The sequence below is a fragment of the Nelumbo lutea genome, chromosome 8, assembly GCF_056320005.1.
Source record: "Nelumbo lutea isolate HS-2025 chromosome 8, American lotus-T2T, whole genome shotgun sequence".
NCBI lineage: Eukaryota > Viridiplantae > Streptophyta > Magnoliopsida > Proteales > Nelumbonaceae > Nelumbo > Nelumbo lutea.
Genome location: NC_142691.1, coordinates 51,972,987 through 52,034,350, shown reverse-complemented (window position 1 = coordinate 52,034,350; position 61,364 = coordinate 51,972,987). Strand labels below are relative to the sequence as shown.

Below are 61,364 nucleotides of genomic sequence, written 5' to 3'. Positions count from 1 at the left end.
CACGGGAGCCTTGGAAGGCTCGACCAGCAAGGGCACCCATGCAGTCTATTGGCTGCCAACTTCCGCAGAAGCCACGAAGATCTCATCTTAGTAGAGGGGACCTCACGAAGAGGACTGATGAGGTTTTATCTGAATTGAAAGTAAAGTTGGATGAGCTACTTAGCCTGTTAGCTCCCTGCATAGTCTTTGAGTTCATATAAAATGGAAACTATAAAGCAAGAGCTTCAGTTTCTAAAAAGTGAGGACTTAGCTTTTTTGGAGGAGATGACTTAGTTTTTTGTAGGATGAGAACTTAACTTTTGTAGGATGAGAACTTAGCCTTTTGTCGCATGTTCCCACAGACGACGCCAATTGATGTAACCGTTTCTGGTAATGTACCAATTTTTTTTTCGTGATGTATCAATTTTTTGGCTAAGTACCTCGTCATTTAACCTACTCCAAGGTGGCCTGTGACTCAGAGGATGATGGAGCTCCCTGGTGATGAACTGCCTAGTGGTGAGCTACTTGGTGGCGAACTCCCTGGTGGTGAGCTACTTGATGACGAGCTCCTTGGTGGTGAGTTATTTGGTGGCGAACTCCCTGGTGGTGAGCTACTTGGTGACGAGCTGCCTAGTGGTGAGTTACTTGGTGGCGAGCTCCCTGGTGGTGAGCTATTTGGTGACGAGCTCCCTGGTGGTGAGCTACCTTGGTGAGCTCGTCATTTGACCTGTTCCCAGGTGGCCTGTGACTCAGAGGATGGTGAAGCTCCCTGGTGTAGCGCAACCCGACTGCCCTCTGCATGAGATGATCTTCTCCTCTTTGTAGACAGTGGGAGCTGAGGAACCGGCGGGGACTCTCCGATGCTTAAGTTAGCACTCTGATTGTAGAGAGTTTGAAGATGATATTAGAGAAATGAGAGAGCTAGAGAGCAGGGGTTACTTCCATTTTCCATCCCCCTTTCCTTGGGGGGGTGAAGTCTTTATATACTAGTGACCTGACAACCGCCTTTGATTCTCTATCGTAGTTGTTATTTGCCAGGGCTGAGCTGGTGGGCGTAGGTAACTGTTGCAGGGTACGATCTTGTCAGGCAGTAAGCAACCACCAGAGCTGGCAGGTACGGTGCCGTCAGCTGAGAGGAGTGGGTGCAGTCTTCTGGTACGACTATCAGACAGAATACTTCTCGTGAGGCCCTTGACGCAATGAGCTCCGAGCTGCCTGGTGGCGAGCTCCTTGGAGAGCTGCCTAGCTCCTTGGTGAGCTTCCGAGCTCCTTTGTGAGTTTCCGAGCTCCTTGGCGAGCTCCTTGGAGAGTTGCCTAGCTCCTTGGAGAGCTGCTGAGCTCTTTGGCGAGTTCCTTGGTGAGTTGTCGAGCTCCTTGGTGAGTTCCTTGGTGAGTTGTCGAGCTCCTTGGTGAGTTGCCGAGCTCTTTGGCAAGCTCCTTGGCAAGCTCTTTGGAGAGCTGCCTAGCTCCTTGGCGAGTTCCTTGGCTGCAATGAGGTGTCAGGTGTCATAATTCCATTGGAGGGCCAAATCTGCCCTCATCAGTTGCCAACACCATTGAGCTGTTGCTGCTTCGCTTGTCGTCGCTACTCACTATTTTTTTCTCCATTGAAACGGTAAGAATCACTTTTCCTCTTCCTGTTGATCCGCCATTCCAATTTCCGACCAGATTTTTTTTCTCCATTAATTTTACGGTTTACGATTTAAAATTTCCGACCAAATGTTGTGCAGGTAGAAACTCTGAGAATGAGAATCAATATGCGGGAGATATTCCTATTGTGCTATCCAATGCTATATAAATAGAGCTTTTACCTTGAGATAACTTGGATGCTTTCTCCAACCATAATCGATCAAGAACCAAATAAAGTTCACAAAATATTGACATGACCATTCGCTTTGAAAAATTTTGGCCTCTTCATCAAACGATTTAGAACCTACTGGCCAAAAAATATTGATATTCAGATTTATCCAACCGCACATCGGGAATATCGGTAATCCTTTACATTACTAAGAAGTCTAATGTGCAGTTGTGTGAACATAACCAGCAATGTATTGTAGCCAATAGCTCCGACTTCAAACTACATGATACATTTTACTGAGCCTTGTAAACTGTCGTTTAACCTGATTATGTGACCTTCTCAAATGGTGCAATACCTGTTTTTTAAATAAATTTAAGACATTACATCAACTAATTTTTATTTAAACAATGATGTACTCTTATTTCATTGGGGTTGCATGCAGCCAATGCTACATTAGAATGTTTATTAGTTTTAAAATCTAAACACTAGAGAATCTGTTTTTTTTTTTTGTTTGATCATTGAAGTATCCATATTTTATAAGGTTTCTGGATCCATCGACTACAAAAAAAGTTCTATGAATATATTCCTTTTTTTTCTAGATTTTGAAAGAAGGGAAAGTTGGTCAATAAGATTTTAGTTTCCATTGAATTTCTCTCTTTTTTTTAAAGCAATATTTTTATTTTTAATAAATTTCTCTGTTTTTTTCCAAGGCTCTATTTTGTGTCTAAAACATATTTTGTGGTTTTTTTTTATCAATTCCTGTATTTTCTGCAATTTCTGCTTTTTTTTTTGTCTGAATTATAATTTTTGGCTCAAACATACATTCTTTTTATTTCTATCAATTTCTGTACCTTTTGCAATTTCCGCTATTTTTGGCTGAAATGTACATATATTATTTTTTATTAATTTCTATATGTTTTTGTTATTGTATACCAGGCTATAATCTTCGAGTGAATGCCTTCTTGTTCCACTCCTTTTCACATAAATTTTTATTAATTAAAATATTGCTACTTATAAGGAAAATGTAAAGATATCAGAAATCTGAAATTGGTATATATCAGATTATCAATGCATTATTTTAATCTTTTTTAAAGACTTTTTATTTTAATTTCTAAATGTTAAATAACATCATTTCCACCCTTCTAAAATTAAAAAAAAAAAGCAGCAGATAGAAATTATATACAACCTTCCGACGTATCAAGCTGTAATCTATGGAATTTTTTTAATACGTTGGGAGAAAGATAGACTATCCTCTATTGAATTTTGAACCTTGCTTTGTATGATTGTATTGCATTCATTTCACAATTTCCATTTTTGGCTTGTCATTCATTCTCTCTCTTCCAGCTCTCGGCCCGAACTTGAACTCGACTTGATACTATATATTAAATAATAAAACACATTTTATTTAATAATATATATATATATATTTATGATATTTTTTCTTCGTCATTATCTTTTCTTCAAATAATAATGAAATGTTTATTATTTTTGAGTTTTGAATGTTTTTAATATAAATAAAACATTTTTTATTGAATAAAAAAGAAAAAATTTCTATTTTCAATTGACTGGGCCCAGGCATCGGGCTTTATACGAGGGCTGGGCTCAGGCTCATGACTTAAATCCGATGGCCAAACTAAATTTGAGCTTGAAGTTGAATATATTCTAACAAAACCCGGCTTGATCCGGCCCATGAGGTCAACTGAGATATTGAGCACATTTTGATGATAAGCAATTGAGCATATTGGGCGTAGAATGCAAAAGTTGCATAAATGATTGTTTCGTTGCACTTACGATTTCTACTTCAAGGACGCTAGACAATGACACGAAGTTTCGGAATGGAGTTCACACTTCCCGTATTTGTCATTGTGAGGGAGATGTTCGTGTTCCCAATCGATGTGCTGTGTGCGTTTGTGGGCGCAAATGTAAATTTCTGGGAATGTTGGCAAATTTGCCAAGTGGCAACTGGCAATAAAAGAGGCGTGTTGGGTTTTTAGGTGACCGACTGACCCTCTGACCGACCGTTCCACAAAACCTTACGATTTTAGTTTACGAATCACGTATCACGTTAAATGGCACTTCCGTAAATCTCAGGTGACTTGAATCTGTGAGTCTGTACTGTGAGCCTCCAAAGTCCAAATCATCGATTCTGAAAGTCTGCTGAATCCTCAACTCTCAGCACACGTGGCACAACTGTAATATGCCACCGCAGTCTGATACTGGCCCCACGTGTACGAAAATGACGTGGCGTATCAACAGTATTACGAGTGGAACTGTAGACAATTAGAACTAGAAATCGTCTATCCGTTTCCTTTCTTGACTTTCCACTTTCCATCTCAATTTGCTATATAGAAGACTAGAAATATCAATAAAGCGATAACGAGAGGCTATAACTTTACGCCTCGTCTTTGAAAAACCAACGGCCTTGATTACGTCACTCGTCCAATCCAACGCTCAGATTCCTTCCCGCGAAGTCACGCAGGTGCTTCCGAGCTTTGGAACTTTTGACGTTGGTTCTACTCTTTTTTTATTCGTTTCATCTATATTCAAAAATCAATCGAAATTCATTAATTTGATTCTAAGCTCCAATTTATTTATTTTTTGTTTTAATTCGTCTTTTTGTTATCTCACGTCTGCGTCGCGGAGAACATTCGCAACCTATTTCGTTAAAATTCTAAAATCTGTGCCTCGAGTCTTGTTGTGGAGTTCGCCGAGTTAGGTGAGATTGTATACTCTGTTTCTGTGAATAGTTTCGGATTTTGAGGCATATTAGTTGAATTTATGAGGATATCGAGTTCGAATTGATTTAATATAGGTTTGAAATTTTCTGGGAGTTCAGTTTGAATTGACAGTATGTTTGCTATTAATTGCTGAATTTTGTAGTGATTCTGCAATTAGTTTCGGATTTTGGGGCATATTAGTTGAATTTATGAGGATATCGAGTTCCAATTTATTGTTATAGGTTGGAATTTTCTGGGAATTCAGTTTGAATTTACAGTATATTGGCTATTAATTGCTGAAATTTATAGTGATATAACAATACCCTTGATATTATGTATTCAGCTCCCTGGGTTTTGGTGAAAAGTTTCACAGATTTTGCAATATTTCAAACATTTTTCCAATTTCTACAATACCTGGATGTAATTGTGCAACTTGTAGGGAATCAAAGATTTCTGTGCATAGTAAACCCGCAACTGTGCTCTTCCTCAAGTTGCGGACTTTTCTATTATAGTTGCATTAATAGTTTTTTCTTTTTGTTATTCTTTTGATATGTTTACTTGAAACATCTGAAGGTATGACAAACCTCTTTGAAATATATCTTCAGATGGATGTGACCTTGATTAACACTTCGGTTCTTCTTGGTTTAGTGAATATAATTAACTGAAGATGTTAAATATATTTTTGCTGATCCCAGAGAGAGCAAAATTTGAAGAACTACCGGGAATACTTTTCATCAAATATCAGCGAACTCTGACTTTCCTGCGTCTGTTCTGTAACCATACAAACTCTAATGGGATGGGGAAACATCTACAGGAGACGTGTGAAAGTATTCACACTTGCGTTGATAATCTACCTAGACTATAAGGTCTGTCTTATTTCTTAATCACTTCGGCAGTCTTCATTTTATTTTCGGACTTCCTTACTTTAGGAAACTGCATGACCAATATTTTATTTTTTTGTTATTATTGAAGGCTTTGCAGCAGAGAGAGAAATGGTTTAACAAATCTAAAAGAGATGCCCTATGGGAAAGAGCTCATGAACGCAATGCCAAGCGTGTTCTCAGTTTGATAATAGAGTTGGAAGGATTGTGGGTAAAACTTGGTCAGTATTTGTCTACACGTGCAGATGTGCTTCCTGAGGCTTATATACGTCTCCTTAAGCAGCTACAAGACTCTCTTCCTCCTCGCCCTTTACAAGAGGTAATCCCTAAGAACCTTTGAATTAAAAGGACAAATGAGTTGTAACCATGATAATTTCTTTAGTTTTATTCAATAATATAACAATGACTGCAGGTAGTCTATGTCTTCTCTTGTATGGGAAAAATCTATGATAACAGAAAGACATGGTACCAGAAGAGCTTTGACCAATCAAAACCCACCTATGAATTTTGATAAATGCCACCTGATTGGTTAATATGTTTATGATACCGGTTGATTGGTCACAAGTGTTTTGGATATCATGTCTTTTGCGTATCGTAGTTGAACCCATTTTGTATGTTATTTTGGTAAACCTCAGTAAATTATTTCTACAGTTCATTATTGCCATTTGTTAAAGATCACAAAGAAGAAACAAGCATGAGTGAAAGAAGAGAAGAGCAGAAGAGTCGAGGAGAATCTTTCTTGGGTATGTGGCAGTGCCCACATAACCCTATTATATTAGTGTTTAATAAAAATAAGTGAATGGACAATAATACCCTTGCACCTAGTTACATAAGATATAGTACACCTCATGACAATTATGTTCCAAAATCATGGTGTTTACCTTTGTCTAAACTAACAGAAGCCTTCCACTAGTTTTTAGCTTGCTTGAGAAAATGAGAGGTTTTAGAACTACTAGACCTTGGCATTGAGCTGAAATTAGAGAAAACTTGGGAAACTATTTTGATTAGTAAGAAGTATATTATTCTGAACAAAGGTACAAAAGGATTAGAGAAGGGATATCCTGGTGCAAGAGGTCTCTTTACTCAGTTTTAGTACCACCTGATTCGAATAAAGCGACCAATGCACCTGTGTAGCTGCACTTGAGTTAACGATTCTAGTTAACACCAAAGAGAGAGACCTTGAACCTTTCTCTCGTAGTAAGAATTTTCCTTTACCATCATCTGTACCTTGGAAACTTGTAGCATTTGCCTCTACCTTAACTATAAGAAAGAAACTCTGTATGGCCACATTTCCCTATTCACCCTATTTCCAGAAACTTATTGAGGTCTTGGGAGCCATTGTACTCCTAACTAGATGATGCAAACCCCTGCTCTTTTCACCTTTCATTAGGACCATGCCACCATATGTGGTTTTCATAAGTCATTACTCCACTTGCAGTAAAGACCTTGCAATCTTTGGGGTCCAACTAGCTAAGTGATATTAGATTCTTATTCATTTTTTTGGACATACACCACACATCCTAAAGTGCAAATCATTCCTTCAATTATTTTGTTCCTCACCATTCTAACACCCGTGATGTCATAAGTAGACCCATCACCCAAAGAGACAATATCTATCTTCTTCTCTTGGAACATGTTAACTTTTTTTTTCTTAGAGTACACATGTAAAAATACCCAGATTCTAAAACCTGTCAACCTAGTACGAGCAAGCAGAAAACAGTTCTATGGGTGTCAAGTAAAATCGGTCGACCCCACCCCAAAAGGCCTCTTGTGTATTAAACATAACATATTATGTATATTTACAAAAGTGCCTTTATGGGGCTGAAAGAAAATAAAGGAGAAAAGTAAAACTACAAAGCTGATATAAAGTGTACAACAAAGGCTATCCTAATATATCAAGTCTCTTCACACTCCCCCTTAAACAGATGCATGGGTATAAGTATCAGTTTGCCAACAAGAAAGAGATGTCGGGGACGAGAATTGCCTTTGTGAAGATGTCAGCAATTTGCATGTTGGAGGCTACATGAGAAAGAGCAATAGATCCAGCAAGGAACATGTCTCTGATAAAGTGACAATTCACCTTTATATGCTTAGCCCTCCCATGAAACATAGGATTCGATGCAATTTTGATAGCACTAATATTATCTGTATAGATAGGAATGGGTGTAGGAATGGGACCACCAAGATCCAAAAATAAAAACTATAGCCAGACTAGCTCACTGCATATAGAAGACATCACCCTATACTCTGCTTCAGTAGAAGACTTGGAAACAATTTGTTGCTTCTTACATTTCCAAGAGAGGAGAAAATCACCTAGAAACACACACAACCCAGTAGTAGAGCAACGAGTGTTTGGGCAACCAGGCCAGTTAGCATTTGCACATGCTCTCAACTGCATGGGTGAATAGGAGGAGAAGAAGAGGCAATGAGTAATTGTGCCACAAACATAACAAATGATCTGATGACTTTAGTTAAGTGAGGCTGACGAGGAGTAGAGACAAGCTAACTTATAACTCGAACAACATGAGAAATATCAAATCGGTTCATAGTGAGATAAATAATAGACCCCACTGATCTTGACAAGACCAGTGGCATATTTTTTATAACACACAAAATATCCTTGAGCATTATGACAAACTTCCAAACCCAAGAAACAAGTAAGAGGACCTAAATCCTTCATGTGAAAGGAGTTATGAAGAAGAGACATAAGCTCATGAATTCCCTCATCATCATTCCCGGTCAACAGCATACCATCAACATATAATAAGAGGATAGTAATACCATGGGATCTCTTACAGACAAAGAGAAGGCATTTGGAGGGGCATGCACAAGGTCTCATGTGTCATTCTCATGTAAAGCATGAATCTCTACATCCATGGCCTCTTTCTAGTGTGGACTACTAATGGTTTGCTGGCATGAAGTATGAAAAAGGAATATCTATGGAGGACGAGACAATAGAGAAAGAGCTATGATTTGAAGGAAAACTATAGCGGTCAGGTGGTCGAGAAATACAAGTAGAACAACGAAGAGAAATGGAAGAACTAGTATCTGAGGAAGGAATATAGTAGAAATCTGCAGAAATAAAAAATATGAAAGAAAAGTAGTTTCTTGAAGAGAGAAGGAAGAGAGAAGGAGAAGAAGAGAAGAAGAGAAGTTGAAAAGAAAAGAGAGCAATAATCTGGCCGCCCCTTTCACTTATTATTTATATTAAAAATAATAGAGCAGTACAAAGACAACTATGCCCTTATAGGGCGGAAAAACACAAAACAACATATATAAGACTCAAAAACATAATAAAATTTGGACTCACATAACTACTGTGGTCCCCACCTCCTATCTAACAATTAACATAAAACGTCTACTTAGAAAAACATCATAAAACTAATTAATCTTCAACACTCCCCCTCAAGTTGGGAGTAAATGTCACACATTCCCAACTTGCGTAGATCATGTTCAAGTTTGTTCTTTGCCACCCCTTTAGTGAGAACATTAGCCAGCTGCAGCTCTGAAGAGACATAAAGCAAATAAACTTCTCCGGTTGTTACCGTTTCTCTTATAAAGTGTCTATCAAGTTCAATGTGTTTTGTCCTATCATGCTGAATTGGATTGTGGGCAATATTGATTGCAACCTGATTGTCACAGTATAACATCATAGGTTCCTCTGCTTTCACCCTAATATCACTCAAAAGAGATCTAACCCAAAGAAGTTCTGAGACACCATGAGTCATGGATCTATACTCAACCTCTGCACTTGACCTTGCCACAACCGTTTGCTTCTTACTCTTCTAGGAGATCAAGTTTCCACCTACAAAGGTACACATTCCTGATGTAGACCTCCTGTCATCTAAGCATCTTGCCTAGTCTGCATCTGTATAGGATTCTAACTTCAGATTCTCATGATTTGAGAAAAGAATGCCTCTACCAGGGTGCTTTTTTAGATATGCAAGTATTCTCTCAATAGTTTCCCAGTGCTAAACCCGAGGTGCATGCATGTGCTGACTCACAACACTGACAACATAAGAAATATCTGGTCGTGTCATACACAAATACAACAGTCGGCCCACCATTCTTTGGTATCTCCCCACATCCTTTACCAACACACCATCCACACCATTAATTCTATGATTTGGATCAATAGGAGTGTTTGCTGATTTGGTCCCCAACTTCCCAGTCTCCCATAGTAGGTCAAGTACATACTTTCTCTGTGAAATGAAAATCCCATGCATGGATCTTGCAACTTCAATCCCTAAGAAGTATTCAAGCTCACCAAGATCTTTGATATAAAATTCTTGCTGCAATGATTTTTTGAGATCATCAATCTCCTCCAAATCATTTTCTGTCACCACTGTATCATCCACATACACAATCGGAATTGACACCAGAGCATCTCTCCTCTTCACAAAGAGGGTGTGATCAAACTGTGTCTGTGTGTATCCAAAACGGATGAGTGCCCCTCTGAACCTGTCAAACCAAGCCCTAGGTGACTGTTTCAGTCCATACAGAGATTTTCTGAGTCTGCACACCTTTCTAGGCCTGGACAATCCTGCTCTGATACCATGTTGAGCAAGACGAGAAGGAGAAGAAGAAGGGAAGAAGGAGGAAGAAGAAGAAGAAGAAGAAGAAGAAGAAGAGGCTACAGAGCCTTCATGCGAGTGAAGCATTTGTATTTATACTATACTGGCCGTACAACACAAAAGGACTACAAAATTACAAAAATACCCCTGCGAGCACTAAACCTGCATACAATACATATAATACACCTGTCAACAATTACTATGTTTTTAAAACTCTTAAAAAAGTATTTAACATGTAAATTCTAAAAGTCCATGAAAAGTCAAGTTTAGCAACAACTTAATAAATTATCTACATTTATTGACCAAGTATTGACTGTATCACATGATATTGGATTTTGTTATACCAATGCACTAGAAATCATATCATAAGTTATGGAGCTATGAAATTTATAAGATCACTTGGTGTCTATATCAATGCGAGAGCAGCAAAACATATGTATTTGTGGATTTGAATGGAAACTATTGTCACTTTAATCCTTGCCAGTAATTACCCACCATCTTAACTATCATCATTTAAATCCTTGCTTAATTCAATGGGGCTACTCTAATAGTTAACTGCATTTTTTACAGGTTTGCCGGACAATAGAGAAAGAATTGGGGAAACCAATGGTTGATCTCTTCTCTTATTTTGTAGAGACACCTCTTGCAACTGCATCAGTAAGTTCTTCATATAAGCAATTGATAGATAGATAGATTTAGTTTAGGGCATTTGTTTGTCCACGTCTTTGTGCACATATTTGTTGAAAACACATGGGAACACATACAAAAAGATCTGGTGATGTAGGACCAAGTTCTCTGATATCAAACTGATTGATGTAGGATGAGGAGAAAAATTGTACAATCTTCACGTGGTGGAAAGAAGAGGAAATTAAGGATCTGAATTATGAGAGAAAGAGATTCAGAGAGAAAAAGGAAGAAACAATGCACCATTAGAAGAAAAAGAGAGATTCATGGTGAAAAAAACAAAGAAGAAAAAGAAAGAGAAAGGGGATAATGAATCTCACAAGGCACAACAAAATACAGCTTCAAATCATTTTACATTCATAAAGCTCTTTTTTTTTATCAGCATACATTCATAAAGCTCTTGTTGAAGGCTTGCAATATATTTATAAAGTTCTATGTAGGTTATGCTTAGGCTATGTAAACAAATTCTGATACCTAATGATGAAGAAATTGTAGCCTCAATAAAAAACTCTTTGAAGAAACTGACAACCACTAACTTAGTCTGAAGAAAAAATAGAAATTTGTGGCTTTACCATAAATAATAATTTTGAGGGTTATTATTTGTTGGAGTATACAGATTGTAATGTGAATGACAAATGGGAGAAGAAAATTTTGGGAGAACCTGTGGTGTGTTCACCAGTATCTGTCCAGATACCAATCTGTATTACATGTGCAAATCTCTGAAAGATCCTCATAAAGGGAAGTTTACAGAGCTGTCCCCCTTGATGGGCTAAATTGAAATATAAACAAGAAATAAAGAAGAGAGATATGCTACACATTATATACTGTATTATGGTACAAACACTTAAAACAAATTTATAGATAGCTATCTCTTGAACTTTGCTGAATATTTCCATCAAGCACGTGGTGAACATCCTCAACAAGTTCTTGGTAAATCTTTTGAACATCCAAATTTGGCTTTGGGAATTCCATGTTTTATCCACCTTTTCTTGTATTTCATCTTCAAGAATAGGATTCTAATTCTTTATAGACTAGCTATTATTTGGCACTCCAATCATATCTCTGGTGTCATTCATCTTGAATTTTATAACATTTTTCATGAAGTTCTACTTGTGCTTTAGAGATATTATTGCAAACTTAGACTGAAATTGGAATCTGTTTTCTATCTTTTGCTTTACTCCTGCTGTTAGGAGAGGACGCAGCTTGTGCCTCTCCATGGGAAGGTTGTAACTGCATTATTACTCTATTAATGAAATCTTATTTTATTTATCAAAAAAAAAAGACTGAAATTCTTCTAGAAAATGTTAGACATTGGTCAAGATTTAGTTGTTTCCCATGACTAATGGAGACATGGGATATAAGCATTCACAATGTATCACACACGTGCACTATTTTAACTTTAAAAATTACACTCACTAACCTTACTTGGAGGCTACTCACCAAAAGACTCTTTTGCATCACACCCTTACTATTTAACTTGGGATTACATGTTTGAAGGGGGTGACCCCCTATTTATACATGAGCTAACCGCCCATTAGAGGCGGTTTTTATTTTTTACGGTTTTTACATGGACCACGTGGGTCCTTTTTAACCAAAAGTTAAGTCAGTTTTTGAACCGACTTAAGGAAGCCGGTTGCTGACTTCTCATTTCTCCCCTTTAGCAATGACTTCTCTCTTGCTAATCATCCAAAGTCTTCATTTTGCTTTAGGCCTTGAATCTCTTTTCTTGCCTTTTGTCATCTTTCGCTTTGACAGGCATCTTCATAACTAGTTGGTTCTAAGTTGCTAACTTCTTCAGCGAGTGTGGCATCTTTATACTTGGGGTTAGGGCGCCTAACCCTAATTGACTTTCGTAATTCTTGTCTTGGTTGTTCCTCTAGCTCCTCCATCTGACTTGGTCTAATATCTTTAGCTGTCTTTTTCTCAAGAACACCAATGCTCCATGATCTTGGAGATTTTTGAGTATCAGATGAGCTAGGTTGGGGCTCTAAATCTTCTATTTCTTTTATCTTCTCTTGTAAATTTTCTTCCATAATTTCAGAATTAGGTAGTATAATTCTCTCAAATGACCACCAAGACGTAGCTTCATCAAATACCACATTTCGATATGTATAGCAATGATTGGTATTTGGATCACAGCACCTCCATCCCCTTCTTTCACTATCATAGCCGAGGAATATACACCGAATAGCTTTCTTATCGAATTTGTTGTGTAGATGGTTTGGCACAAATACGTAACATACGCAACCAAATATGCGAAAGTAACTTACTATGGGATGACGATTCCATAACTTTTCATATGGTGAGAGAAAGCCAAGCGATGCTTGCGGTAGTCGATTGATAACATGTGCTGCAGTCTTCATGCCTTCTGCCTAAAATTGTCCTGACACATTTTTACTATGCAACATGCTTCTGCATACTTCAGCTAAATGCTGGTTCTTTCTCTCAGCTACTCCATTCTGTTGCGTAGTATTTGGACATGTCAACTGTCGTCGTATCCCATGTTTCTTGAGATAATCTGAGAATTCTTCTAATGTGTATTGACTCCATTGTCAGTGCAGAGGCACTTTATTTTATACCCAACTTCTTTTTCGACCTTCTCTTTCAATTCTATAAACTCTGAAAATGCTTTAGATTTTTCTTTTAAGAAGTACACCCATATGTACCTTGAGAAATCATCAATAAATGTTATCATATACCGCATCCCGGTGTTTGATTCTTGCTTCACTCGTCCAAATGCATTAGATTGAATGAGCTCCAAAGGTTGTTTAGCTCGAAACTTTGATTCAGTATCTGGTAATTGGTGTGCCTTACCATATTGACATCCAACACATACTGTGTCGGTCCGTACTTCCAATTGAGGGAGGCCTTTCAACATTGACTTTACCATCATTACTTTGAGCCTGTTATATCCAACATGGCCAAGTCTTGCATGCCAAAGATCAACAGTTTCATTACATCGAGTCTTTTCTACATAAGCTGATTCAACAAACATTACGTAGATAGACTCTAATTTCCGTCCTTCCATAAGTGGTGCCTCTAGTGTATGTATTCTCCGATATACTTTAACATCATTTGGACCAAACACTACATAATTACCAGATGCAGTTAATTGAGATACTGATAATAAATTATTTTTCATACCTGGCACATGGTAGACATTTTGGAGTTGTGCTTCTTCCTTGTTGAATCGCAGGATGCGCAATGCTTGACCAATATGGGTGATTAGAAGTCTTGCATTATTAACTGTAACAACAACTCGCTTGCCTTTATATTCTGACATAGATTGAAACTTCTATTTATCTCCTGTCATTTGATTTGAGCATCCAGAGTCAACGATCCAATCTCAGCTATAGTCAATTGCTCCATGATTTGGCAAGACAGACGGTGCTAATACGGTTGAATAAGCTTCAACAGAGCAGCCATGCTCATCTGGCTCTATAATACAATAGGAGGCTTTGGCTTCCCATTCTTCTTCACTTCCTTTATCTCCTTGCTGATTGGCTGACGTTGCTGTATTTCCTTCAGTTGGATTTCTTTTGTTGTACCAGCATTCACGTGCATAATGGCCCTTCTTGGAACAGTTGTAACATATTACATTGCATCGATTACTCTTTACTGCTGAGAAGCTCCCCTTTGTTGATAACTTTCCTTCTACTGATAAAACTTAGCAGGCTTCTCCTGCTTAGGCCTTTTACTTGGCCCCTTCCCCTGAGTGAGAAGTGCTTCTTCTGTTTCTTTGATTGACACACTAGCCATCTGCTTATTTAGTGTCTCTTGGTTGGTCAACATATTTTCTAATAGAAGAAAAACAACCTTTTGAGAAGAAATGACTGTTTAGAAAGATGCAAAAAATCAAAAGAAAATAGCAAAAATCAGAGTTCAAGAGGAGAGAAGATGAAGATGAAGGTGGCGATGACTTGGGTTCAGAGAGAGAGATTTTCGAACATAATCTCTTCTCTTACACCCTTAATTCTATTTTATTAAGTTAAACTTTGGTAATTTATAGAGAAGCCCTTAGTTGGGCAGAAAATTAAAAAGACATAACATAAGAAAGAATAGGCCTAGATTAAGGCCCATTATAGCAAAGAACATAAAAGATAAAAAGGATAAACAACCTATGGGCCATTCGGCCCATCTTCACTACACTCCCCCTCAAGCTGAGCATAGATGTCAATCATGCCAAGCTTTCCAGTATCATGCTGAAGTTTAGCCTTGGGAATGCCCTTGGTGAGGAAATCTGCTAACTATCCTTCAGAGGTGATGAAAGGTAGACACACTTCACCAGAAGCCACTCTTTCTTGAATGAAGTGTCTGTCAAATTCAACATGCTTAGTTCTGTCATGTTGCACTAGGTTGTAAGCAATGTTGATGGCGGCCTAATTATCACAGTATAACATCATTGGCTTATCATGCTCAATACCTAGTTCCTCCATCAATGATTTAAGCCACAATAGTTCAGAAACTCCATGTGCCATGGCTCTGTATTCTACTTCAGCCGAAGATCGAGCAACAACTGATTGTTTCTTGCTTCTCCAAGAGACAATGTTACTTGCCACCAAGCTACAGTACCCAAAGGTAGATCTTCTGTCATCAATGTTTCCAGCCCAGTCAGCACCTGTGTAGGCTTCAAATTTCATATGGCCATGCTTAGCAAATAGAATTTCCTTTCCAGGGGAGCCCTTCAAATAACACAGAATCCGCTCTGCTGCTGCCATATGAGTATCCCTAGGAGCATGCATGAACTGACTGATGCAACTGACAGCGTACGCAATGTCTGGCCAAGTCATGCATAGATAAAGAAGTTTTCCAAGTAGTCTCTGGAAGACTCCCTTGTCTTCTAACAATATTCCATCTGAGGCAGAGAGTTTATGGCTCATATCAATAGGAGTAGCAAGTGGTCTAGCACCCATCTTCCCTGTTTCAGAGAGCAAATCAAGAACATACTTCCTCTGAGAGATAAGAATCCCATCCTTGGATCTAGCAACTTCAATGCCAAGAAAGTATCTAAATTCCCCTAGATCTTTGATCTCAAACTCTGTATGAAGGAAATACTTGAGATCATTAATTCTCGAGACATCATTACCAGTCACAACAATATCATCAACATACACAATCGGGTAAACAACCAAGAATCCACTCCTCTTCATAAAGAGTGTATGATCAAACTGTCTGTACATAGCCAAAGCTGACAAGGGCAGCCCTAAACCTTTTGAACCATGCTCTAGGGGACTGTTTGAGTCCATAAAGAGATATCTTCAGCCTGCAGACCTTACCTTTCATGTCTGTTTCATACATCCCTAGAGGAAGAGACATATAAACCTCCTCATGTAATTCTCCATTCAGAAATGCATTCTTTACATCCACTTGATAAAGTGGCCAGTCTGAGTGTGCAGCCAAAGATAGAAGAACTCTCACAGAAGTCATCTTGGCAATAGGAGCAAAGGTCTCCAGATAATCAATCCCATATGTCTGTGTATAGCCTTTTGCAACTAACCTAGCCTTGTACCTTTCAATGGTGCCATCAACATGATATTTGATAGTAAAGACCCACTTACAGCCTACTAGATCCTTCCCTTCAAGCAAATCAACCACTTCCCAAGTGTCGTTCTTGTGCAGGGCATCAATTTCTGTTCTCATAGCATCCCTCCATTTTGGAATATTAAGAGCTTCTGACACAGACTTGGGAATTGGGTTAGAGGCAACAGAAGAAAGGTAGGCAAAATATGAAGGATAGAGCAAACTATAAGAAAGGTGTTTGGAAATGCAATGTGCAGTACACTTTATTTTTCCTTTCCTAATAGCAATGGGGATATCAAGGTCTCGGAAGGATGGCTCCAAAGGGGCTATAACAGTACCTGTTGTCTCATCTGTAATTGGAAGTGCATGAGGCTCATGTGTTGTAAGGGAAACAACCTGCTCATTTCTGGTTCTTTGCCTTTGATACATCCTGGGATTAAAAAGAGGGCGAGGAGGTAAAGGGGGAGGAATAAGAACACTGGAATGAGAGTGAAGTGACTGATCCTGCCTTGATTCATTTGAAAGTGGAAGAGACTCAGCAAAAGACTCAACTGGGACAGGAAGAGGAAGATAAAACACATGTGACAAATCCTCCCCTTTTGGACAATATCTCTCCAGGGAGAAACCATAAAAGGAAGAAAGCTCATCAAAGGTGACATCCATTGAGACATATCGAGTTCCAGTCTTCGGATCGAAACAACAGTAGCCCTTCTGTGTGGGGGAATAACCAAGGAAGATACACTTGTAGGCTTTTGGTTCAAATTTATGTCTTTGGACACTTGGGATATGTATTTAACAGGTGCAGCCAAAGACACGAAGAGGAATAGGAAAAAGATCCTTGTCCGGATGAAGGAGATTGAAGGGAGACTTAAACCCTAAAATCCTGGATGGCATACGGTTTATAAGGTAGGTAGCAATGAGAACAACATCACCCCAAAACTTTGTAGGGACATGTGAGGCAAATAGAATACTTCTTGCAACTTCAACAATATGTCTTTTTTCTTTCAGCAACTCCATTCTGTTCTGGGGTCCTAACACAGGAGCTTTGATGAATAACCCCTAAATCAGTGAGATAGCAGGTCAAGTTTTTCTCAAAATATTCTTTTGCATTGTCGGATATGAAAATTTTAATCTTGGTATCAAATTGGGTTAGGACAAATTCATGGAATTGCCTCACAAGTCTGGGAACTTCATCACGGGACTTCATCAAAAATATCCAAGTGAACCGAGAAAAGTCATCAATATACAAGATGAAATATTTGTAGCCACCCATAGAGGGTAAGTGGTAAGGCCCCCACACATCAGAGTGCACAATCTTAAAAGGAGGAGATCTTTTATTACTCAAAGGATAATTGTTTCTACAATGTTTTGACAGTTCACAAGACTCACAATGAAGACTGGACAAACTAATTCCCTTAAGCAGTTCTGGGAATAAATGACTTAATGCAGAAAAAGAAAGATGACCCAAACGAAAATGACATAACATGACTCGACTGATGGACTCTGTAGATGTAGACCCAAAAGCAGCTTTTCCAGGTTGTTCATGGCACTGTCCAGGAGTATCTAGCAAATATATTCCATTCGCCTCACGGCCACTCCCAATCACCTTCTGAGACTCCAGATCCTGAAAAACACAGTATGAAGGGAAGAAGGTTACACAACAGTTTAATGACTTAGTTAGGCTACTTAGATAACAAGTTAGTCTAGGTACATGAAGAGCAAAAGGAAGAACCAAGGAGTCTGTAGCCTTGATGGTTCCCTTGCCGGAGGTAGGGGCAAGAGAGCCATCAGCTAGGGTGATTTTGTCACGACCAGGAAGTAAATCATATTAAACAAACAAAGTAGAAAGGCTAATCATATGATCAGAAGCACCAGAATCAATAATCCAAGGGATCCTACGATTACCTGAAATGGTTGCATGATTGGCAGAAGCTCGTATACCTGAATGAGCAAATGCAAAAGATGTTGAATATTTTGAAGGGTTGGAAGAAGAGGTCACACCCTCTAGGTGACTGATTATCCTCCCAAACTTTTCATATTCTGCCTTCATAGCTGCTAACTGCACACTAGCCGTCATCTCTTCAGTTTGGTATCTGTCACTATCTGGACCAGCAGCAACATTAGCACTCCTTGCCCTTTTATTATCAGGTTTCTTCTGAAACCGAAGTGGTAGGAGCTCATGATGCAATTTCTAGCACTTGTCTTTAATGTGTTTTGGCTTTTTACAGTACTCACAGACAATCTCTTTCTTCCCTGAGCTACTTGGAGTCCCTGCAACCCTCTTGGGTTTCACTCCCATATTAGCAAGGTGATCATTTAGACCAGCCCCTTGAACCTGGACAAGCCTCCTGCTTTCTTCACAACTTACCAAGGCATATGCCTGAGACAGTGAGACACTATCCTTGGATAAAATATTTTGTTTTGTAATGTTATACTCTGGATTTAGTCCTGTTAAGAACTCAAACACCCTGTTTCTCTCAACCAGTTTTCTGTAGGTTTCAGCATCATTAGTGGTGTCCTAGGTTACAGCTTCTATCAAATCTATTTCTTGCCATAAAGACTTCAGCATTGAGAAGTATACAGCTAATGGTTTCTCCCCCTGTCTTAAATTCTTCACATCACTTCTCAACTTGTAAGCTCTGGCCACATTTAATTTTTGGGAATAGGTTTCAGCAACACTATCCCAAATTTCCTTTGCTGAATTCATCCACAAATAGTGCTGACTAATCTATGGTTGCATTGAGTTCACAAGCCACCCAATAATAGTATAATTTTCTCGCATCCACTTTTCATATGATGGATCATCTTCCAAAGGAGCCTTTTTGCTCCCGGAGATAAAACCCCACTTTCCTCTACTATAAATATGAATCTTTACTGATTGTGACCAAGCCAGATAATTAGTTCCATCCAGTTTGACTGTGGTCACAGCCAGTAGAGAGTCTACAGAGGCTCCCGGAACTTGTCCGGATTCAGCAACATGCTTGTTTTCAATGTCTGAGGAGTTCATCTTCTTAAACACCTCAAAAGTGATTTCAAACAACTTCGAAAAACACCAAATGAAGACAAAACAAAACTATGTTGTGAGCCAACCTCTATGCAGTCGTACCAGTAATCTGCGTCACACCCGGAAGCTAGGAGAAATAGAGAAAATTCAGCCGCTCCTTGTAGACTTCACAGAACACCAATCCACTTGATTCGATCTTCAAGAAGGGGAATGGGAAAGCCTTCAGTCACTGAGCGCCCAGGTCAAACTCTCTGTGGGGCCCGCATCAGATTTCTCCAGAAAATTAGGTTTCGGGCAACACATTTGAATCTATCAAGGGGGCAACAAATTCAGTCTTCTCTCCAGAAACCACTAACAACTGGGCTGAAAAAGGTGTCTTCAACTATTCATATGATTCAGTTCTCCATACACACTGTGTACGGGAAAAAAAAGAAAAAAAAGGGAAAAACGAGCCTGCTCTGATACCAAGAAGAAAAACAGCCTTTTGAGAAGAAATGACTGTTTAGAAAGATGCAAAAAATCAAAATAAAGTAGCAGAAATCAGAGTTCAAGAGGGGAGAAGATGAAGAAGAAAGTGGCGACAACTTGGGTTCAGAGAGAGATTTTCGAGCATAATCTCTCATTTTACACCCTTAATTCTATTTTATTAAGTTAAACTTTGGTAATTTACAGAGAAGTCCTTAGTTGGGCAGAAAATTAAAAAGACATAACATAAGAAAGAATAGGCCTAGATTAAGGCCCATTATAGCAAAGAACATAAAAGATAAAAAAGGATAAACAGCCTATGGGCCATTCGGCCCATCTTCTCTACACTAATTCAACAAGTGATGGTTGTGTTGACCAGCTTCTAATAGCTGCCACAAACCCATTATACTCGGGTCTCAACCCTCATATAATTATTCATCTCACTCAGGTTTCACTGATTGCAGACTCTTTATCTAATAGAGAGATTTCATCACAAAGGCGCTTTACCTTTGTAAAATACTGGCTAATTGTCATCGATCCTTGACTGATCGATGCAAGCTCATTTTCCAATATCTGAAGTCGAGCTTCGTTTGTTTTGGAAAATAATTTAGATAAAATATCCCAGGCCTCACTTGGAGTCTAGGCCTTTTTTATATGCTCTAAAAATTCATTCTCAATAGTAATTTTGATATCATAAAGAGCCTTACCTGCCTTGATTTTCCACTTCTTTTTAGCATTTTCATCAATGGGAGCAGTAGTTTCACCTCCAATTGTTACTTCCAATAAATCTTCGCATTGTAAATGACTCCATGCATGTGCGCCAACTATCATAGTTATAGTGGTTTAGATTTTCTATTCCCGGAAGTATGTTGGCTAAACCCGCCATTATGATTGGTGAAATCCTTCTCTATTGCCTTTCACCAAGAATCTTAGTCCCAAACTAATCGGCTTCATAGCGTCATGCTGCTCACAGTGGACGGCTCTAATCCGGCAGAGTAACAGCCAGATCTTCGTTAATCGAATGTCAATTCGGCAGAATGACGACTTCGGTCAACCTGCTCTGATACCAAATGTAGAAACCCAACAAAAAAGTGGGAGCACACAAGAAAAACAAAGAGAAGCAAACACACTATAACTGAAAATAGCTATACATATTACTAATGCAAAGCATACAAAGATACAAACATTCACAATGTATCACACGTGCACTATTTTAACTTTAAAAATTACACTCACTAACCTTACTTGGAGGCTACTCACCAAAAGACTCTTCTACACCGCACCCTTACTATCTAAGTTGGGATTACTACATGTTTGAAGGGGGTGAGCCCCTATTTATACATGAGCTAACCACCCATTAGAGGCGGTTCTTATTTTTTATGGTTTTTACATGGACCACGTGGGTCCTTTTTAACCAAAAGTTAAGTCAGTTTTTGAACCGACTTAAGGAATTCGGTTGCTGACTTCTCAACCTTCATTTCACTTTGATACCAAATCAGTCTAGAACGAGTAGAAGAAAAGTCCTGTTCATGTAGTGAGAAAAAGAGGGAAACTAAGGATCTAAATTATGAAAGATGGAGATTCAGATTATAGTATTGAAAAAGGGAAAAAATGCACCTTTACAAGCAAAAGATAGGGAAAGAGAGAAAAGATAGCATACCTACAAAGCACGATAAAAATAGCTTTAAACCAATTCATATTCATTTCATCTCTTAAGAAAAGGCTTACAATATATTTATCATAAATCTCTAGGTACACTGGGCCTAGGCTTTTGAAACAAACTCAAATGCCTACGGATCAATAAATTCTAACCTTAAGCAACTTTTCAAAACAACTAACAACCACTTTGTTTAAAGAAACTGTTGAAATATCTTAGTTTATTTTAAGTTAGTGCCGCAAGGGCACCTTTGTAATTTTATCCTTTCTTATTTCTGTATGGTTGCCCTAGTATAAATACCAATTAAACTGGCTCTGCTAGTTGACTTTTGTCTCTCAATTCTGTCTCTCTCCTCTCTTTTCTCTCTTCTCCCTTCTCCTTCTCTTCTCTCTGTTCTGGAATCATACCATCTCAGCACCAAGAAAACATGGTACCAGAGCGGCAGATCCAATCTTAGGACCAGGGCAGCAGATCCAATCTCTTCTTTCCTTTTTTGTCTATTACTGATCAAACCAAAGAACAAGATCTCTGGTGGATGTGTGAGGAAGCTCACTGCAAGACAGTTCTTACCTCTTGGTCTTGAGCCCAGAAATTATCAGGGGAGAGAAAAATCGAATGCTGTGAATCAGTTTCAAATACTGCGAGTTTTTTTTTTTTCTTCATCAGTTCTGTGGTTCGAACTGATCCTTTTGTACCCAGATCAGTGGGTTACTGCATGAAAGTTGATTTATTGCTAGAGGGAATGGTCAGATCTGTTTCTTTGATATACCTTACACATCTGAAATGGTGTGTGATCGGTCTAAAATGGTTCAGTAAGAAAAAAAAAAATTCTGAGAACAGTAATGGTGTGTGACCAGCTTTGATCTGTGTGAGAACAAGTTTCTTGTGTCCAGAAGTGTGACTGAACTGAAACGGCAACCTGGTTTTTGACTGTATTGTGAGTCTGAACTGAATTAAAAAACTTGTTCTCTAGCTGGATTGTGACTGATCAGATTCATATCTATGTCTTCTGAAGATTCTGGTATGTCTGGTGTTACTTCTAGTCAGAGTGGGATGAGCAGAGGTTGACATGAGTTTTCCCATGGCTGTGATTCCCTTTGATGGCCTCAATTACCTAGAATGGTCAAGGGGAATCAAGCTCTACATAACTGCAAGGGGAAAAGCGGGGTATATCAATCGCAGAATTAGAGAACCCCAGTCTAGTGGTGTAGAATATGATAGATGGGACCAGGAAAACAACATGGTGATGTCATGGCTGTTATTGTCTATGCTGCCACAAGTGAGAAAGACCTTCATGTGGGCACAAACAACTCATGAGATATGGGAGCAGGCACAGTCTACATACTCTGAACAACAACATTATGCTAAAATGTATCAGTTGCAAGCTACCTCCTCAACTTGTAAACAAGGGGAGAGGAGTCTGTCCGCCTACTATTCAAACCTAACTTCTGTTTGGAAGGAACTAGATCACTATCAGAATATAGACTGGAAATGTGATGCAGATTCCAAAGCATACAAGTCTCTGGTTTCCCAACAACGAGTGTTTGCCTTTCTCTTAGGGCTGAACCCCACATATGAATCTATCAGGATTCAGATATTGGGGGGTAAAGACCTCCCATCAATACAAGAAGTATATACTCTAGTACAGTCAGAAGATAGCAGATGGAATGTGATGAATAATCCTGAGGGGGAGAATGTTGCTTTAGCAGCTAAAGTGAGTGTTGCTACGGGTGGTAGAAATTCCTTCAAGAAGGGCGACTCCTAGGAGAAAGTTGATGACAACGATAAGCTATGGTGTACACACTATCAGAAGACTAGGCATACTCGGGAAACATGGTGTACACATTATCAGAAGACTAGGCATATTCGGGAAACATGTTGGGAGATTCACGGTAATCCAAAGTGGGCTCAGGAAATGAGTGAAAAGTCGGATCAGAATAAGAAGCCAGGACGGCAAGGTCAGAGAAAGTTTAATGCAGCAAATTTAGCCTCTCAAGAGCCTCAATCATCTACCACTACTATGAGTTCTTTCGGGACTGATTCGAGGGAAGATATCATTTTTTCTTTCCGTAACCATCTAGAATTGTATGGGAGGGCAATCCGCCAAATGGATTCTACCTCTCCACCCTCGACTTCCTTTGCATCTACATCAGGTAACGGTAACTCTGCCACAGCTTTCCATGTGTCCTCTCATCCCTCAGACTCCCCTTAGATAATAGATTCTGGAGCCCTAAACCACATAACGAGTAAGTCTAATTGTTTTTAATCTTATCATCTATTATCTGGACGGGACAAGGTGAGATTTGCTGATGGTTCTTTCTCCACCATAGCTGGTCAAGGAACCATCTCCCTTCCACTTGGACTCACTCTCTTTGATGTTCTACATGTTCCTAAACTACCCATAAATTTGTTCTCTGTTAGTAATATAACAAATTTGATGAACTGCTCAGTAACCTTTTTTCCTTCCTCTTGTGTGATACAGGATTTGGCCTCGGGGAAGACGATTGGTAGAGGTCGTATGGTAGATGGTCTTTACATGCTAGAGAATAAAGCCTGTCTTGCGGCTATTGAGTCTAAGAGTCCGTCTAATAAGAGTCAAGTTCTTTTATGGCACAGTCGTCTGGGTCATTTATCTTTTGAGTCATTGAAAGTTTTGTTACCACATTTATTTAACTCAGTGTCAGTGTCGGATTGCACATGTCAAACTTGTCAGTTGAGCAAACATTGTAGAAATCACTTTACTTCAAAAAATAATAAATCTGATTTTCCATTCCATATTGTGTATTATGATGTCCGGGGCCCTGTTATTTTAACATTCGAGTCTAGCTATAAATATTTCATTACATTTATTGATGACTACTCCTGATATACATGGGTGTATCTTATGCGGTCTAGAGATGAAGTACCAAAAATCATTAAAGATTTCCGACACTTGATATTCACTCAGTTTCAAACAGAAATCCAAATTTTCCAATCAGACAATGCCAAAGAATATTTCCATAGTGATCTCATGGAGTTTTTTGCTTCGTACGGACCCATACACCGTAGCTCTTGCACTAGAACCCCCTAGCAAAATGGTGTGGCTGAAAGAAAGAATCGTCATCTTCTTGCAGTTGCTCGCGGGTTACTTATACACATGAATGTCCCTAAATGTTTCTAGTTGGATATTGTGCTGTGTGCTACCTATCTCATTAACCGTATGCCATCCCGCTTGTTAGGGTACGTCCCACATCAGCTCCTTTTTCCCAAGGCTCCCCTCTTTTCTATTCCTATCCGTGTGTTTGGTTGTCGTTGTTTCGTCCGGGACCTTTCTCCTACTCGTGGAAAACTTGATCCTCGTACCATTCCTTGTGTCTTCTTGGGTTATCCTTCTTCCAAAAAGGGCTATCGATGTTTTGACCTTGTTTCCAAGAAGTACTATGTCTCTATGGATGTGTCTTTCTTTGAAAGTGACCATTTTTCCCGGTTTCTCCTCAGGGGGAGAGTAAGGTGGAGGAGAAACCAATTCAGGTTTAGGTTCTCCCTTCTTTACCTGACCCTCCTCCATTTCGTGTTTTTCATCGTCACAAGAGCCAGCTAAATTCAAGAGCTATGGAGCAACTTAAAACTATACCTGGTTGGATATGATTTGTCCCCGATGAATCTGATGGTGTTGGCGGTACCACCAAGTATCCTATTACCGATTTTGTTACCTATGAGAACATCTCACCCTCCTTTCTTACATTCATTTCTTCCATTGGCAGCACCCCTATCCCAAAAAATTTGGCAGAAGCTCTCTTGGTACCTGAATGGACAGATGCAATGAAAGAAGAGATAAATGCCCTACATAAAAATGGTACGTGGGAATTAGTGGATCTCCCTGAAGGTAAGGAACCGGTAGGATGCAAGTGGGTGTTCACAATAAAGCACAAGGTTGATGGCACAATAGAAAGGTACAAGGCTAGGTTGGTGGCAAAAGGGTTTACCCAGGTATATGGTGTAGATTATGTAGAGACTTTTGCCCCAGTAGCCAAGATAAACTCCATTAGAGTCCTTTTCTCCCTTGTGGCAAATCTTGATTGGGATCTTCATCAGCTAGACATTAAAAATGCCTTCCTGAATGGAGACTGTTGACAGTTGTCATGCGTACTGTTTAGTACCAAGGGTACTGTTGTAATTTCTCTCTTGTTTATATTGTATGACTGGGCCAGTATAAATAATAACTCTTGCACTCGCCTCCAGCATTCTGGAGGTTTTTCAGTCCACTCGACTCTCCTTTCTTCTCTCTTCTCCTCTCCTCTCTTTTCTTGCTCTTGATTGGGATCTTCATCAGCTAGACATTAAAAATGCCTTCTTGAATGGAGACCTTGAGGAAGAGGTGTACATGGTCCAACTTCCTAGCTTTAGTGCCCAAGGCAAAGAGCAAAAACTGTGCAGACTAAAGAAGTCTTTGTATGAAAGCCTGGTTCAGCAAGTTTCATCTAGCTATACAACAGATTGGCTACAAACAATGTCATACGTCGTGAAAAGAGGGGAAGGAAAGATTGCAGCCTTGATATTGTATGTTGATGACATAGTAATCACAGGTGACTGGAAGGTTGAAATTCAGAGACTAAAAGATTTCTTAGCCACTAAATTTGAGGTGAAGGATCTAGGATCTAGGTCCCCTTCAATATTTCCTTGAAATTGAAGTGGCCCACTCTCAAAAGGGGATCTTGATTTCTTAGAGGAAATACATCCTAGATCTGTTACAGGATACAGGAAAACTAGGGGCTAAGCCAGCCGACTCTCCCATTGGTCCAAATCACAGACTGGGTGACTGTTGTGGTGAAGTTGTCAAAGATGTAAAACAATTCCAGAGATTTGTGGGAAGGCTCCTATATTTATCCATGACCAGGCTAGACATTGCTTATGCAGTTGGTGTTCTTAGTTAGTTCATGCACGTTCCTAAGACCACACACTTAGAGGCAACAGAAAGAATACTCAGATACCTAAAGAGGTTTCTTGGAGCTGGTTTGTTATACCAAAAGAATGGTCATTTGAATATTGAAGTCTATATAGATGCTGATTGGGCTGGTTCTGTTGATGACAGAAAGTCTACTAGTGGGTATTGTTCCTTTGTGAGAGGAAACCTAGTCACATGGAGAAGTAAGAAACAAAATGTGGTGGCTAGGTCTAGTGCTGAAGCTGAATATAGAGCAATGTCCCATGGGGTGGCTGAAGGCATGTGGATAAAGAATTTATTGAACGAACTAGGTTTTCCTGTTGATGGCCCTATGTCCTTGTATTGTGATAATAAGGCTTCCATCAATATTGCAGCCAACCCAGATTTTCATGATAGAACTAAGCATATAGAGGTTGACAAACACTTCATTAGAGAGAAAATTATTAATGGAGAAGTGTGCACTCCATATGTGAGTTCCAAAGAGCAACTGGCAGATATATTTACAAAAGGCTTACATCACTCGTGGCACGATGATTTATGTGACGAGTTGGGCACGATTGACATCTACGTCCCAACATGAGGGGGAGTGTTGAAATATCTTATTTTATTTTTAGTGCCGCAAGGGTACCTTTGTAATTTTACCCTTTCTTATTTCTGTATGATTGCCCTAGTATAAATACCAATTAAACTGGCACCGCCAGTTGACTTTTGTCTCTCTAAATTATGTCTCTCTCCTCTCTTTTCTCTCCTCCCTTCTCCTTCTTCTCTTCTCTCTGTTCTGGAATCATACCATCTCAGCACCAAGAAAACAGAAACAAAAATTACTAAAAACAGTAAGTTGTGATTTTGCTGTAAACAGTAGTTATGGGAATTATTTTAAATAGTAAGTCTGAGCATGACTATCAATATTAGTTTTGATTTTTAATGAGAATAGTAAATTTGTAGAAGATTGAAGCTTCTATATTACTGTCTAACAATGTAGCACTTATTGCTTTGATACCATGATGTAGATCTTTTTTTTATCATCTAGAAAATCTTATTAATTGTATTAATATGTGGAAACAAGAAATTACAGAAAAGTGGTTATCCAGCCACCTATGGATACAGTAGGCAAATGATTCAGTACCCAAAATCAAAAGAGTTACAATAATGCCAAAACAACTGCGAATGCTTATAAATCTAAGGCACATGGTGCCTAGTAGAGGTCCAATAGACAATCAGTTTTGAGTCTCCTACTACCAAGTTCTTGAAGTTAGACTGCTTAGAAAATTTTAAGCCTTGCAATGAAGCCGTCAGTTCAGCCTTTAGTGAATCTCCAAACCCTATTGGTCTTGAATACATGGCCATCACCATGCCTTAAGAGTCTCTAAAAACACCTCCAATACCTGCCATTCCTGGGTTTCCCATGAAGCTCCCATAAAAATTCAGTTTTATATTAGTACTTGCTGGGGGCTTCCATTCCATTACCTCTCTTTCCTTTTCTTTGGTAGTCTGTGCCACTTCATTCCACACCCTTATTATTTCAGTCACTGAAAAGCTTTAGAAAAGTTAAAGTGTTTTTATCCAATGTGCAACTTTGATCTTTATAATCTCAACAATTTCCTTCTTTGACCTGCAATTTTTCATTGAAAATTCTTCTATTCTTTCCTCCTAAATAGTTCAAACCACTTCTATCCTGACTGCTTTCCACATAATTGTCCCTATCTTCTTGGGCTGCATTAGGAAATTTCGATTGAAAAGTCTCACTACCACTACCAATGATGTAGAATTAGAATGACTGAAGATGATCTTAGGAGAGTAATGATGGGTTAGAAAGGGCTTAGGGATGATTTTAGGAGTAAAGGGAAGAGTTTGGAGGGGTTAGAAAAGACAAATCTTTAAGAACTTTTATTTTTTGATCAATAACAGAATTTCATTAGAGTTATAACAATTACAAGATTGGGAGAGGTAAACTATCTTAACTCTCCATAGACAAATTTGCTATTACAATTGAGCCCAAAACAAATGATTCCTTCCCACCCCTTGTTTTGGTAAGACATCAGCAAAACCATTTGCCATCCTTTTAACCCAACTGAATTGCACATCCATATCTCGAGTCATCCACTTGAATCTCTTCTTTTCATTGTTGAAGATGCAAAAACCCTTTTCTTCCTTTTGCAACCACTCCACTACAAACTTTGAATCACCTTCTATAATAAGCTTTCTTACATTCAACATTTTTGCCTTTTGCAGACCTTCAATGACCACCATAACCTCAGCCCTTAAGGAGCCACCTACTCCACTTGGGCCTGAATATAGACGAATAAATTCTGCCTTCACTATCCATAAACACCCCTCCAATACCAGAGGGTTTATCTTGATGTTGTCAATCATTAGGGGAGACCAAGCAGGGCTTATATTGGATTTGTGACAACCAGAACTAGCCACCTTCGTCCAATTATCCATGATATCACCTGTTGAGAAATCAGCAAATGTCTCCATAAATTTTATCCAATGAACCACTCTCACCATAATGGTTTCGATGACAACTTATCTTCTTTCCTTGTCTGAAAACAGTCTTGCATTTCTTTCTTCCCAATGCAATCTCTGGCAAACAAGTTTCTACATAAATGCAGAAAATGCTGATTGGGAAATAAAGATGAGAAAAATCAATACTTCAAGTTCTTATCAAGGGAAACTTGACAATGATCCATATGTACTTCTGACAAGGATGATAGTCCAGAAATCCATAAGCTCATAGAACCTTCCACCTGGGGAATAGGAGTAATGAACCCTCTATCAGAAAAGACTCTTCCATCAAGTTCCTGGAAAACCATAGTAAGATCGCTTGTTCAGGCCTCTTAACAATGCCTGCATAAGTGCATGGTGAAGCTGTACAGTTCATGAATTTTTTCCTTTCCATAACTTCTGTTTCTAATCTTTTACCTCATGCAAGATCATTCCAGACATCAACCCAAGCTTTGGTTGGAAAGTGTAAGGTTCAGAATAAAAGCATTTGTAGAACTCATCCCCATTCTTCTTCTACAGAGACATTGTCAACCTTTAATCTGGAGGAATCTTAAAGAAAAATAAAAGCAGTCCATAGAAAACATATAGGTTATTAATTTTTTTGATAGATAAAAGTAACACATTTTATTAATATGAACAGGAGATGGTTTATACATATAGCAACTCATGGGGAGATAAGCTTATCTCAACCAGAAAAGAAAAAGTAATTACAACTGAGCCTAGAACATCTGTTCCTGTTTGCCTCTTTCTTGGTCAAAATGTCAGCCAAGCCATTTCCCAACCTGGGTGCCCGCCGATAGCTTATCACCATATTCCTTGTTAACCATTTAATTTTCTTTAACACATCTCTATAACTCCTAACTGCTGTCTTCTCATCTCTGAGCTACCTTATCACCAATTGAGAGTCACCTTCAACAACTATTCTTTATAAATTCATCTAGTTTTCTTTTTGTATCCCACAAATTCAGCCTTTGTAGAGTCTCCCATACTGGTATATTATTAATGTTTTTGAATTAATAATTAAGATATTAGTAAAAGAAATAATTAAACATTTTCCAGAAAGGAAATATTAATATATTTGGTGTGGTATTATTGATAAAAAAAAATATTTGGTGTGGCATTTCAATCAGCCCATGCTTGATTAAGTTCTCATTGTCAGGAACCTATTTTTGGCCTTTTTCACCCCTATATCATCTGGACCATTTCTGTAACACCGATAGCTCTGGGTTGACCTTGGATGTATTATCCTCAACCAACTGCTACCATTAAATATCAAAACATAGATTATGCCATTTAGAAAATTTTTAATTTTCTTTTCAGTGATACAGCCTTGTTGAGTTGTTTCTGGAAAAAATCATTATATTCTGCTGCACAGATAGCACAAGTTCATCGTGCAACCTTGGATAATGGGAGGGAGGTGGTTGTCAAAGTTCAACATGAGGGCATCAAAACAATCATTTTAGAGGTAATGCATTTAAAAACAAATGTGGATGACAAAGTAAGACTACTATTAATCATATGATCATTGGATATTCCATTCGTTTGCAGGACTTGAAGAATGCAAAGTCAATAGTTGATTGGATAGCATGGGCAGAACCACAATATGACTTCAATCCAATGATAGATGAGTGGTGCAAAGAAGCACCAAAAGAACTTGACTTCAATCATGAAGCTGGTATGATAGGCCCATTTTATGAGCAAATACTACATATTTAAACGTTTTATGAAGATATGTGGCATGCACATAGCACTTTGTACTTAATTTATGTTCTATTTATGATTACATGATATGGTTCTCATTATTCTTTTACCTGTAGAAAATACGAGAACAGTCTCCAAAAACCTAAACTGCAAAAATAAACATGACGATACCACTTCGGAGAATCATGTGGATGTATTGATTCCAGAAGTTATTCAGGTACTACACTGTTATCAGTAAGAAAAGCATTTCATTAATTATAGTTTCAAAGATATACAACTCTTATATTTTGTAGTAGCACCTTTTCTTATATGATTATTCTTTGTACATATGCCTTCTATACCAGTCAGTTGTGATTCAGAACAGCAAGTGTTCAATAATTAATCAATAAAATAGTGCACAGAAATCAAGAAAAAAGAGGGTTCAGAGCTGAGAAGAGAAGAAGAAAGATATGATTTAAGGCAAGGGAAGAATTAATTTTTAAAGTACTAACAAATGATTTGAAGGTTAATTTAGACATTTTAAAATTTTCAAGGGGTTAATAGTCATTTAAAATATATATTTAAAAGGAATCTTAAAGTTATAAAATATGGTCCCCACTTTAAAAGCAAAAAGCAAAAGCCATAAGCCAATAAAACATTGGTTCTACTTATCCAATAAATTAGCTTAAAATTATCCATAAGAAGCTAAACCCAACATGCCAAACAGTTTCATTTGGTTTGTTGGATTCTTAAATGCAAAAAGCTCAAGAAGCCCGTTGATAAGCTCTCCTAAACATGGTTTAAACTTCCCTTAATAAGTGGCAACAATATAAAAGAAATAAAGGATGGCCACGTGGGCCCATCATATAATTAATCCATTAACAATAATGAAAATAAGAAACAGCCTACTAAGATTAAGTATTCTTACAGCCCAATAACCTTAACACTCTCCCCAAGCTGAGCATAGATGTTAATCATGCCTAGACTACTTACCTATGTTGTAACTTAGGCTTAGAAACTCCTTTGGCGAGAAAATCAGCTAGTTGATCCTTTGGAGCAACAAATGGTTGACAAACATCACCATAAGCTACTTTTCTCCCTTATGAAATGTCTATCCACCTAAGTACGTTTCATTTATTCATGTATGGATTATATTTATGACTGCTTGGTCATCACAATACAGCATCATTGGCTTCTCATGAGAAATTACCAACTCATAAAGAAGAGATCTAAGCCCCAATAATTCCAAAACACCATGATCCATTGTCTGTATTCCACTTCAACTAATGACCTTGCCACCACAAATTGTTTCTTGCTTCTTGAAGAAACTACGTTTCCACCAACAAGAGTGCAATACCTGAGATAAGTCTCCTGTTGTTAACATAACCAGCCCAATCTGCATAAGTATAAGCCTTTATCCTTGTATGTACATGATTGGAAAATAACATGCCTTGGCCTAGAGTACCTTTTAGGTATCAGAGTGGAATCCGGATGTCTTACACTCAACATCCTGCACTCTTAATCATAGGATGCCATGAAACGCATCATGTGTAGGTCTCCCATGTATGAATAATATTAATAGACACTTCAAACACTCTTCTAAATCTTATTTCTAGCATATAAAAAATGCAATGGCTCCCAGAGGAATTGAAGAGAAGGACGAGGGAGGAAAATGCTTTTTAAGTCTTCCTCTGTTTGTTGAGAGCTGTCTATGCATGGAGTCAATGAGTAAGAAGCCTCAAATAATCTATCGCTTGATCTATAGCGGCTTTGAAAGAGTGCAAACTCAGTTTTTAGAATGATCCGGTTCCAAAGCTTCATCAATAACACACTCTAGAAGGTGGTCAAGGAGAAGCTTCTACCCCTGTTAGATAATGTGGCCTCTACTCACTTAAGCATCAGATCTCCTACACTTGATGGTGACCAGTCATAAGAAAAGGTAAGAGAGAGTAACCATCTCAAGCGGTGCTAAGTCAGTGAGGGTGGAATCCTTCGAGCCAAAGAAGGAAGAGAAAAAACCTCTCTCCTTTCGACTGGGTCAAAAGGACATGGGAAACTCACACATGATGAAGTGTTGACATGGCATCCTATGATTGGGAGTTTAGGAATTTGTGTAGGATGTCAAGTGCAAGAGATCTAGACTCATCAAAGTACCCTTTGTTGCAACCAAATGGGTATCATGAAGAGCATGCATGAACTGGCTAACTACATGAATAGCATAAGAAATGTTTATCCAAGTCATACATAGATATAATAATATACAAATCAACCTATAAAACACTCCCTTGTCTTGCAAAAGTTCTCCATTTGTAATACGCATCTTATGCTTGTAACCAATGGGAGTGGAGGAAAGCTTACCTCCCAGTTTCCCTATCTCCTTTAACAAATCAATTGCATACTTCCTTTGGGATATGAAAATACCCATCTATAGTCTTTGCTATTTCCATACCATGGAAGTATCTAAACTCGCCAAGGTCTTTAATTTCAAACACAGTACTGAGAAATTGTTTGAGTCTCCTAGTCTCCTACAAGTCACTGCCAATCACCAAAATGTCATCAACATACACAATAAGAGTTGTGTAAGTAGAGAGTCTCTTTGCTTAACAAACAATGTGTGATCGAATTGGGCTCAACAGTAACCAACCCGAATGAGAGCACCTCATAATCTCTCAAAACCAAGCCCTAGGAGACTATTCAAGGTCATACAGAAATTTCTTCAACCAACATACTTTCCCCTTCTCTTCTTTTCCATACATACCAGGGGGTAAGAGTCATATGCACTTCACATCAAGCTGGTACAACAGCCATGAATATGTAATAACCAAAGATATGATCACTCTCAATTAGTTCATTTTATCCATTGGAGCAAATGTCTCCAAGTAGTCTACCCCATACATCTGTATATATCCTTGGCAACCAATTTGGCCTTGTACATCTCAATAGTGCTATCAACATTATACCTCATAGTGAACACCTACTTACAACCAATTGGTTCCTTCCCTATAGGCAAATAACAATATCCCATGTCTGATTATTCTGTAATACATCCATTTCATCTCTCATGGCATCCCTCCATTTAGGTTTAGAGAGTGCTAATACATTCTTAGGAATGTATTAGGAAACAAAAGAAAGGAAAAATAAGGAGATAAAAGGTTATAGGAAAGGTACTTAGAGATGTAATGAGTGGTAGAAATGTTGATGTTTACCTTTCCTTGGGTCAATGGGAAAATGCTCTTCCTAGTTTTGGGTTCAGATTTAGACCAATTAGAAGTTTAGAACTATGAATGTGAAATTAGCAACTACATCCGAAAACTTGAAGAGGAATAGAAAACATCTCTTCTTAAGGAAAGAGAAGACTAAAAGGTGATTTGAACCCAAAAACTCTGGAAGGCATACAGTTAATTAAGTAGGTAGTAGTAAGAACATCCCCCCAAAATGTTATGAACATTAAGGCAAACATGATGCTTCTGGACAAGGTTCTAAGTATCAATACAGTATTGGTCTGTATTGATAGGCACTTTTTAGTTTTTTTTTTTTTTTCAAACCTGTTAAGGGGGGTCGGTATAAGGCCTGTCTACCCATTGAAACAGGTCAAACCCCAAAATAATGTCTATAATAGCATACCAATGGATCACTGATACAATATGTATCATCTGATATGGGCCGGTACATTGCAAAGTTTTGATCCTTGCTTCTGGAAACTTCAATAATATATCAATTTTTCCTATCATCTGCCCCATGTTGTTGAGGGTGTAGGCACATGCTTTCATGAATAACCTCAAAATCATGAAGGTATGAAGTCAGACCCTTCTCGAAGTATTTCTCAGCATTATATGAAAAGAACACCTTAATAGGGGTATTAAATTGGGTAAGAATCAATTGATGGAATTGCATCACAAGTTTAGAGACTTCATGGAAATGCATCAAGTATAGCCAAGTGAATCTGGAAAAAACATCAATAAATAATATGAAATATTTATAGCCATCTATAAAGGGAATATGTTACAGACTCCACACATCAAAGTGCACAATTTCAAAAGGAAACCTAGACCTTCTATTACTTGAAGAATATGAGTTTCTCCGATGTTTGATAACTAACATGTTTAACAATGAGTACTAGACAAACTGACACTTTAAATAACTCTGGAAATAATAAAACCATAGAGGAAAAAGACACAATGATCCAAATGACAGTGACCAAGAATAATATATGATTTATTAAATTTGAAATCACTGACTCAAAATTCACATTTTGTTGCTTTTAACAGGCTTCTCTTTGGTACTTCTAGAAGATATGCTCCATTTTTCTCATGACCACTCCCAATCACCTTCTAAGACTTTAAGTCCTAAAAAATACTCAATAAGGGAAAAATGTTATGATATATCTAACGATACCATAATGTTATTAAACCTGGACATTGCCAAATTGCACAAACCTGTATATCTGATGGCCCCTTTTATGGGCCTGTCCCTTTGTCATAGCAAAAGTTGCAACTTATGTGATAGCAATATTTCAATATCATATACTTGCAAGCAAGATCACAAGTTAAATGCCATAATATTATTAAAACTGGACATGGCCAGATTGCACAAACATGTATATCCAATAGCCCCTTTGTGGGTCTATCCTTGTGACATAGTAAAACTTGCAACTTATTGTAATGTATCGGCCCATATCAGATTGGTATGGACTGCCACCTGTCAATATGAGAGAGAGATAGAGAGAAATTTTGGTTTGTCTTGGTTTGAGCACAAAATTTTGGTTGGTGTTCTTTCTGCTCTCATAAGGATATTGACTATCATAGTCATTTTTTTGCATGTTTTTGTTGACTAATTCCAATTTGGTTTTAAAATTACATCCAGTGCTTACCATTGGTATTCTAAGAAGTTTTATTATATTGAAGAAAAAAAATTTGTTTACATTAGGGTAGTTTAGGTACTATAATATTGTAGACTCATGCCATAGGGCACAATACGGTTAAAGGTTTCCAACATGTGGGACACAAATAGAAAAAGATCTTCTGCATGCAAAAATCTGTGTGCATGCTATGCACAGGAAACTACAGCCACACATCAGGAACTCTCCCCAATGTGCCCCAATGTGCCTCCACATAGAAGATCCAGACTCAAATAGAAGTGCCTCCACATCAAAATTAACCCAAGCAGGTGATATCATCCGTGATTAATTGAACCTTTAGGACTTCAAGAAATACAAGAACATTCTAAAGTAAATACTGGATGAATGTACGTATGGACATATGAGTATTACCCAGTTTTTTTACAGAAAAAGGCTCTAGTTATTAATGACAATTTTATGTGGCCCAACCCCTTTTAGTTTCTCCTTTAGATTGGTTTTAGTAACTATTATGTCTAATAGTTAGATTTTTTTCATCTTACTTAGAGTTTCCTTTGCTCTTACTTATCTTTATATCTCTTTCTTCCTTCTTTTGGTCCAATAACAGTCATCTGAAAAAGTTCTAATTTTGGAGTATATGGATGGAATTCGCCTGAATGACCGTGAGGCACTAGAGGCCTTGGGTGTTCATAAACAAAGGCTTGTGGAAGAAATAACACGTGCATATGCCCACCAAATTTATGTTGATGGATTTTTCAATGGTGATCCACATCCTGGTATGTTTTCTCTATGGTTCTTTTCAAATACATTTTGGCACTATCATGAGGGAAGCAACATCCTGTCTCTCCTGGTTTTACAGCCAAGAAGGGTTAGCCTTTCAATGATGGCTGTTAAACCCAGAGCCAGGGTTGGTTTGTGTCTGTGTGTGTGTGTGCGTAATAGGTTAATCCCAAGTGAAGAAAAAGAATTGAAATTTTTTGGAAACCTAATCTTTATAATCTAATAGTCATGCCTTAATGCCACCTGTCCCCACCTCATCCAAGTAATTATGACATATGAAATACCCTCAATGATAATCCTATCAAATTCCTTAAAGAATGATAAAGGTAAAACACTTTAGGGGAACCAGTAGCTCTCCTAACCTAAAGCATAATCTCAGCTTCCTGCCATTCCTGTATAAGAAAATAAACTGCCATTCCTGCCATCCCTTTTGTTTTTAATGAATTAATTTACCTTACAGTTTCAAAAAATAAATAAATAAAATAAACCGTATTGTTTTTGTTCTCGATAACCTTCTTGTACCTATATCTGATGGTCCTTGGTTACCCATAGAGCAGCCATCCAAGTTTAGTTTGACAGTTACTTGGTAGGTTTCTTATCAACATGGGAAGAAGATGATATCTTGCAATCATACATCAAACTAATGATGAGTCTGTTGTACTATCAAGCTCTCAAACCCACTATCCAGTGAATCACTCTTATGATGACCAACTCAATCAGCACCTGAAAAGGTCTAAACTCAAACCTGAAAACTATTGTATTCCTTATTTTCCAAATGCTCCAGAAGACATCATGAATTTCCATGGACATTAAAGGAGCACTGTTGACATTTCCAGAGGACTAATAATCCAGAGAAAGTGAAATATATTTACCAAAGAGTAATTTTCTTATAAGTCTCCCTAGAAAAACTTTAGTGGATAAATAAAATGTTTTGTGAACACCTCATTGATAAATCACAGGCCAGCTTAGTTTTGCAACTATAGTTCTTCTTGTGCTTGCAATAACCCTTTTGTTGTAGATTAATACATTCTTTTGCTTTGTGCCTCTTTTCTTTTTAGGTAACTTTCTTGTGAGCAAGGACCCCCCACATCGCCCCATTTTGCTTGACTTTGGGCTTACAAAATCAATATCAAGTTCTATGAAGCTTGCTTTAGCAAAAATGTTTCTGGCAGCTGCTGAGGTTGGTAACTAGAAATACAAAAATAAAGCAGCCTTGTTTTGTGAGAATTCATACACTGATCTAATCTGGTCCTTGTTATTTTTCATTTTCTTCATACGGTGAATCTTTGTTATTTTTCTTTTACCATCTACTTATAAATTCAGAAATGTATTCCTTACCATTTTTGTATTTATCATCTACTTATAAATTTAGAAAAGAATTACCGTTTTGGCTTTTGCCCTTTACATATAGACTCAGAAAGTTATTACTATTTTTTGCTTTGCCCTCTACTATAAATTCAGAAAAATATTACTATTTTTGGCCTCTACCTTATAAATTCAGAACGGCATTACTATTTATTTCTACATTGAGGAAGAGAGATTTTCTGTATAATTGTTGAACTATTTTGGATGCCTGAGGTAGTATGCTGTAAAGATTGATGTCAATATCTGCTTAGGCAATAAGGCTTTTGTTTGGGAATGCCTTGTGTCTTGCCTCGGTATTTCCATACAGAAGGTATAAAAGTTTTAGGTGTACTGTGGCTAAACCATATTTTAATATCTTAATAAATAAAGTAATGGACATAACAAAAGACCAATCTTCAACTGAGCCATATGATATGTATGTGCGTGGGAGTGTCCCTCAGAAGGAGAATGGTTAATATTGGTCACTAGAATATCTAGGGATAACCTAGAGAAACAGTGTGAGCTCTGCAAGCTCATTACTGCACATGATCTCAGAATCGTTGGGGTGGTGGAAAATAAAGTTCATGAAGTCAATGCCTCCATAACTGCAAACTTGATCAATAGAAATGAGCAGTTGCTTTCAAATTATGAGTGTGCCACCAAGAGGTGCATTTGGTGTTGTGGGATAATTTGGTGGTTGGCAAGACTCCATTCAGAAGACTGATCAGGTGACACACTGTCGGGTATCCTATAGAAAATCATTTTATAAACTCATTTTTTATCTTTGTTTATGATAGTAACCTTCCCATTGCTTGGTCATTTCCTTGGAGAAACTTGGAAGCCATTGTTGTCTAGGTTGATTCACCTTGGACAGTGTTAGGAAACTTCAACTCAGCTCTATTTTGTGATGATTGAAGAGGGGATGATACTGTCCACCAAAACATGATCATCCTTTTCTATTATTGTGTCTGTAGTGTGATCTTGTTTGGACTAAAATGGAAAGACTTTGTTTAGCCAAAACGAGGGCCTCAGCAGGATTGAAAGCAAATTGGACTGAGCCCTAATGAACCACTTATGGTTATAGACTTTTCAGCTTTGAGGTGCCCTTTCCTGCCCCAGGCATCTCCAATGACTCCCCAATCATTGTATATTCTGTGCTGAACACTAGGATTTCCTTGACATTGTTGGAGTGGAATGGAATGTAAGAACCTGAGGTATTCATATATATGCGGTAACTCAAACTGAAGAGGATAAGCATTGGCTGAAGGAATGGAGTGAGTGTAGGAAGGAGAAACTTTCTTCCAACCCTCTTAATACAGAGCTTGCTAGAAAAGAGAAGAAAAAATTGACTTCTAGCATACTTAGACAAGTTGTATGCTAGCAAACACTTAAAGCAGAATTGTGTCATTAGTTTGGATGATACATAGCTCTCCTGTAGAATGATAGGAATATTAAAAACGTAGCTTTTGCACTTTTCCAAAATGATAGGAATATTCATTTTCTTTAACTTATCATCCCACAAAATGATGCCATTTTCAGTGAAGAGGAATCTCTAAAACAGTGCCATTTATTGGGCAATTAATTTAATATAGAATAAATTTTGATTTCAGTTTTTGTCAAAATGTTTGTAGATGATAATGAGGATGATGATGTGATGGAGGTTCCTAAAGGATTTGTTTTGGAATCATTTGGAATACAAATGATTTTATTGGAATTGGACCAATTGGTGATGAATTTGGTGTTGATTATACTAGTGACGATGGTGGTGATTATTAGCTCACTTATCTTGAGCTTTGTTAGCTTATTGATGTTCTTATTTTTAATGTAGGACATTTGTTGCTTTAAACCTTGAAGTGTTATTTTAGTTTTTAAGACCAACTTGTTAAAGTAAATGTTTTTTTTTTCCTGTTGTATTGCGGGGTGTAATTTTTGGGTTAACTTTCCTTCATGTTCAATTATTTTTTGAATTTTTCTTATTTTATATGTTTTATTTTAATTTTTATATTTATTTAGTAATTAATAAATATTATTGTTTATTATGTCATCACAATTCAACCACCAGTCCGGCAACGGTTGAACCTCTCCCTTTTATGGTTAAATGCTTAGTCTGATTCTCTAAACATTGTTGTATATATATCAGTTCAAGCCAACTGAATCGGTTTACCCTGTAAGTTATTTCAAATTGTAGTAGAGGTGTACATCTGTAAACATGCTAAACACTTTATCACTTTTTTAGTTAAGAATCATCTAAAGCATCCTTTGTGATGGTAGAACTTTTGTGGTGGTGATTTTGTAGGGGGACCTTGTTGCACTATTGTCTGCCTTTGCAGAGATGGGGCTTAGATTGCGCTTAGACATACCAGAGCAAGCTATGGAGGTGACAAGTGTGTTTTTCCGTACTTCAACACCAGCTAGTGAAGCCATTGTAAGTATGAATGGAATGCCCAGTCAACTTCAACATGCTATATCTTGTTCTGATTCCTTCCTTTTGTTAAGGAAAACATGAAATCATTAGCTGAGCAAAGAACAAAGAATATGAAGGTCATCCAAGAAAAGATGAAACTTGACAAAAAAGAAGCCAAGCGTTTTAATCCTGTAAGTCCAAAATATGATTCAACCGCTTATGAATTTATCTTCTTTTAGGTGTTATTTATCATTTTGTAGTTCTAGAATTTATTGTATATTTTATCCAGTGCTAAGAAACATTAAGCTCTTCCCCCCAGGTTGATGCTTTTCCAGGTGATGCTGTGATATTTGCTAGGGTTCTAAATCTTCTTCGAGGTTTGTATTAAACAATTCAGTTGTGGTATTGTAAAACAAGATTTTGCATAATTTTATTGAAAATTTTCTTTCTGTAAGGTCTTTCATCCTCAATGAATGTTCGCATAGTTTATTTTGATATAATGAGGCCATTCGCTGAGTCTGTTTTACAAGGGTGAGGCTGTTTTCCAATCTCAATTTGTTGTTTCCCATTACTAAATTTTAGTTGTGTCGCTTTTTTTTGTCTTTCTTATTTCAAATTATATTCATGTTAGCAGAAATATCAAGAAGGGACCAGCAATAAATTCACAGTGGATATATGACACACCTGTGCTCTCTGATGTGGAGTCTAAACTCAGACAGCTTCTACTTAAGCTAGGCAATGATGATAAAATACTTGGAATTCAGGTACATATAAATGACCAGTTGTTGTTAGAGTCAACAGTCCAGGGGTATCTGAGTCATTCCATAATGTTTTACCTTAAGTTGTTTTGTCTATTGTGTCTGAGTTTGAATGGTGTCCCATACATAAAGAGGGGCACAAAGGTCTTTGTACTTAAAGTTAGAAATCTATATATATATATATATATATATATATTATTCTGGTCGGCAGGGAGACTGATTTTTTCTCTTTTTGGGACCAGTCAAACCATCTCTTTGTCTTCTTCTTCTTTCTTCCCTCTTCTCTCTTTTCGTTTTATTTCAGGAAGTAAATCAGGTCTGATTGAATAACTAACAGTTTTATTTGATGGTAGAGTGTCGTCCCCCTTTTTTCTGCTATTCACTTTCTAATTCTTTTCTACGTCACAGTTGGTAACTTAGTATCCACTTTCTTCATCTATGGAACTCCTTTTTATGCCTTTTGTACATGTTCCGTTCAGAGTTGTTCTCATTAATCTACATAGTTGACCTTTTATGCACTCTTGCAACAATTTTATAGAATTTTCCTTCTAGCCAAAGTGGAATTCACCTATAACATAAGACTCTAGATGTCCCCTTCACTTCTAGCCCATCCTACTCTAATTATATGTGCAATATCCTCCTCAATCTCTCCTTTGTTATGAATTATAATGGAAGAGGTTACATTGAGTTATCTGTTGGTCTCCAATCCCAAGTGTACCAAGGTTTAAACTCCTATTATTATTATTATTAAATTTACATTACATATATTTTATTTGTCTTGACTTTTTTTCAAAACCTCTTGTTTCTAATGTAGTTTTCCATAAACCTAATTCTACATTAAATCATTTGCTAGCTTCATCAATTGATATTATATCATCAACAAACATCAAGCACCATGGGACCTCCTTTTGAATATGTCTAGTTAGTTCATCAATGACTAGTCCATATAAATAAGGACCAAGTGTCAAACCTTGATGTACACCCATACTGTAAAATTTGTTGTCTCTTCCACAAGTGTTTTAACATTGATTTTTGTACCCTTGTAAATATCTTCAATTAGGTCCACATACCTATTTTGGATTCCTTTCTTTTCCGAAACACATTATATTACCTCTCTAAAGACTTTACCATATGCTTTATTTTGACCAATGAAACTATATGGAGATTTCTCTTCTTCTCTCTAAGCTTTTCTCTCAATTGTCTTAATAGCAAGATGCTTCTATGGTTGATACCCTAGCATAAAACCAAATTGGTTATTTTGGAATATTTCTTTCATTTTTTAACCTTTGCTCAATTATTCTCTTCTGAAGTTTTATAGTGTGGTTCATGAGTTTAATTCCACGATCATTGCTTTCAAGGCACCAAGATGAGGCTAGGTGACAAGGGAACACCTTGTCCCCTAGTCACCTAGGTGCCTGCCTATGCATGACTTAGGCGCCCGCCTAGGCAATGAATTTTTTTAAGTAAAAATCCTAGGTAGTTCCCTAGATTCAATAACCATATTTCCTAGGTAGTTCCCAATTCAAAAAAATTGGGGCTGAACCCCTATTTTGTTATAGGAAAAGAAGAGGAAGAAGAAGAAAATACAACATTTAGTAATGTTTGTGTTGATTAAACCCTAAAAAATAAGAAAATAATAAAAATAAATTAAGAATATAAAAGTATTTTGTAACACAATGTACAAAGCTACTTAGCGATTAGGCGAGGTGAGCCTCCAAGGGCACCTTGTCACCTAGGTATTGCCTTGACAACTATGTCCATGATAATTATTACAACTTTGTATATTCTCCTTGTTTTTAAATATAGGTACCATAGTGCTCTTTCTCTATTCATCTGGAATTTTCTTTGTTTTCATTATCGTATTAAATATAGTTTGGTCAACTATAAATAGCCTACCTGTCTCATACCTTTCCACATTTCTATTGGGATACTACCTTTCCCTTCCTCATCTTGTTTAGTGCCTCCTTCACTTTGGTAATTCTCATTTTATAAATGTATATTTATTTTTAGTTCTATAGAGTTATTAATTGCTCCTCCACCAACACCCTCTACATGTTCTTCAATTAATAATTTTCCAAAATAGTTTTTCCACCTTTCATTCATTCCTCTTTAATGCATCTAACTTGGTTTAAATCTTTGCCTTTTCTTTATCCCATTTTTGCCAAATTATAATTTCTCCCCTTCGTAAGTGCCTAATTTATGATGTAGTTCATCATATGCCTTAAATTTAACTCCATTCGCTTTCCTTTTAACTTCCTTATGGGTTTATATTGTTCTAAGATTTCTATGATCTTAGTCTTCTACTAATCTTTTTAGTGTTTTCATTTTACTTTGATTATATTTTGAAAATTTTCATTCCACTACCAAGTTTCATTATCACGTTTTTATTTGTATTTAAATTCTCTTAAAATGCCTATTTGCTACTTTTTTCATATAGTTGACCATTTCAAGCCACATATCATTAATGTCTTCACCTAAATCCAAATTTTCCTTCTACTACCGGTCTATCTTTAAATTGTACTAGTTTTTTGATAATAATGATAATTTTATTAAGTAGTGAAAAGTATTACAATAAATGATGATAATATTACTGGGGAAGTGGCTGTGGAGGTGGCCCTTGGGGAGAGAGTGATTATGGCACAAGGGAATAGGAAGTATACATGGTCAATAAAAAAATGGGTGTGACACAGGTGTAACTTGGCTGGCAACTCTAGCAACTCTGTAGAAAACGATTCATGCTATTCTTCCTCAATTCCATAGTTTAGTCAAGTACAGTGTCTGTGTTGGTAACTCCATCCTCTTTTGAGGGATACTTGGGTCAGAGAGGTTCCTTTGAAGGACCTCTTCCCTTCTTTATTCTCTGTCTCTCAATATAAAAAGGACCTTGTTTCAAAATTCTTCTCCGCTATGGGAAATCCATTGGCACCAAATTGGGATTTTGGGTTCTGTAGAGGTTTAAGGGAGGAGGAAATTGTTTGTCTTACCAGCCTGTTAAGTCCGGTAACTTGTCCATCCTTTTTTTAAAATGTGTTTACTATTTCCATATCATAAGCAATTGCAAATTCTAAAATTGTCTCCTCTTTCATTCCTTTCTCCAAAAAACCCAAACCCTCCATGCACCATATCATAACATGCAGATCTTTTTCCACATGCCCATTTAGAGACCATCCTATAAAAACTTGGCTTTACTTGGAATTTCTTGAATTATTCCTTCTAAGTTTTCCCAAAATTGTATTTTAATATTTTCTTCTAAACCCACTTGAGATGCATAATCACTAATTATGTTAATGATTTTATCCCCTAAAATAAGTCTAATTAAAGTTGTTCTATCATCCACTCTTTTAACATTTACAATTTCTTTTTTTTTTTCAATCCTTAACTACTAGTATTGCTACTCCATTTCTATTATTTACTTCTCCAATGTACTATAGTTTGTAGCTATTAATTTTTTAGTTTATATCTCTTCCATTTAATTTCCTATAAGCATGCAATATTAATCATTTTTCTCTTCATTGTGTCCACTAATTCAATAATATTTTTTTGTTAATTTTCCTACATTCCAAGTGGATAAACAAAGTTTGTTTTCCAGACTAACTTCTTCACCCACCCTTGTCTAAAAGGATGTGGGAACCCTTGCCTAACACCACATCCAGACATTTTTTGTGGCAAGTTGCTTCTAGGGACCATCATATCATTACCCTTTCTCACTCAGCACTACATTTGGTTAATGTGTAGTGTGTTGCCTCTAGGGAACGCCCTAGCATGCCCTTGCTCACTTGGCACTACATATGGGTGTTGTTAGGACTCCTTTCTTTTCCAAAACCTATTTGCCATCTTAAGCAATAAATTGCGATTACTGAACTTACCATTCTTCAAACACTTTAAACAACCATTAGGAGGAAAAGCATTCATGTTCTTGTTTGAAGTTCATTGAATGTCATAAGTCCCAACCAAATAAGAGCTTTGAGAACCTAATAGGACAAAATTCTAGACTCCAGGCAATAGAATCTTCAAATGCATAATTGTCTTAAAATATTTGAATTATTAATAGCTTTAAAGGTTTCCTGGTCCCTACAGTTCCTAGGAAAGTTCATGTTCCACAACACAATTGAAGGATATACAAGAAACAAAAAAAAAATAGATACGAGGAAATCAGAATTTTTGGAAAAGATTTATTTTTGACAAGTATAATTATATTAACACAGAGGGAGAATTTCCTGAAGCTGTGTGCAGGTTCTGTAAATGAAAATATCAACAATAGGAATAAAAAATAGCTAATCAACCTGCTGAAATGCTGAAACGGAGGAGACAAAAGTGGGTGCAAAGGAGTCGATGGTTGAGATTCCTTAACTCCTTGTGGGATTTTGCCCATATAATGATAGTTCTCTCCATTTTTTATCAGCAACAGAAAACAGGATTTCATTAGATTAGAGAAAATCAGTACAACAAAAGGTTGTGATTTTAAAATACGTAAGGAAAATGTGAGTATAGCCCCCGGTATCTCACCCTAATACAAACTGTTACATTTGAGCCCAAAACAACTGTTGTCTATTAACCCCTTGCTTTGCTAACCCATTGACCAAGCTGTTGGTTGATCTGTGTACCCATTTTATTTCTGGTGCATACCTCTTGATAACCATTTAAATTTTCTGACTTTATTCCTATAACTCCATTTAGCTTTTTTGCTTTCCAATAACGAGCTGATAATTATTTTGGAACCTCCTTCAGCAACCAATTTATCAGCTCCCATTTCTTTTGCCTTTTGTACTCCAAGCACTGCATCCATAAGCTCTGCTCTAATAGAGTGTCTTTCCCCTATTGGTCCTAAATACATTGCAATTAGATTTCCATTCTCATCTCTTATTACTCCTCCAATTCTAGACAAATCCAGATTCTTCATACTACTCCCATTAAGGTTCATTTTCATCCATCCCATAGGTGGAGGTGTCCAATCCTTCTTATCCTTTGGTTTCCTAAATGAAGAGCCTACAATTGCACCCCTATTCCTGAAGTCGTCCATTGTGAAATCTAAGAATAAACCCATTGTCTTTGCCCAATGCGCTGCCCTCACTGTGATACTTTCAATAGTAACCTCCTTGATTTGTTCTTTTCCATCAAAGATGCTTATATTCTTTTCCTTCCACAACGACCATAACTCCATTGCCCTTGTACACCTCCACGTAATTTTACCTTTCCTCTTCTGACATCTAAGAGTTGATGCTTAAACGACCTGTCCAAGCTAATGGGGGTGTTCCATTTGCACCCAAAACAAGCAAAGAACCATTCCCAAATACAGCAAACAAAAGGACAGGAGATTAGTAAGTGGTAAGCAGTCTCACCATTTAATTTGCACATGACATACCAGTTAGGCCTTTTCCTTTGTAATAAATCAAAAGTAGTATTGCTTCCAAGGAAAGCTTCACAAGAGAAGGAAGCAATTTTAGGAGCGACAGGGACACACAAAACTTCCTTCACAGGAAAAGAGATAAAAAGGGTTGGAAGACATTAAAGATTAAAAAAAAGAGGAACAAGAGAAAGACCCAACAGGATTGGGAGCCCACAGCCTACCATCCCCTTTAGAGAAATTAAAGACTTCAGGGATTCTTTATTATCAAAAATCCTGCAACTTCATTCTTTCCATAGACTCCAGCATAGAACTAGTGGGACTAGCTTCCATAAGTATTTACCCCTTTGACTTAAACCTTGGGTTGTCTAAGAAGAGAATAGAGTCTGGAGATCCCCAGGTAGTGAGCTCTGTCTAGTGAAGAACTGAAGGAAAAGAGTTCATATACTGTAGGAGAAACTGCAATTACTTAACAGGTGACCAGCTGGTTCATCATAGCACCCATATAAGTAACATCTTGCATGCCTCTAACTTGTAAAGTTGTCTCACTCAACAATAGTAGCTTGGAGCCTTAGACATCACAGTGCGTATAGTATGTCTAAACATTGATCTGGATATGGCTGGTATATACTTTCTTTTCTTTCAATGTTTGTTAGAATAAAAATGAATTGTTTATTTGTTTAAAATAAAAAAGGAAAGATTTTATCTGGCTTATCTTTTAGTGAATGAATAGGCAAGAATGAATAAGAAAGAAAAATTTAGCCTTGTTTTGTTGACTTCAAAAAAAAAAAGTTATGAATAATCATGTCTTCTTTAGGTATGTGCCTATAAAGATGGAGAGGTTATAATTGACACTGCTGCCGGTGTGCTTGGGAAATATGATCCCCGCCCTGTCCAGCCTGATAGCCTATTTCCAGTTTTTTCAGCAACAAAGGGGATCACTGCAGGAATGTTGCACTGGGTGGTTGACAGTGGGTATGTTACAATTTTCTATTGCATAATTTATGTTTTGAATCTTTGATGCATTTTTATGCAAGACGTGTTCTGGTACCCAAGAACTTATCACGAGTTGCATATATTTAGGACTGATGCCCACATTTGGATAAATCTCAACTTAGAGATTCCCAGCATCAAAGACCATCATGATCAGAAGTCTTACAACCTAAGTATTAGTTGCTTTGAGGTGTAAGAGAAATCCTTTCCTCCATCAAAAGTTTAAAAGTAAAAGACTGTGTTGTATCAATGTTTTAAGTTGACTTTTAGCTTGGCTAATCTCTTAGATGGGACTGACAAAATGTTGGTTCGGATTTTCTGAATATGACACATGTGACGAGTTAGAATCCATTGTACATAATAGTGGGCATGCTATTGTGGTTTTCTTGGAACTTGGAAGACATAATCTTAAACTTTTGGTTATGGTATTTTAAAATGTGCGTCTAGTGGGTTTACAAGTGAGGCTCATTGTATGTGCATCACCTAACCTAGCTGCATTTCAATCATTTTTATGTTTTCATGAGTAAACATTCAATTTACTGTTAATTACATAATATATTTTAGGTTTTACATTTTTTTTCTTTTTTCAATAAGTATGAGAGTATTGCATTACTTACATAGGGTGAGGAGCCCTCATATCATATACAGATTTGCAGTGTAAGATTGTGTGTCCCCACAAAACATGTACATCAGAACTAACCCGAAAATACAAGAACCCCACTAAGCATGAAAAAATAATGTCGTTTCACTGATCTCTAAAATTCTCAAAGGTGACACCAAAAAATAGCAAGTACCCCCACCCATCATCTCAAAATCCATCCAACTTTTTTTATCAACACATCATAAGAGGATGCCTGGGCTTCAAACACCCTGATATTCCTTTCCTTTCAAACTGTCCAACAAAGGGTAAAAGGTAAGGTGTTCCACAAAATCTTCACTTTGGCTGAGAACCGACTAACTGTCCAGGCTGACAGGATACCGCTGTCTTCCATGTGAAAAAAAAAAAAAAAGGTGACCTTAGAGGAGATTTGCACACTCCACCAAGGGGTTGGCTGATCAAGAACACCCATAAGAACCCTGTAGCAAGATTTTGTAGAGATTACCACAGATTTTCCTTAACGAACTCTTAATGTCAGTATGATCAATTTGAATGTCGCAGTCACTTATTGATGAAAAAAATGTGGCAGCCACTTAACCTTTCTAGCAGATGCTTCAGAATCTCGTAGTCATTCGAGTTCCATATGAAATTAGGATTTCATACAACCTGAGACCCAATGAGCTCATAAAAATCCTTCATCAATGCTTCTCCATTAGTAAAATTATGAAAAAATGTTGGATAGACCTCACATAGAGGGTGGTCAGAGCACTACACATCTTTCAATTGTAAATTTTATTCCATTGCCAGGTTTCAACCCAATGCTCTTTACAAACACCTTTTTCGACTTCATTATCTCCCCTTCGACAAGCTGGAATCATAGGACTGTTGGTTCAAGGGACTCCCAGTCCATCAGTGCTCTTCTATAATATGGTAGTCTTGATTTCATATCTTTTTGTCTTGTGCAATATTTTCCCTGACAGAACTGAGAATGAAAAGAACCTACTGACCTATCCAGATGCAATTATTTTGCTTAATGTTCAAAGCCTTTATGTCTTCTTGCTCTTATCCCTTGTTATCTTGAAATCTCATATTTAAAAAAAACAAATTAGGAACTAGGAAATGACTATTCTCTGTATTTTATCTCACAGGAAGTTGAAGCTTGAGGAAAATGTTGCAAACATTTGGCCAGAATTCAGAACAAATAAAAAAGAATTCATAAAGGTATTATTTAGAAAGAAAATCTTTATAAATTGCATCATCAATCAATCATCATGACAGCTACTTTCTTATTTTTATTTTTCTTTCTCTCTTTTGGATTTTTTCTAGGTCTACCATGTGCTAAACCATACATCCGGTTTGCATAATGCAATGGCTGACATCACAAGGGAAAATCCTTTATTAATGACTGACTGGCATGAATGTTTGAACCAAATCGCCGTGTCAGTTCCTGAAACCGAACCTGGCTATGAGCAGCTTTATCACTATCTGTCCTATGGTTGGTTGTGTGGTGGAATTATTGAGGTAATATTTCCTATCTAATTAACTTAAGGAATTATTTTCCAATTTACATGACTCTAGTCAATTTGTACAACATTCCTAAACTGGATTAAGAAAGATGCTCCTTATCATCATTGTTCATGGGATAGCTACATAGCTACTTAGATTTGAACCAAGCCTTTGTCAATAGGCTGGGGAGTGAAGGAAAACTTGACTCAACCCAAGCCTAACGAAGACAAAAACATGATCCTAACCTGGATGGAGTTGAATTGGATGAATTTCCAACACCTCAATTTGAGCTTGACCTGAAATTTTCAGCCCGACTTTGAATCTCTTTATGCATTCGTTTTTAACTTAAATATATTAAGAGAAAACAAATTCATTCAGCTACACACAAAAGAGTGATATCCATCTGTGTCAGACTATCACCAGAAAACCTCTCTGGTAAATGTATGGTTGATTTTAATTATCCAATGAAGGGGTGACATGATTTTGTTATATTTTATTTCAATAGTTATATTTTCACTATCCAATGAAAGAGGGGGGATTAAACAAAGCCCGATCATTGTTAAACTGTTAAATGGATGGGTATGTCATTTTCGTTTTGATTGCTGTGGTTTGCCACTGTTTTGAGTTTTTTTTCTATGTTCTAACGGTACATTTTGATCAAACAGCATGTATCTGGAAGGAAATTTCAGGAGGTTCTGGAAGAAGCGATCATTCACCCTCTCAACATTGAAGGCGAATTATATATTGGCATTCCTCCAGGCATAATCAAAATTCTGCCTTTATGTAGCATTTTAAGTTCAAGTAGTTTTCAATAGAAAATGTTGAAATCAAGAGAATTCATGCTCAAGGCTTCATTCTTCTTTTCCTTGTCCCCTTTTATTTATTTGGGGCCACTGGGGTTTTTGTTGTTTTACTTTACTTTCAGTTTTGTTTTTGTTCTCGAAATTAGGTTTGATATATTCTCATCATTTACAGGTGTGGAATCTCGACTGGCAACACTTACATTAGACTTGGAGGACCTCAACAGGATTTCCACAATTAACAACCGACCTGACCTGCCATCCACCTTCCAGCCAGACAACATCTCTCAGATTGCGACTGGCCTCCCTGCTCTATTCAATTCATTGTTCATGCGCCGTGCCATGATACCTGCTGCCAATGGGCACTGCTCAGCCCGAGCACTAGCACGCTACTATGCAACACTTGCTGCTGGCGGTATGATCCCACCACCACATACACCTTCTTCGAAGCCACCACTCGGCAGCCACCTTCATATCCCAAAGTTTCCGTCATTGGAGACCCCAAAGAAGAAAGGCAGAAAAAGCGAGGTAGCAGTTCCGAATCACAGAGCTAGGTTAGCTGATCATAACTACAACCGCAGCAGAGATCCCAGGAATGGTAGTGGTGGAAAAAAGACTAGCAATGACAAGTACACTAGGCTTGCTAACGATGACAATAATACAAGCAGTTCTAGTAATAATACACCTTACTACACTGACAGTGATATCAGGCACAATCATAAAACCAATGTAACTAGGATTTTTAATAACCCAAGGATACACGATGCATTCATGGGTGTCGGTGATTATGGGAACTTTGCCTTACCAGATGGGAAATTCGGGCTAGGGTTTAGGAGGTTTACTTTGAAGGATGGGTCTCTAACTAGTTTTGGGCACTCAGGCATCGGGGGGTCAACTGGCTTCTGTGACGTAGAAAATAAGTTTGCTATTGCGGTTACCTTGAACAAAATGTCATTGGGGACTGTAACTGGGAAAATAATAGAGTTAGTTTGCTCAGAGCTAAACATCCCGTTTCCTGAGGAGTTCTCCAGGTTCGGAGAGAGGGGACCTGATATGCAGTTAAACTTGGGAAAACCACTGATTAGTTAATACAGAAATGTATATTTCTTTTTTTTTTTTTTTGAATTTTTGGTATTTTAATGTTATATGTAAACAGATAATATTTCATAATGGCCAAACTCAGCAACCCCTGTTGCCTGTCTCACCAACAATTGTTCACTGTTATTATTTGTTTAGAGATGAAGCAAGGAAAATCTGTCTTTTCTCAAGATGTAATTCTTGAATTAAAACCAGGGGTGCTTAAGTGCTTTTAGTCATTTTATTTTTGAGAAGAAGCTCTTAGTCTGTTTCATTACTTTAGCTTGATGAAATATCGCTTACAAGAATAAGATGTAAAATATCTGGAGAAAAATACCAAGTATAAGGCCGACCCAGAGATAGACCTTTCTGTGCTACAGCGTGGGCAGCCTTATTGGCTGAGAGACAAACACAATTCACCAAGCAATTAGAAAGGTTTAGAAGTGAACTCCTGCAGGCTGCTAAGACATGAGTTAACTGCTACGGTGGATCAATATGATCAACCAACAAGAGTTTATAGACATTTTCAGCATCACCTTCAAAAATCACATCTGATAACAACATCTGAGACGCCAGTGACAGGCCTTCCAACAAAGCTAGAGCTTCAGCCATTTGAGAACTATCACAAGAAAGCGGGACTGTTCTTGCCAAAATGAGCGATCATATATGATCTCAAAGACTCAGACTAAAACCTGCTGCCACTCTCCTAGATTTAAATGCAGAATCAATGTTATGTTTAAACGTATGTCTGTCTAGTTTAAACCAAGAGATGGGACCAGGCATTTGCAATTGTGGGGAACCTTCTGTGTGAGTAGTTGTCAAACACAGAGTAAGGATCACCTGGGCTTTACAAAACTATATGAGGATCAAAGGCAACATCATCGAAGAGTTTAGCATTCCTGGCTTGCCAAATAGTCCGCATAATAATAGCACCTGAAAGCAATAAACCTCGATCAACAGATTCACTCTTCATATCTTCACTCCACCAGAAGTAAAGAAAATCTCTAACCTCAGAAAAACTGCAAGAAACAGGGTAGAGAAAAAGTATACGTAGAAGAGTCCCATTAGCAGTAAAACATAAAGGGCATGCATTGTCAATAGAATAACTATCTTTCTGCAAGTTGTCAATAGACGGGAGAATATTTAAAGTGCTTCTCCATAAAAACATCTTAAGGGCAGGTGGCATAACTTTTGTGTTTCCAACTTTCCATGATTGAGTCCATTGCATGTCAGCCTTTATATATTGTGAAGAGGAGGAGCTAGGAGATGAGGAAGATGACAGTTTTAGTGTTGAAGAACATGTAAAGCATCCATGAGGAGTCTTACACCATACTAGTCTGTCCGCCACCTTTGAGTTGGGAAACAAAAGAGGAACACTCTGAATTTTAGTAACCAAGTTTGGAGGTAGAACACAGTGTATCCATATTCCAGGTGTGTGAGATGTCATCAATAAAATAAGCAGCTCGTGACAAAAAAGGGTATCTAGATAGAACTGTTGGAGAGAAGAGCCCACACCACCCCACAAATCAGAGAAAAAGTCAATGTTCCACCCATCTCCAATTAACCACAATGTTCCTTTAGCCAATAATGATTTCGAACTGAGCAAAATTCTCCAAAACTCCTTTGGCAACAAGTATTTTAACCCCTAATGATTCAGAACCTTGCAAGAACCGCCAACCTGTTTTTTTTTCTAACAATACCTTATTGCAATCAGAATTCAGAAGTAGATGCGAGATCATGACCACCTTCAGATTTGGGTTTCAGCATCACATCCCATTTGGAAATGTGAACTTGTTTTTTACCTTCCATATCACCCCACCAGAAATTCCAACATAGATTATCAAGTTGGGAGCATGTCACTTTTGGAAATGAGTCTGCATTTGGAAGGAATGTACAGCTTCCAGGGTGGATTGGATAAGTGCAGTGCATCCGACCTGTGAAAGCAATGGAACCTTCCATCCAATTAATTTCGTCTTCACATATTCTACTATATGAAACCAATCTGCTGGCTTAAAGTTGCCTCTTAGGAGGGGTACCCCTAGATAAAGCTCATCTTTGCACATAGGGTGGACCCCCAAGCCTTGAGAAATCTCTTACTCTTCGATGGGCGTTTCCACTGAAATGAATGGCTGATTTGGCAAAATTTATAATCTGGCCAGATCATCTACAAAAAGACGTTACTTGTTCCTTCAAACAATCAACTTCAAAAGAGGTACACTTACTAAATAACAACATGCCTTTAGCAAAAAATAAGTGGTTGAACCTTAAACCGGTTCTTCCAAGAGGTACACCTCAAAGTCTTCCAGCCTCTAACTGTAGAGAATGGAGGTATGATAAGACCTTCGTACAGATACGAAGAGAGGGGACAACCTTGACGAAGGCCCCTAGATGGCTGAAAAGGTTCACTTGGATGTCCATCTAACAGAATGGAAAAGTTAATAGTTGATAAGCACTGATGTACAATTAGGGGTGCAACTTTTCCGGGTTAAAGTTGGGATTTTGTCAAAATTTTAATTAACCCAATCCAAAGTTCGAGCCCGAAACAGTGTAAACCCAATCCCACTTGCACACTTATGTACTTATTGTACAGAACTTTTCAGCCAAGCCCAAGAACTGTAGAATCTTCATCAGAAATGGCCATTCCACCCTATCATAGGCCTTGGAGAGAACTAATTTCATTTGGGAAGTAAGAGGACTTCCCCTTTTGTTTATGAACAACTTCTTTTGCCATGACAATATTGTCATTTATTTGTTGACCAGGAGAAAAAGCATTTTGGTATGGACCGATTATCTTCTGGAGAAGCGACTTCAATCTATTAACAAGAAGTTTGGTGATGAGATTATAGGAGACATTACTAAGCCCGATGGGGCAAAAATCAGAAGCAACTTACGGGGCTGATGTATTAGGAATTAAACAAATAAAAGATTGATTGAATGGTTCAATCAAATCTGGATTCCCAAAGCATGCAATTAGTAATTTACCCATTCTCGTCGTCACCCAACATTTTGAGGAAAAACTTTATCTGCTGGGGGCCAACAGCCTCTGCTGTTGAGAGAATTTCTGGAAATGGTACGTTATTCTGAGAATGGGTAAATCAGTAATTACATGTTAATTTATTTTTATCAAATACCAAAACGTGGGCATGAATAAGTGAACTGCCCAGAACGTGCACAGCCCAGAAATTATCTCAACAGCCTATGCTGTTGGGTCCAACAGCCAAAGTTAATCCACATTTTGAAACACTGCTGCATGCATACCATCGGGACCCGGTGCTTTAAGGGCTTCCATACTGGAAAGAGTTTTTTTTTTTATTTCAATCTCATTAGGAATAGAAACTAATGCACTGTTATCAGCAGTAGTGAGAATCTGTGGAAGACCATCAAAATCATCAAGTATGGGAGAAGTAGGAAATAAATCTTTATAATAGGAGGTTAAGATGGAAGAAATTGTACGGGAAGACGAGGTCCAAATACCATCTTCATTTTTAAGCTAGTGGATTGTATTCTGTCTCTTTCTATTTGAAGCTAGTACATGAAAGTATTGCATCCAATACAGTTCCTCCTTATCAAGCCACTTCTCCAGTTTACCACGGAGATGAGAGACCTCTAAAAAATTTGTAGCGTATGGTGGGGCACATTGCATTTGTGGTAGTTGTTTTTAATTCTTGTTAATACGTTGTCGAATTGAACCTGTAGCTCAACCTCTCATTTTACGAGTATGGATAACAGCATTACACTTATCTGTAAAAGATCCCAGAGTGGAAGTCCAAGTGATGAGGGCAGATTTGGCCCTCCACTGAAATTGTAACACGTGGCACCTCGTGACAATTAGGAAAACACCCAACCAACAAACTTACGAAGTTGGTGACCCACCCGGGCACCGGTCTGGCCGGCCTGGCGCGACCTGCGCACGGCCTGACGTGCGCCTGCGCAACCTGCGCGACCTGCACGGCGCGCGCGGCCTGCGAGAGCTGCGTGCGGCGTGCGGCCTGCACGACCTGGCCGACCTGGACCAGCCTAGCGCATGATGCGGCCAAGGCGCCCACCGACGAACCTGGCCTAGACACTGACCCACCGACTGACACAGGCACCGACCTGACGACCTGGCCTAGACACTGACCCGCCGACTGACGCAGGCACTCCTCTGACAACCCGGCCCAGGCGCCGACCTGGCCGCCTGACACAAGCGCCAGCCTGACGACCTCGAGGAGTTCACCACCGTACCCCGGTTCTGACAGGATGCAACGAGTCTTACCGTTTGGAGGCTTTTCACCCACCTAACCCGCGAGGACTCCAGTATATAAAGACCTCACCCCCCAAAGGAGAGGAGGAAAAAAGGGAAGCAACCCATGTTCTCTAGCTCTCTCATATTATCTTCAAAGCTCTCTACAATAAGAGTGCTAACTTAAGCGTCGGAGAGCCCCCTCCAGGAAAATACCCCCGGGACCTCTGATTCAGTTCTCGCAGGTCCTTCAGCTCCCACCGCCTACAAAGAGGAGGAAAAGATGGAGTTCTCACAGGTCTCTCAACTCCCGCCACCTACAAAGAGGAGGAAAAGATGAAGTTCTTGCAAGTCTCTCAGCTCCCGCCACCTACAAAGAGGAGGAAAAGATGAAGTTCTCGCAGGTCCCACATCTTCCGCAGCCTACAAAGGAGAGGAGACCACCCCATGCTGAGGACAGTCGGATTGCGCCGCACCAAGGAGCTCCAGCATTCTCTAAGGCATCGGCCGCCTAATAGGCAGCTCGCCACCAGGTAGTTCGCCATCAGGCAGTTCACCACCAGGCAGTTCGCCCCCAGGCAGTTCGCCACCAGGCAGTTCACCACCAGGCAGTTCGTCCCCAGGCAGTTCGCCACCAGGCAGTTCGCCCCCAGGCAGTTCGCCACCAGGCAGTTCGCCACCAAGCAGTTCGCCACCAGGCAGTTCGCCCCCAGGTAGTTTGCCACCAGGGAGCACCACCAGGCAATTCGCAGTTTATCACCAAGTAGCTCTCCACCAGGGGGCTCGCCACCGGGCAGTTCGCCACCAAGCAGTTCTCCCCCAAGGAGTTCGCCACCAAGTAGCTCGTCACTAAGGCACGCCACCACCGGGTCAAATAACGAGGTACTTAGCCAAAAAATTTTACATCACAAAACATTGGTACGTGGTCGAAAACGGTTACATCAATTGGCGCCATCTGTGGGAACACGCTACAAAAAGCTAAGTTCTCATCCTACAAAAGCTAAGTTCTCATCTTGCCAAAACTAAGTCCTCACTTTTTAGAAATTGAAGCTATCGCTTTATAGTTTACATTTTTTATGAACTCAGAGACTATGCAGGGAGCTAACGGACTAAGTAGCTCTACCAACCTTACTTTCAATTCAGATAATGCCACATCAGTCCTCTCCGCAAGGTCCCCCCTACAAAGATGAGCTCTTCGTGGCTTCCGCGGGAGTTGGCGGCCAACTGACTACATAGACGCCCTTACTGGTCGAGCCTTCCAAGGCTCCCGTGTGAGCTGGCAACCTAAACTTAGTAGTGCTGCCCCCAAAGGTCGAGCCCCTAGTAGCTTCTTGTAGGAGTAGGTGATCGGCATTACGAAGCTGATGCAGGCCAAGCCTACGGGCCACATTACTACTTAAGACCCGGTCGCCTCTCTGGCATGGGCAAAAGTCAAAAAAGAGTAGACTATGAGTCACTCCCAAAAGCCTACGGGCCACATTACTGCTTAAGACCCAGTCGCCTCTTCGGCACGGGCAAAGTCAAAAAAGAGTAGACTACGAGTCACTCCCAAAAGCCGCGGGAGTTGGCAGCCTGCGCGAGCTGCGTGCGGCCTGCAGCCTGCGCGACCTGGCCAACCTGGACCAGCCTAGCGCATGATCCAGCCAAGGCGCCCACCGACGAACCTAGCCTAGATACTACCCGCCGACTAACACAGGCGCCAGCTTGACGACCTAGTCTAGACACTGACCCGCCGACTGACACAGGCGCCGACCTAACGACCTGGCCTAGACACTGACCCGCCGACTGATGCAGGCACCCCTCTGACAACCCGGCCCAGGCGCCGACCTGGCCGCCTGACACAAGCGCCAGCCTGACGACTTCGAGGAGTTCACCACCGTACCCCGGTTCTGACAAGATGCGACGAGTCTTACCATTTGGAGGCTTTTCACCCACCTAACCCGCGAGGACTCCGGTATATAAAGACCTCACCCCCCAAAGGGGAGGAGGAAAAAAAGGAAAAAAGGGAAGTAACCCCTACTCTCTAGCTCTCTCATATTATCTTCAAAGCTCTCTACAATAAGAGTGCTAACTTAAGCGTCGGAGAGCCCCCTCCGGGAAAATACCCCCGGGACCTCTGATTCAGTTCTTGCAGGTCCTTCAGCTCCCAGTGCCTACAAAGAGGAGGAAAAGATGGAGTTCTCACAGGTCTCTCAGCTCCCGCCACCTACAAAGAGGAGGAAAAGATGAAGTTCTCGTAGGTCTCTCAGCTCCCGCCACCTACAAAGAGGAGGAAAAGATGAAGTTCTCGCAGGTCCCTCATCTCCCGCAGCCTACAAAGGAGAGGAGACCACCCCATGCTGAGGGCAGTCAGATTGCGCCGCACCAGGGAGCTCCAGCATTCTCTAAGGCATCGGCCGCCTAATAGGCAGCTCGCCACCAGGCAGTTCGCCACCAGGGAGTTCACCACCAGGCAGTTCACCACCAGGGAGTTCGCCACCAGGCAGTTCGCCATCAGGCAGTTCGCCACCAGGGAGTTCACAGGCAGTTTGCCACCAGGCAGTTCGCCACCAGGCAGTTCGCCACCAGGCAGTTCGCCACCAGGCAGTTCGCCCCCAGGCAGTTCGCCACCAGGCAGTTCGCCCCCAAGCAGTTCGCCACCAAGCAGTTCGCCACCAGGCAGTTCGCCCCTAGGTAGTTCGCCACCAGGGAGCACCACCAGGCAATTCGCAATTTGTCACCAAGTAGCTCTCCACCAAGGGGCTCGCCACCAAGCAGTTCTCCCCTAGGGAGTTCGCCACCAAGCAGTTCGGCACCAAGCAGTTCTCCCCCAGGGAGTTCGCCACCAAGTATCTCGTCACTAAGGCACGCCACCACCGGGTCAAATAACGAGGTACTTAGCCAAAAAATTTTACATCACAAAACATTGGTACGTGGCCGAAAACGGTTACATCACCAAGTGTCTTCGAAATTATCATTGAAATTTGGGCCTTCAAACTAGACTATTTCAAAAAACTTCCTTGTTGAAATATGTATATGATTAGAAAATCGAAGTAATATGATGGAACGATCACTTGCCATCCGTGAAACCTATGGGCCTTCATAACCCAAATCCAGTGCCCAATTGCTTCTAATACATGATTCAGTTGCATTTGCATATGAATAAGATCACAAACCGGTTGTTACACCATGTAAACTATGGGCCTTGATAACCCAAATCCAAGAGTTGGCAGTCAGCTCTAGCACTTTTGAATCATAACACCTTCAAGAGAAGGACAATGACCTCCCATTTTTGGGAAAATCTATATGATATGGAAAAGATATGGTATGGAAAGAGTTTTAACCAATCAAAACTCACCCATGAATTTTATTAAATAACACTTAATTGGCTGTCAAGTTTATGATTCTAATTGATTGGTCAAATGTTTTTCGGATATCATATCTTTTCCATATTATAGTCAAACCCCTCATTTTTTTAGTAGCATCAACAATACAATTGAAATCCCCTAATGCACAAAGAGGCCCAACCTACTTTCCTGTATTAAAAAATATATTTAAAATATAAATATTAATATATATTTATGTTTGGATCATTCGGTTTGAGTCAGTTTACAAATGGCCAAAGCAAAACAAATCCAACCCATTCAAGTTAGAAATTTGTTGAACCAAAACCGATTGAAAATACTAGAAATCGGATTGGTCAATTTCATTATTTTGATTAGGAAGACAATAGAGCGGGGTAGGGACGAGGAGCCTCTCCCAATCCCTGTTTCCACGGGGGTCCCCACTCCCCGTGATTCTTTATAATGTCAACCATTATTTTTTTGTTTTTATTTTATTTAAAAATAAAATAATTAAAATTTACAATCCTATTAGAAATGATTCAAACATATTCAACCATATTAACATACATATATAAACATATGTGTATATATACATATATTAGTGGGAATCCCATGGGACAAGGATCGGGGTCCCCGCGGGGCAAGGAGTGCTCTCCCTATCCCTGTGCCTTCCCCGTCAACAGAGATGAAAATTTCCCCATCTCTATCCTTACAGTAGGAAAATCATCCCCATCCCCCCCCCCCCACCCCCCATTTGGGGTAGATCTCCACAGGGGTTGGGGAAATGGGAAAATTGACATCTCTAAATTTGATAAATAACTTTATCTAAAATTAATTATTGTTATTTTTGTATTATAAAAAATTTATTAAAAGTAGTATATAGAATATAAATGAGTATTAATTATTGTATAAAACAATTGTATATTCTTATATGTTTCTATTATTTATCTTTAACTTAGCCAATCAATAAAAGTTTGCTTTATTTTTATTCAGAAAAGTCATTGAGCGTATTTGGCAAGCAACCTAATAGTCCGGTTGGTTATTCACCCATCCTTATAGAAACATGGACTCAAACAGAAACGGGAGGAATTGATGTTTTGGTAAAACCACAAAGTAAAGTTGGTTTAAATCACAGAATTTATTTTTATTTATAAAATATTAATTATGAGGAGCACCTACTTGTTTAGATTGAATGTCTTGTCTGGTTGCAATTGATTGGTGCACTAAGATTTTGGCATGTACGTTGTTCCCCATTATCCTTCCATGTATTACTCAAATATTTGTGAACATAAGAAATGTATACAAGTCTAAGATATATATTAAAATAGGTCTGTCCATGTAAGCATGTCTCTCCTTTGAGAGAAGTTATTTATCTATTTTTTCTATTTTTTCTAATTTTTAGATTTTTTATTTTCTTTGGTTTTAAAAATATAAAACAATAATCATTGCTTATCTTGATTAGATTAATAAAGTTGAACACTATTAGAGAGCTTTGGGTTTTCTATGGCCTCTTCCATGTTATTATTACATTTAAAAAAGACATTTAAGAGAGAGAGGAAGAGAGACCTTTGGGTTTTCCAATGCCTCATATTTTAATATATGTTATTATTATATTTAAGATATATATATATATATATATATAGAGAGAGAGAGAGAGAGAGAGAGAAAGATAATAGTATAATATAAATCAAATAATATAAATAGGTTGAGGTTAAATAAAAATCCACTAAACTTTCAATAAAAATAAATATTAATAAAACTTAGTAATATTAAAAATGTGTTTCAATTCCACTTAAAAATCAAACTTAATAAGCGCTATATAAATAAGAAATTTAAATATAAAAATATTAATTAATAGTTTTAATAATATTATTAGATAACTAATGAATTTAGAACTTTATTGTGCATAAAGACATTAAAAATAATAGAAATTAATGAAAAATTAAAATACAGAACTCGTTCTACTAATAGTATTTTATTGCAAAAATTACTGAATTATAATACCAACAAGTAATTAAAAATAAGAAATTTAATATTAAAATATTAATTGATGTTTCAATAATATTATTACATAACCTTGTATTAATGCATTTTTAATTAATTAATAACTTTTATGAGTTGAGACCTATATTATGCATAATGAACTCATTAAAATAATAAAAACTTATAAAAATTAAAAATGAAAAACCAGTTTTGTTAATAGTATTTTATTGCAAAAATTATTGAATAATAATGAAAAAACGCAACAATTAATTAAAAATCCGAAAATTTTTCAAAAGCCTAGACATAATTAAAATACTAAAAATAATTAAAATATTGAAAATTAACAATATTTTATATTAATAAGGGTGTCTTTAAAAATAATTAAAAAGTACCCAATCCAGAAATTATTGAAAAATATTGAAAATTAGTTGTATTTTTTATTAACTGTCATATTTATTTAGTTATTTAATTTATTTTTACTAAAAGAAAATGCAAATTAATTTTTGTAGTGACTAATATGCAAAAATAAATACTGAAAACTATTAAAAAATACTCATATGCAAAAATTACTGAATAATAATGAAAAAACAACAAAAATTAATTAAAATTTCTGAAAATCCTAAAGCTTAATTAAAATACTAAAAATAATTAAAAAAATAAATTAATTGTATTATTGCAAAAAATAATGAATAATAATGAAAAAATGTGTTTTAATTATTAGTAGTAATATAATTAACAATAATTATTTTTAAACTGTAGTTAACGATAAATAATTTAAGCTATAAATAGTAGAAAATTACATTTAATTACCATTAGGTTATATTTAATTACCAGAAAATTACATTTGATTAGTTTTAGCCAAGAAATTAGCAATATCTCTGAATATATGATAGTTTCCAGAAATTATTATATATTAAATAAGCACAGAAATTTAATTTGTATGCACAAGCATTATCTGGGATTTCCAGAAATTACTATATTTAATT

General features: G+C 38.0%; 1 protein-coding gene across 4 annotated transcripts; it reads left to right on the top strand.

The window, feature by feature from the left end:
• Positions 1–4,118: 4,118 nt before the first annotated feature.
• Positions 4,119–51,041, top strand: LOC148844166 (ABC1 family protein). 4 transcript variants are annotated; one of them, XM_088959059.1, is made up of 19 exons: positions 4,119–4,256; positions 5,190–5,360; positions 5,467–5,694; positions 10,520–10,606; positions 30,087–30,176; positions 30,260–30,386; positions 30,529–30,629; positions 35,854–36,022; positions 37,085–37,206; positions 39,667–39,795; positions 39,867–39,965; positions 40,094–40,151; positions 40,230–40,305; positions 40,409–40,538; positions 46,694–46,851; positions 48,616–48,688; positions 48,794–48,988; positions 49,639–49,732; positions 49,949–51,041. In XM_088959059.1, the coding sequence occupies exons 2-19, from the start codon at positions 5,286–5,288 to the stop codon at positions 50,860–50,862; spliced, it is 2,925 nt and encodes a 974-aa protein (XP_088815185.1). In that variant the 5' UTR covers positions 4,119–4,256; positions 5,190–5,285; the 3' UTR covers positions 50,863–51,041. The 4 variants fall into 4 exon arrangements, with proteins under 4 accessions (XP_088815185.1, XP_088815183.1, XP_088815184.1 ...); XM_088959057.1 differs by having other exon boundaries at positions 40,406–40,538; XM_088959058.1 differs by having other exon boundaries at positions 4,150–4,493.
• The last annotated feature ends 10,323 nt before the right edge of the window (positions 51,042–61,364 follow it).

Excerpts from the sequence above, each read along its gene's own strand:
- LOC148844166 (XM_088959057.1), top strand. The coding sequence starts at position 5,286 with ATGGGATGGGGAAACATCTACAGGAGACGTGTGAAAGTATTCACACTT. Across the intron at positions 30,630-35,853 it reads TGATTCCAGAAGTTATTCAG|TCATCTGAAAAAGTTCTAAT; the intron begins GTACTACACTGT and ends GTCCAATAACAG. Across the intron at positions 40,539-46,693 it reads ATAAAATACTTGGAATTCAG|GTATGTGCCTATAAAGATGG; the intron begins GTACATATAAAT and ends TGTCTTCTTTAG.